The 71,833-nt window shown below is 37.5% G+C and overlaps 6 protein-coding genes and 1 long non-coding RNA gene across 10 annotated transcripts in view; 4 read left to right on the plus strand and 3 right to left on the minus strand.

The window, feature by feature from the left end:
• Positions 1–11,633: 11,633 nt before the first annotated feature.
• On the minus strand, positions 11,634–16,241 carry LOC122304882 (secreted RxLR effector protein 161-like). The gene is made up of 3 exons (XM_043117145.1): positions 15,846–16,241; positions 11,875–12,001; positions 11,634–11,794 (listed from the first exon to the last, which is right to left on the minus strand). The coding sequence occupies exons 1-3, from the start codon at positions 16,239–16,241 to the stop codon at positions 11,634–11,636; spliced, it is 684 nt and encodes a 227-aa protein (XP_042973079.1).
• Positions 16,242–21,709: 5,468 nt separating this feature from the next.
• On the plus strand, positions 21,710–23,321 carry LOC122305721 (lachrymatory-factor synthase-like). Of its 2 annotated transcripts, none has more exons than XM_043118287.1 (2): positions 21,710–21,894; positions 22,541–23,321. In XM_043118287.1, the coding sequence occupies exon 2, from the start codon at positions 22,551–22,553 to the stop codon at positions 23,049–23,051; it is 501 nt and encodes a 166-aa protein (XP_042974221.1). In that variant the 5' UTR covers positions 21,710–21,894; positions 22,541–22,550; the 3' UTR covers positions 23,052–23,321. The 2 variants fall into 2 exon arrangements, with proteins under 2 accessions (XP_042974221.1, XP_042974220.1); XM_043118286.1 differs by having other exon boundaries at positions 21,712–21,894; positions 22,502–23,321.
• A 2,228-nt stretch (positions 23,322–25,549) lies between these two features.
• LOC122302861 lies at positions 25,550–27,048 on the minus strand. Its single transcript, XR_006240538.1, has 3 exons — positions 26,647–27,048; positions 26,487–26,534; positions 25,550–25,804 (listed from the first exon to the last, which is right to left on the minus strand). It is a non-coding gene; the product is annotated as an uncharacterized LOC122302861 (long non-coding RNA).
• Positions 27,049–41,865: 14,817 nt separating this feature from the next.
• On the plus strand, positions 41,866–43,671 carry LOC122304883. The gene has a single exon (XM_043117146.1). It carries the CDS (start codon positions 41,866–41,868, stop codon positions 43,669–43,671), a length of 1,806 nt encoding a protein of 601 aa, XP_042973080.1.
• Positions 43,672–47,204: 3,533 nt separating this feature from the next.
• Positions 47,205–50,831, plus strand: LOC122304734 (protein phosphatase 1 regulatory inhibitor subunit PPP1R7 homolog). Its single transcript, XM_043117005.1, has 6 exons — positions 47,205–47,638; positions 48,082–48,312; positions 48,549–48,695; positions 48,804–48,946; positions 49,042–49,156; positions 50,330–50,831. Exons 1-6 carry the CDS (start codon positions 47,342–47,344, stop codon positions 50,408–50,410), a joined length of 1,014 nt encoding a protein of 337 aa, XP_042972939.1. The 5' UTR covers positions 47,205–47,341; the 3' UTR covers positions 50,411–50,831.
• A 1,878-nt stretch (positions 50,832–52,709) lies between these two features.
• LOC122304733 (SNW/SKI-interacting protein A-like) lies at positions 52,710–55,596 on the minus strand. 2 transcript variants are annotated; one of them, XM_043117004.1, is made up of 3 exons: positions 55,445–55,596; positions 55,245–55,318; positions 52,710–54,838 (listed from the first exon to the last, which is right to left on the minus strand). In XM_043117004.1, the coding sequence occupies exon 3, from the start codon at positions 54,779–54,781 to the stop codon at positions 52,967–52,969; it is 1,815 nt and encodes a 604-aa protein (XP_042972938.1). In that variant the 5' UTR covers positions 54,782–54,838; positions 55,245–55,318; positions 55,445–55,596; the 3' UTR covers positions 52,710–52,966. The 2 variants fall into 2 exon arrangements, with proteins under 2 accessions (XP_042972938.1, XP_042972936.1); XM_043117002.1 differs by having other exon boundaries at positions 55,250–55,318; positions 55,445–55,595.
• A 13,945-nt stretch (positions 55,597–69,541) lies between these two features.
• The window catches only part of LOC122304754 (dolichyl-diphosphooligosaccharide--protein glycosyltransferase subunit STT3A), a 9,501-nt gene continuing 7,209 nt past the window's right edge, over positions 69,542–71,833 (plus strand). Inside the window, exons 1-6 of one of the 2 annotated variants that reach the window (XM_043117016.1) lie at positions 69,542–69,784; positions 70,206–70,268; positions 70,567–70,622; positions 70,713–70,784; positions 71,164–71,269; positions 71,353–71,403. In XM_043117016.1, coding sequence (XP_042972950.1) covers positions 69,668–69,784; positions 70,206–70,268; positions 70,567–70,622; positions 70,713–70,784; positions 71,164–71,269; positions 71,353–71,403 — 465 coding nt within the window. In that variant the 5' untranslated portion in view covers positions 69,542–69,667. Of the gene's footprint in view, positions 69,785–70,205; positions 70,269–70,566; positions 70,623–70,712; positions 70,785–71,163; positions 71,270–71,352; positions 71,420–71,833 lie in introns of those variants that run through there. The other variant, XM_043117017.1, reaches the window with a different exon arrangement.

The following is a 71,833-nucleotide window of genomic DNA, read 5'->3' on the forward strand; positions in this document are numbered from 1 at the left end:
TCTAATTCTATATACGTACGCAATATATGGAACGACATCTAGAAGTTTAGCCTTCGCCCTTTTTGCTCAAAAAGATTCTTATATAAAAAGAGTGTGATCAAGAGTAATAAAAGCCTCAAATAATCTGGAAGAAGTAGCTTTCCAAGTTGGAAAACTAAAGAGAACGAACGCGGGACCAAAGGGGCATGAGAGAATTAAATAAGGAGATAGCCAAGTTGATTATTTGATGAGTGAGTTTGCCGTAGAGGAAGCTTTAATGCAAGCGGGGGCCGGGGTTGTGATCAAGTATTCAAAATGATCAGCCCTACAAGGAACCATTGATTTCTATTCTCCCACCTACCTTTCGTGATTTTTCCTCTTGAATATTGATTAAAAGGAGGCACGAGCTTCATTATTTGAGATATTTGGGGTCCTAAATTAAATTATTGGTGGTCCGCCAAACGACATATACTTGGACCTGTAATTTTCATGTCATTGTCTTTGTTCTCCCGAGTCTTTGTAAAGTACTTCACACGCAATATCTCTCCTCAAACTTATTGAACACTTTTTTTTTAATTAATCAGAATAAAAATTAATTAATGTGTTCCTATCCCTTGAGATGCTTGCTTGATTGGCTATATATATATATATATATGTATGTATGTATGGTGGCTTTTATCTTTTAGTGGGTTGCATGCATGATTGCCGTATTTTGGCTAGCCAGCTCCGGTGTAAGGCTGTACGTCCTGATCTGGGTCCCTAAAAAACCCGTTTAATTCTCCTATGGAAGACGACCACAGCCTTATCTCAGGATTGAGGGCATATTAACCTATATATATATATATATATTAATTTTATGCATAAAGATTTAAAGATCATGATCATTACACATGACTCGCATGATATTCGTATAATATATTTAATCTCTGGTTGATCATGTTTTGTTGTTTTCAGAAAGCAAAATATAGCTGCAATGAATTAAGGGAGACATCTAACATGACTAGCTAGTACTTCTCATATATAGAATATATATATGAAGTGCTTCAAAACCGATAATATTGTATGTTACATATATAAACACTATATATATATGCTTTTATTTCTTTTTTTTGATATGTAAGTACGTAGTTTGTGCAATCTTTTTTGTTGTTGGGGGGCGTAATGCGTCTGATCAATTTAAATATTTTAATTAGAGTGTAAAACGTAAAACGGTTAGTTACATGATCATGAGCTGTTCTTATATATATAAACTATTCGTTTTCCCACACTTTTTCATCCAGTAAAATATAATTTAGTATAGACAACATTGTCGTGAAAATTCTCGAGGGAGTGGGTTATTTCCTTGAGATAGAAGTGAGATAATAGTAAACTAGTATGTCAGTTATTTCATGTCAAAATCACAATCTCTTGACAAAATGAGTCAATTCTTGTCGTAAATAGTTATATATTTTAGTCGTAAATAACTTGTCATAAGTATTCATTTTTCTTGTAGTGTAATTTGATTTATGATAAGAGGTAGATTATTTACTGTATGTAGTTGAGAGATCGATCTTCAACATATATTATATCATGCTACATCATTCCTGTAAATTTCATTAACCCATGTATTTCCTACATCAATTTTGTGCTCAGAGCTTTAGAGATAGAATCTAGAACGTAGCGAGAGAAAGAGAGAGAAGCCCCCGGGGCTTCTAGCTTTTTAATTAAACCAGAGTTTCAATTTGACTTGTTGATTCCATGACATGAGTTTTGGCCGTATATATTGAAACATAAATTTAATGTATAATCACTTTTGCATACTCTTTTACGCATTCCATTGATATGATTGGTTGTGTATTAAAAAAATTGATATATCCAATCACATTAGTGGAGTGCATAAAAAATACGCAAAAATAACTGTATGTAACATTACTCATATTGAAATCAAGTAACTTCATCCTTTTCTTCGTCTACTAACTATAAATAGAAGTCAAAATGCATGATCTATAACTTCTTATGATAACTGTTTATAATTTTTATTTTTTTAGAAAACAAATTTGCATGCATGATGCTGGATAGAATAGAGATTATTCTGCAGGCTAGTTTCAACAGATGATCAACATAGAGAAGACAATAGATTCTCCCAAAAACATAGAGAAAACTTTGAAAATTATTGATTAATAGTAACATTCGAAATTATTTTATTAAACCCACAAGTAAACTTAAATAGTGGCAAAATTTGAAACAATGAAGTTTTTTTCAAAAATGAAAAAAAAGGAAAAATATGAAATTATTGTATGAGAAATAAATAAATAAATAAACAAGAATCCTATCAGAAATTTGGTCAAAATCGAAATAAGAATCACTTCCAAAACTTGAAACTAAATATTTACTAATAAGGCAAAAATGAGCATAAATATATGATTTGAGAGAAAATAACTAATATTTCCCTTAGTCCAAGGAAGATATTAAGCTTTTCTTTCCATATTTATACAGATTCGTCTTCTTAAGGTAGTACTTCAATGCAATCAACGTAGAATTAAGACCTATATACCCCATATCAATTTGAGTTTGCATCATTCTCATCGGGTTGGAGAGAATTTGTTATCGAATTCTAAACTTTCTTTCCTTTTATTGTATCGTCCTCGATGATCATGGAAAAATTAAAATTGATTTGATTGGGTCGAAGTAAAATAATATTAAACATTTTATACCCCAAAATTAAGTTTCTTTTCCACATCTAAAATCCAAATATATATATATATATAAATTGCATAGGAGAATTTGAAAAAAAAAATCCTCAACTCCAAGAAAATCAACATAGTTAATTGTCTTAAAATTTGTTTCATGATCTTCAAATTTCAAAACTTCACCACCATTTTCTTTTTCTAAATTTTGTACGTGTTCAATAAAAATAGTTATTTCATCTAGTAGGTTATCTTCATTAAGATAGGTATCGTAGATTGGTATAGAGTTCCACCCTATAGAAGAATGTCCATCGTCAAACTCTTCTTCCTTAGAGTAGTAAATCCATTCAACCTCATGCAATAAATCAATGAAACCTTCAACTTGAAGAGTACCAGGAAATTATGGTGAATCAACTCTGAAATTGAGGTCCCTATGACGCTCCTTCCTACCACGCTACTCTCAAAATAGAGTACGCTTATGATATAGGTTCTCAAAACTAGAATTGGAATCGTGATCTTTCATATCATAATCACCTATATCCTTCGCCATTAGACACCTGGTTAATTCTGCAACATGTCTATGCAAATCCTCAATTATCACATCTTAAATGCTACGATCACAGTACGTGACTTCCTCGTTTGGAACCTTATGATGACCATGACCACCACCCATGAAAATTGATGAGATATCATTCCAGCAAAGATGCTTAAGCTCTGATGCCAATTGACACCAAACAGATTAGAGATTATTTTACAGGCTAGTTTCAACATATGATCAACACAAAGAAGACAAGAGATTCATGCAAAAACACAAAGAAAACTCTAAAAATTATTGATTAATAGTAAAATTTAAAATTATTTTATTAAGCCCATAAGCTAGACTTAAATAGCTGCAAAATTTAAAATTATGAAGATTTTTTTTAAAAAAATAGGAAAATTGAAAGATCTAAATTATTATATGAGAAATAAATACATAAATAAACAAAAATTCTACCAAAAATTTGGCTAGAATCAAAATTAGAATAACTTCCAAAACTTAAATGTAAATGTTTACTAATAAGGTAAAAATGAGCACAAATATATAATATGAAGGAAAATAACTAATATTTCCTTTAGTCCAATGAAGATATTAAGTTTTTCCTTCTATATTTGTATAGATTCATCTTTTTAGTGTAGTATTTCAATTCAATCAACATAGAATCTGGACTTAGATGCCCCATATCAATTTGAGTCTGCATCAATGCATGACGTACATGTACTATCTACTCCACACACTCAGCCAATATTTCATTGGATAATTATAAGCACAAATGAATCCTAAATTTGGTAATTAAGAGCCAACCATTATTGAAACACCCACTCTAAACCAATACCACCTTCCCATTCAAAATCACCGAAAGTTGGGAGCAGTTCGTGGTGCATGCATGCATACCAAAGCATCACAGATGTTTGGCACAAGGACTAAGCCAAAAAATGTATTTTGTATTGACAGCTCTACGTTTTCATATTTTCTTCCTTATTCCACTACGGATTATTATGCTACATTTATAGAATACAATGACCAACCAGAATACAACAAATCTTATTCTAGAATATTCTTTGATAGAGTTGGTTAGGCCACTGTTGTGTGCGTATCTGGTGCATCTTCAGTTGTTTGTCGAGGCATCTTTCCAGAAGGCTCGGCATGCATATCATATGCTAAGGCATATGCCTTAATATCCCCCCTCGATTCAAGCGGCATGATTTTGAGACTTTATCGTAAATCAGTGAATCATGCTGTAGAGGGTGGCTTAGTGAGGATGTTCGCAATATGATCTTTGCTTGATACAAAGGAAACTTGAAGTGTCTTAGTAGCCACTCAGTCCCTTACAAAATGATAATCGAGTTCTACATGTTTAGTCCTAAAGTGCATCACAGGATTTACAGACAGATATGTAGGAGGAAGAGTTAGAAAAATGCCAAATTCCTTTAATAAGGATTGTAGCCATATTAGCTCACAAGTTGTGTTAGCCACTGCCTTATATTCGGCATTCAAAGAGGATTGAGCAACAACAGGCTATTTCTTAGAGCCCCAAGAATTCAAGTGAGATCCAAAATAAACACAGAAACCTCCTATAGACTTCCGATCATCTGGACAACGGGCCCAATTAGCATAAAAAAATGTAGTAAGAGTGTATGATGGAGATGTAGAGACAGAAAAATATAAACCATAATGAGAAGTTAAACACAAATAGTGAAGAATGCGCTTGACTACTTGCCAGTGAGGAATACGAGGACAGTGTATGAACTGACAGACAGTTTACAAAAAAGAAATATTAGGCCGGGTGAAGGCAAGATATTGAAGACTACCCATAACACTACGATAGAGTTGTGGATCTTCAAAGGTCATGCCTTTAAGAGTAGTAAGCTTAGTTGAGACAAACATGGGGGTATAAACTGGTTTGGAGGTATGCATGTTGGTTTGTTTGAGAAGGTTAGAGATATATTGAGTTTGGGTCATGGATAAGCCATTGGTGTTACAACAAGACTCTAGTCCAAGAAAATAATACAAATTTCCCAAATCTTTGAAAGGAAAAGAGGACCTAAGGGCACTGATAAAGTCTAAGATAAGTGAAGAATTTGACCCTGTCATAACAATATCATCAACATAGATTAAAACATAAACACAACCAAATGACTGAAAATAAATGAAAAGTGATGAATCTGACTTTGAACCAGAAAACCCTAATGAAAGGAATCTATTACTAAGCTTAGAGAACCAAGCTCTAGGAACTTGTTTCATACCATAAATCGACTTTTGTAATTTACAAATATAATGAGGGTGATTAGAATTCACAAACCCAGGTAGTTGTTGCATGTATATATCTTGTAACAGCCAGTTAGAAATTTAATGATAGAATTTCTATAGATGTAAGGAAGCTCGTGAAAACCTCATAAATTTTCAAGAATCAACCAATCACACAGATTTTAGTCTGTCAACATAGTTAATGTTATCACTCACTATGGTGATAGAATTGTGACTTTAATTATTTGAGGTAGTTAGAAGTGTCAGAATATGTAATGATCCGCACCACTAGACTCAGTTGAATATTTAGAATTTTATGGCGCAATAAACTATTTTCATAATTTCAGACGAAACTCCTATTCGAAACTGTGAAATTATTTTTAGGGGCACTTTAGGGTTGAGTTTTGGTAAACGATTTTCATTTTAAGTTAATATGAATATTTAGGATTTTTCAGTACTAAGTGTATTATGCATTTTTTAGGAGTGAATAGTAACATCAATAAGCATACTAAGTGTAGTGTTTTCAAAATCACAGTGTGAAATGTCCAAATTAGGTTAGAGAAGTTTTATTTGGATACTTGGTACGATCTTAGCCACACATAGTGAGCAGTATTAGACACTTGGCACAAAGAGAAACCATTAGATGGATTTGTAAAGGAAATCAATGTGTGAGATCATGTTACCTAAGCAAAACTTTTTTTCATCTGGTCAACCAAATTGAGCCAGATCAAAGAGAGTTTCAACCCTAGTGAAACCCTAAATGGTTGGAATCCAATTGAAATCCTAAAAACTTGGTTGAAACCTAAACCCTAAGCGGTTTCCCCAAACCCTAAAGTTGGCCTTAAACTCTTTTTGATCGAATTTCTAACATTGTGTTTAATCACTTGATTAAATCACTTTCACATGCTATTAATTTCTCAAATTCTTGTTATGACATCATTATCTAATCTTTTAAACCTTCAAAATTTGATTGGGCCAAGAAAAATTAGATTTGAACTTAATAGCACCTCAAACCCTAACCAAACCCCATTCAAACCCCAAATTGAAACCCACTTGGTTGAGGCCCACAAATTTGGCTACTTTGGCAAAATTTCTTGAAGAAGTTTCCTTCCCCACATGGTAGACCATCCATTGTCCTTGGCTGCACCCAATAGTGCCCTGAGGTGATGGAGAAACCTACCTCATCATCTTCTCCCGAAGTCTATAGTCGTGCAAGACACACTTCTTTCCCTTTAATCACTTCTTCTCTCCGTTCTTAGAGAGAAACCCAAAAGAACTCTCTCGGGCAGATTCTTGGGTTTTCTTGCGTGGAGATTTTCGACCCTTTATAAGTATTTTCACATGATGAATCCTTCATAAAAGTTGTTCCTCTTTGAGTATAGTTTATGTAGATATTTATTCATATCATTCCATAATCATTTGGTTAGTAAAAAGTATTTTTAACCATGGAAAGGTCATTCTGGGCATGACACCGGAGAGTATGTTATGTTTTGGAGTTTTTGACCAAACTAATGGACATATCTTGGTCCGAAAATTTTATGGAGTGTTGTTAGCATATGTTTATGAGTTTCCAATGAGATTTTGTTGCATGAATAAAGTTTTTGATGGTAGATTTTCTTAAATCTAGAAACTTGAAAATTGGAAGAGGAAAAATAGTTTTTGTTTGGAGAAATTTGAATATTTCGTAATTTGATCTTACTTTAAAGGCTTTGATATTTTTATATGATGATCCCAAATCTCTTATTTTTATGTTAGGGTATTATTTTGAATATATTTAGTATTAGTTTTAAAGATATGATTTTTCTATGCAAGAAGATTTCGGTTAGGCCTAAAATTTGATTTTTTTTTTGTTAGATCCATGTTTTATTGAGTTTTAGCCAAGTGATTTTAAGTTTGATGGTTGGATTTTTTTTAGGACACGTTTTTAAATCATTTGATGTCTTATTTTGAATATTTCATCGTTTTAAGTCATAGATTAAGAGATTTATCAAAACTAGTTGAGAAAAACTCTAAGTGTTATTTTATAATTTTGGTGACTTTAGTTTGATGATTTAAATCATGGTTGATCTTAGGATGATGTTATGAATAAGTTAAAAGTAAGATTTGATTTTTTGAAATTCTTGGAGATGTTTTGATTTAGGGTCAAAACTTGTAATTCAAGTGTTTGGATCTTTTTACAAAAAAGTTTAGTATTGATTATTAGTTTTTTTTCTAAATAGATGTTTTAAGTATGGTTTTAAATTTAGGATAGGAAGATCTTTGTTGCAAGATTTTGGTTTAAGCATGAGTTTTGATATTGGAAGGAATTGCAACAAAAATCAAGAGAAATGACCTATGGATGTTTCTGCTATAGTGTATTTTCCTTAATTGTGATTTTTTAAAATTTTTTTGAATTGATATTTGAGTTTAAGACAAAATTTATATGAGAAATGTAAATTTTAAAAATTTTTAGAGTTAGGATGTGAAATCCTTAAGTTAGGGGTAAAATGGTTATTTTTTCACATGTAGAGGATATAATAGTAATTTTACTCTAAGTTGCCTATTTTACGCATTTCTAATTGTTAGTAATTAAATTTCTAACTTTTAGAATATCCTATTACAGTTTCTCATATTTCGCACTTTATTCTCGTAGAACGCGACAATCGAGGTAAGTTAGCTTCTAACTTACTATCAGTTTAGTGTGTATGTATGATGGGTAAGGGAATTATAATTTATGTATATATGTTATTATATATGTCATGTCATGCCACGTCATTACATGTTTATCTGTTACGCATGATTTATTCTGTCATGAATGCTTATCTGTTACACAATGTATTCTATCACGTATTACTCTATGTTACAAGTATGTCATATTATGCTATGTCATCTGTTACATGTATGCCATGTCATGTAATATTCACTGCTACATATTATGCTATGTTATGAAATGTTATCTGTTACAGGTTATGTCATACTACAAAATATTTCTATCTTAACTAAGTCATGTCTCTCAAGTTACGTTCAAGTAATGTTATGTGACGTCAGAACTTCTGTTCTTTCATATTCCAGTCATGTTTCGTCTCGAATACAGTTATGTATTTTGAGAACAGTTAAGTTTTAGTTATCAATTAATTTATACTACGTTCAATGATGATATGCGCTGCCTAGTATTGCGTTCAAGGCTATGCGCTAACGAGTACTAAGGTGAAAGAGTATAATCTACCGTACTACAGATGGTTAAATCAGTTAAGTTATGTTATGGTCAAGAATAATACGCACTGCTGGGTACTGCGGTCAAGACTATGCACTGCCAAGTACTAAGGTGAAGAAGTATAATCTACTATTATGTTAAGTTATGTTACTGTCAAGGATAATACGCACTGCCTAGTATTGCGGTTAAGGTTATATGCTACCGCTTACCATGGTGAAGGAGTATAATCTACCGTTATATTAAGTTATGTTGCGGTCAAGGATAATACGTGCTGCCTAGTAATGTGGTCAAGGCTATGTGCTGCCAAGTACTATGGTGAATGAGTATAATCTTCTGTACTATAGAAGGATGATACACGCTGCCTGGTACTGAGGTCAAATCTATGCGCTGCCGAGTACTACGGTGAAGGAGTATAATCTGCCGTTATGTTATGTTATGTTCATATACATGTTATGTTCGTGTTTACGTTAAGTTTCGAGTTCACATTCATATCATGTTATGTTCACGTTTATGTTATATTCAAGCTCACATTCATGTTATGTTACGTTTATGTTCATGTTAAGTTTACATTTATGTTATTAAGCTCATATTCATGTTATGTTATGTTTCAAGTTCACGTTCATGTCATCTTATGTTCATGTACATGTTATGTTCAAATTTACGTTCATGTTATGTTATGTTATGTTCACGTTCACATTATGTCTCAAGTTTACATTTATATCATGTTATGCTCAGATTTAAGTTAAGTTCAAGTTTATGTTTATATTATATATATTCGCGTTCATGCTATGTTTCAAGTTCACGTTCTTGTTATGTTGCTAGTCCATGTTATGTTTTAAGTTCAAGTTCATGTCATGTCAAGTCAAGTTTAGTTCATGTTTCTGTTCAACGTATGTCAGTTATGCCATGCCATATGTTAAGTTATATTATGCTTACTTACGATTTTAATTATGCATTCATGATTTTACTGTCATGCATGTACCATTAATCTATGTGGGAATTTCTTGTTAACTTACTAAAATTTGTAATTAAATCTCATCATGGTAGTTCTAACTACCATTCCTCCCGAATGGTAGGCGATGTGTAAAGATCAGAGCAGGGAGCAGATACTAGTAGACTGGAGGAGGTTGACTAGACGCTGCAGACACGACACGGAGCTTATAGCTTCCATAGTTAGTTTTTAGACAGTATTTTGGCCTCGTTAGTCGAGTTACACTAGTTACTCGACAAACTTCTTCAATAGTGTATTTTGGTAATGTAAATATGGAGTCTGGTTTCCCATGTTTTTGAGATTACAGTCTTCTGAGACTCGTACTAAAATCATGGGCATTTATTTTGTTAAGTATGCTGGGTTTATGCTTTAATTATTTAAGATGCTATAAGTTTGGCATATAGTATTAAAAAAAAAATTATCCACTACGAATATTGCATAATACTAGATGTATATTAGTAATATTGTATGTTATATGTCATGAATGAGGGTAGGTAACTTTGTGTTGTATGTCCCGACGCTTCAGATGTTCGTCCGATCCCAAACAAAAATCTGGGGACGTCAACACGTCCTCCTCCAAGTCCCCATGTAGGAAGGCATTTTGGACATTAAGTTGATGAAGAGACCACTTGTTTTGCACAATAACAGAAATAAAGAGTCGTATGGTTACTAGCTTAACTACTGGGCTAAACGTCTCTGTATAGTCTAGATCAGCTTGTTGATGGAACCCCTTGGCCACAAGGCGTGCCTTCAAGGGTGCCATCAGCTCTTCTTTTGGTCTTAAGGCCCCACTTGGCGCCTAAGATATTTTGGTTAGAGGAAGGGGGTACAAGGGTCTAGGTATGATTTTGGAGAATAGCTATAAACTCGATTGCCATGGCATCTTGCCACTCAGCATACTTGGATGCTTCAGTGAATGCCAAAGGCCTCAAGAATGAAATTGGATTCGGCGACAATGAGTGAAAGGGAGGGAGGGGAAGATGGCCAAGGGATGGTGCCATTAGACTAAAGACAAGGACAAGAGATATTATTAACCAGAGTTGTGGAGGGCTTAGGAGGCAGAGAAGAGGAAATCGAAGATGATGAAGGCGGCAAATTAGGGTTTGGTTCTCAGGTAGATGAGGAGACTTGTGATGGAGATGGGGAGGATACGAGACTTGGAGATGGATCAAGTGGGCTTGAGGCATGTGGGAGTGGGCTAGAGGGAATGGGCTCTGAGTGAGGTGCAGAGGCCCAGGTACAGGTAAATGAGGAGGAATGAAAAGAGGCCAAGAAGGTGAGGAATCTGGGCCTTTAGTAGTGGATGAGCCCGAGAGTGAATTAAAAGGAAATAAGGCCTTATTGAATCTTACATCCTGTGAGATATAGATATAGCCTATTGGGAGATGGAGGCAATTAGGGCCTTTGTGATCTAGACTGTAGCCCATGAAGATACACAACTCAGAATGAAGGTCCATTTTATGACGGTTAAACGGTCTTGACAACATGCTAAGCTGAAGGTCCGTAAAAAGGAATAATGTGGGGGCTCCAGGAGAGGGAGAGAGGAGGGGGGGGGGGGGGGGGGGGGGGGGGGGGAACCAAAGAGAGCTTGGAATGGAGAAATATTATTGAGGATCGGGGCGGGCATACGATTGAAGTATAGGGTGGAAAGGGTGAAATTCTCCACCCCAGTCTGATTGAATAGAGACAACATTATAGGAAAACGTGTTGCTTACATATCGTGAAAAGGCCAAAACAATGGAACAGACATTTGACTTTGTATGAAGAGGGAACAACCAGAGATATTTTGTATAATCATCAACAATTGCAAGATAAAAACGATGACTAGAAGTAGATCACACAGGGGTAGGGCCCCATACCTCCAAGAATAACAATTCAAATGGTTTATGAGATCGGGAAGATGAAGGCGGGTGTGGTAAAACATGTGATTTAGCTTGAGCACATGCCAAGCAGTGAGATGGTGCAGATTTGGATGAGACTGGAAGGTTAAACTTGTTGATAGTGTAGGAAATGATTCGGCTAGATGGGTGCCTGAGCCTGAGTGCCAAGTGGAAGAGGATGTTTGTTCACCAAGAAATGCAGCGGAAGAAGGAGAGGTGGTGGTGGAAGTAGAGGGCTCAGCTTTTGTGGGCAAAACATAAAGGCCATCCCTGGAGCAGTACCGCCTGAGTATGGAGGTCCTTCACACAAAAACTAGAAGAGTTAAACTCAAAATAGACAGGATTATCTACACAAAATTTACAGACTGATAACAAATTACGAGTAATCAAAGGGACATGCAAAAGTTTGCGAAGAAGGAAATTGTCATTTGCAGTATGGAGTTGAGCAGTTTCAGTGTGTTGAATGGGGAGAGATGATCCATCCCCGATGCTAACTTGGTCAGTGCCCTGGTAAGAAACAAAGTCCAAATTAAAATTAGAGAAATCGGAGGTGAAATGAGTGGTAGTAGTTGTATCGGGAAACCAGTGGGAAGATTGAGTCATGGGAGATGGTAGAGCTGTGTAGTGAGCCATGAGCGATGGTGGTGTAGGTGCTTGGTATGACGAGTTGAATCTATGATAACAAAACAAGGCTGTATGACCCATTTTGTGACAGACTTGACATACTGGGCGAGGGGAGGGATTATTTGGACTAAAATTGGAGTGGGAAAAGGGACTGCCTCGACTCTTGCTTCGGCCTTGACCACATTCTCGAGTAGAAGATGGAGGGGAAGGTTTAAAGGTAGTGGAGTGAGCTAACAGAGAACTACCCAAGAGCAAGGACTGTGTTTGATGAGCAAGTCTTGACTTGTGATTAAGAATATAGCTGTAAACTTGAGAATCAGAGAGAGGCATAGGTTTGGTAGTGATGGAAGTTACAATGGACTCATAGTCAGTTCCTAAACCAGCTAAAAGATAGATGACAATTTAGAGGAAGGAAGGGGTTGACCAGCAGCACTAAGAGACGCGGCTAGGGCCTTAGCTCTATGAAAATAGTCGGTGATGGACTTAGAACCTTTTCGAAGGTTGGCCAATTGATAGTGTGTTTGCGGGCGAAAGGCTGGGTAGAGAACAAACTATGAAGAGTATTCTAGACCTCGCTAGAAGTAGTGCAGTCAAGCACTTGAGCTAAGACTGTATCGATGAGTGAGGAATTAATAGCAGAGATTATAAGTTGATCTTGTAGTACCCACTTGGTATATTCTGGGTTACTACGGTCATCGACTATTGGAGAAGGTTTTGGAATTAACCCATCAATATAACCGAATAGTTGATGACCCTTAAGAAATGGAAGGATTTGTGCCTTTCAGAGTAAATAATTTTATGTGGAAAGTTTGATGGTGATGAAGTGAGAGGCTGAGTTGAGAATTGTAGGGTTGAGGGTGGGAGAATTTTTATCGGGTTCCATGATGAAGGAAGGGGCACGAGTCCTACTTACAGCTCAGATACCATATTAAAGCATTGCAGATGTTTGATACAAGGACTCAGCCAAATAATGTATTTTGTATTGATAGTTCTACGTTTTCACATTTTCTTCCTTATTCCATTGTGAATTATCACGCTACAATTATAGAACACAATGACCAATCACAAGACAACAAATCTTATTCTGGAATAGTCTTTGACAGAGTTGGTTTGGCCACTTTCGTATGCGTATCTGGTGCATCCTCATCTGGTTGTGAGGCATATCTTTCTAGAAGGCTAGGCATGCATATCATATGCTAAGAAAAATGCACATGTGCTGCACCATGATAAACACTCTGATCTTTGGTTCAATTTGATCATTAAAAATTTTTAAAATTTTTATTTTAAATATAAAATTATCATCTCATCGTTATAATATTTTTAAATTTTTATATAAAATATAATAAATAATTTAATTTTTTAAATTCTTAATATAACTTTTTAAAATTTTAAAATAAAATAATAATAAAATATAATATTTAATTTTTTTTTAAAAATTAAAAATTACTATCTCAATCTCAAAAATAAACTCAATCGTACGTGTCTTCAAATTTTATAAAAAAGTAAAAAAAAAAAATAATAAAAAAAAACGTGTCTTCAAACTTGTTAGATCCTGCACGAATTTGCTGGTAAAAACAAAACAAAAAAACACGTTTTCCAACAACCAAGAGTAGTACTAGTAGTAATGTCGGAAAAAGAAAAATAAAAAACGTGAGTGAACATAACATGATAGCCGGCCTGACACTCGTGTCTCATTTTCAGTCCATACAGTTCATCTTTTGTTTTAATTATTGGACACACAAGGTGACAGCAAATTCGTTAGAAGACGAGCACTAGTACTAGTACCACTCTGTAGGGTTAAGTTTTTGGACGTTGATTCTGGGTTAAGAACCACGCATGAGCGCAGTTTTTCAAAGTTAAAAGGACACTTTGAAAACAACGAAAAGATCATGAGGAAATTAATAATGCAAGAGAGACAGGTAGCTATATATCTCTAATTCAGTCCACACAGTTCATCTTTTGTTTTAATTATTGGACACACAAGCTGGTGACAGCATATTCGCTACAAGACGAGTACTAGTACTGCTCTTTAGGGTTATGTGGAGGACGTTGTTAGAAAGTACAGCGAAAAATACCTCAAGTCTAACTTGTAAAGTTATTCCATAAGTTTTTCCAGATTGACAAGAGTTTTTCCTTGGTGGTAAAGCATACTACGTAGTATAAAACCAGAGTAACGCTTTAACACTCTACAGCCTAAATACTATCTTAAGAGAGAATAAAAGAGAGAGAGAGTTTTTTCTTCTTTTGATCGTATACTTGAATCACCAGAGGGGGGACTTTTTATAGCCCCCTAAATGGCTGGCCTTCCTGCATGCAACGCATGCAAGGCATTTAACGCATGGCTTAAAGCCATGCGTTAGGTGAAATAGGAAAAGATGGGTCTGCCCACGTGGGCGGCCCCATCAATTAACATCTCCCACTCGCACACAGTGGGCATGACCCCAGGTCAGCATCTCTCTAATGTTTTCAATCTTATTCACACAAGTAAATAGGCCGTGCGATTACCAAGCATATCTATAGAAATGTGGGAGTACTTACACTAAATCTCTCCCAGAGAAGAATAGCATAGTAACATCCCTAAAATGTTTGGTTATGTCCTAGACTCATTCGATCGCATCAGTTCAAGCATTTTCGAAACCCTCTTGAGTTTTTGAAAAAACTTAGAACAATGCTCGACTATCTCTAAATCATTTCAATATGTTTACAACCTTAGTCGCTACCAATATGTAGCGTCATAGTTGACGTCAGCAAACACTATTGAAGATGCGATATCAAAGAATCTTCCTTTTGCACTCATATCATTCAACTTTGGTCAAACCGCTTTCCCAGCAATGCCTCTTTAGACCGTATTGATCATGGCCATAGACAACATGCCAAAGTAGCAGACATCATAACCTCCATCTTGTGACATAGTCAAAAGTAAAGGACATTTAAATGAAATGAGACTCACACAGTGAGAAAGAGGGGAACCATTTACTCACTTACTCATTTGGTCGAATAAGCACATGTAGTATGAAACACATGCTACGGTAGATTTCTCTTTTTGAAAGAGCATATGTCTATATTAACACCGTACAGATCTTAGTCTAGTCGCTTCTCAAGCGTCTAACCCAAGTTCCTCCATTTGCCCGCCTCCAAGGCGTCAAAGAGGATCTCATATCTGGCTAATCACAGGCTACATAGGTTGTGGGGTAACCCATGCATAGTCCTTTCATTGGACCTTATTTTAGCTCCCACTAAAACGACATATCTTTGTGTCAACTAACTTATCCATTTGGACAAGTATCTTAGAACACAATGTCTCATCTCTACTCGCTTCTCAAGCGCTAGAGGCGATCGCTCGTGTGAGTGAGCCGATCTAAGCCTGTTGACATATCTTGTGTGTGAATTAGAAAGACAATACGATAAAGACAATAACTGAATCATATTGTTTTAATATCCTAAAGGAAAGGTTACATCTCAATGTCATTTGAAACACAAAAAAAAATATTTACAATCTACGCAGTCCTAGATCCCTAACATGAGCCTCAAAGACATCTCTTGCTATGGGCTTCGTTAAGAGATCAACAACCATGCGACTCGTAGAGAGGTGTTTCAGAACCACTTCCTTTTGCGCTACCATGTCTCTGATGTAGTGATATCTGATATCTATGTGTTTGGTTCTTCCATGGTACTTAGAGTCCTTAGCATATGCGAGAGCAGCCGTGCTATCGCAGAATATTGTCACCGGATCCGAATAATTCGTGCCAATGTCTAAATGCTTGAGGAATCTTCGTAACCAAACAGTTTCTTGAACTGCTACAGAACAAGCTATGTATTCTGCCTCCATGGTGGATAAAGCTATACAAGGTTGTTTCTTGCTGCTCCATGTAATGGCGCCATTATTGAGCAGAAAGACATACCCAGTGGTTGATTTACGCTCATCTAGGTCACTGCCCCAGTCGGCATCGCTGTAACCTTTTAGCTGCAAATCTAAACCTTGATAGTACAGCACATAGTCTGCAGTTCCCTTGAGATATCGCATAATCCTTTTGACTGCTTTCCAGTGAGCCAGTCCGGGGTTAGATTGGAATCTACTCACTAAGCCAACTGTATAGCATATGTCCGGTCGAGTACACATCATTGCGTACATCAGACTACCCACAGCATTAGCATAAGGGACACGAGCCATCTTTTCCTTTTCTATTTGAGTCTTAGGACATAACTCTTTAGATAAGTTCTCGCTTTTTGCAACAGGGGTGTCAATGGGTTTACATTCATTCATTAGAAAACGCTCGAGGACTTTCTTTATGTAAGTCTGTTGGGACAAACACAAAAGTCTCTTTGAGCGATCTCTGTAGATCTTAACTCCCAGAATGTATTCTGCTTTACCCATATCCTTCATCTCAAAATTGAAGGATAACCACTCTTTTGTGGCGACTATCAACCTTTTATCATTTCCAGCTAGTAGTATGTCGTCAACATATAATGACAACATAATGAAACTCTTCTTGGACCTTTTGACATAGACACAATGGTCCTCTGTGATCATCGTAAACCCATTTGAAAGAACGGCTCGATGGAATCTGAGGTACCATTGCCTAGATGATTGTTTTAGGCCATATATTGATCGTTTGAGCTTGCACACTTTGCACTCTTGACCTTTGACCACAAAACCTGTTGGTTGATCCATATAGATCTTCTCATCTAGTTCTCCATTGAGAAATACTGTCTTAACATCCATTTGGTAGAGTTCCAAATCCATATTTGCTACTATAGCTAGAATCAGGCGAATTGAAGCAAACCTCACTACTGGTGAAAAAGTTTCCTCATAGTCTATACCCTCTTGCTGGGTATATCCTTTCGCCACTAAGAGAGCTTTGTACTTATCTATTGATCCATCCGACTTGCGTTTGACTTTTAGAACCCATTTGTTCCCAATAGTCTTACGCCCTGTCGGTAGATCAACCAGATCCCAGACCTGGTTTGTCTTCATAGACTCAATTTCATCATTAAGAGCTTTCATCCACTCATCTTTAGTAGAAGATGAGAGAGCCTCATGAATTGTCTTAGGCTCATCATCATCATGCGGAGCTACCATAAAAGCTTCCCCTTCAATCTCAAAACGACGATGAGGAATACTTTCACGTGTGCTTCTACGCGGCTGAGGTTGTTGTGATTGATTGACAAGCGGTGTGCTCCCACTCGGATTTAAGTTTCTTTTATCATTTGTAGGAGCTTGAAGAATTTCTTCCTCATTCTCAACTAAATTCTTTGGAGCACTTTCCTCTTGTTCCACAATCTCATGAAGTTCTAAACTCCTATCAACCTCACCTCTACTTGGAAATTCATTTTCAATGAAGTCCACATCTCGTGATTCAATCTCAGTTACACTTCCATCAGTTTGTTCACCTATTAACAAATACACTTTAGAGTGTTCTGAGTACCTTATAAAGATACATTTCTTCCCTCTAGGGCCTTATTTTCCATACTTATGAGAAAGATCATGAACAAAACCCGTTGAACCCCATGGCCGCAAGTTACTCAAATTGGGTTTCTCGCCGGTCCATAGTTCATATGGGATGGAAGTTACTGATTTGGAGGGCACTCGGTTAAGAATGTAGGCGGCAGTCAAAAGTGCATCCCCCCAAAAAGAAATTGGTAGGTTTGCTTGCGCCATCATTGACCTAACCATCTCAAGCAGTGTTCGATTTCTCCTTTCCGCCACGCCATTTTGCTGTGGCGTACTCGGCATCGTTAACTGTCTTTTGATTCCTTTTTCATCACAGAGCCTTTTAAATTGCTCAGAGAGATATTCTCGTCCTCGGTTAGTTCTTAGAGTCTTTAAACTCTTATCTAACTGATTCTCAACCATTCTTAGATATCGCCTAAAACATTCCAATGCTTCAGACTTATGGGAGATTAAGTAGACATGACCGTAACGTGAAAAATCATCTATAAAAGTGATGAAGTAGACACCTCCGTGTCTTGCCCTCACACTCATTGGACCACAGATGTCTGAGTGGACTAATTGCAGTGGAAAAAATGCCCTAGTGGCTTTTCCAAACGGTTTTCTCTTAGCTATTCCCATTAGACAATGTTCACATGTGCACAAGATGACCTTAGCGAGATTGCCTATTAGGCCTTCTTTAGCTAATCGAGTCATTCTATCTTGTCCTATATGGCCAAGCCTAGCATGCCATGTGTATGAATCCAAATTATCAATTGATGAAGAAAGAAAAGCAATGGATTCATTTATATTAAAATAAATCAAATTCAATATCATAAAACCGTCTTGAAGAAAAGATTTGCCATAAAACACATGGCCCAAATGTAAGGAAACATAATTGTTTTAAAAAACAATCCGAAAACCAAGTTTTAATAGAGTAACAACTGAAAGCAAGTTTCGTCGGATCTCGGGAGCGTATAGCACATTATGGAGGAAAAGAGTGCGACCACCCCGCAAGTCCAGCTTGTAGGTACCAAGTCCCAGTACCTCCACGCTAGCTCCATTCCCCACCTTGATATTACGGCTCCCAGTTGGAATCCGGCGATACTCCACAAATCCGACTCAATCTCGTGCTATGTGCTCGGTCACTCCTGAATCAACAGTCCACAAAGGATAGGAGTCAGCAACCTTCACATGGTTTGTTACAAAAACAATGCGAGAAAAGTCAGAGTGTACTTTCTTCGGCTCAGTGCAGTCACGAGCGAAGTGGCCAATCTTTCCGCAGTTGTAGCACTCTAATTTTGACTTGTTTTTCCCGCGCTTGCCCCTCTTGGTGCGCTGAGAAGTTCCTGACACTTTTTTAATATGTCCAGCAGCTACTCCATTCTTGGACTTCTTGCGCTTAGGCCTTGATGCCTTGCGCAGACCAGCATTAGCCACATAGGCCATATGATTGGGCTTAGTAGCCTCTAGGCGCTCAGCCTCCAATTCCAAGTGACGCGAGACATCATCAAAGTCTTTGATATTCTCGTTATGCGTCAGGTTCTGGCTCATATTCTCCCAAGAATTCGGTAGTGATCTTATCACTGCCTGTACTTGCTGTTCATCTGTCAGGTTGTTTCCTGCCAACCTAAGTTTGCGGATCATAGTTGACATAACCCTAAGATGCTGCTTCATCGTGTGGTCAGAGCGCATCTTATAGGAGTCGAACCTCATGGTTAATCCACGCAACCTAGTGGCTGAAGTTCCATCAAACTTCAACTTCAAAGCATCCCACATGCTTTGGGCAGTGTCATAGACCTCGAACTCACACATTAGATCATTGTGCATGCTGCTTAACATAATTATGCGCGCGCACCGATTTTTCTTAGCCCATTGGGTATAGGCTTGTTGATCTATCTTGTGTTGTTCCGAGTTCCCTTCCCCGGGCATAGTAAGAGTGTGAGATAAGGCCTCCAAGACCTCTTGCTCATCTAAGACATATTGGATCTTGCGATGCCATATGTCATAGTTTTCCCCATCTAATTTCTCCCCTTTGTTTAAGTCGGCAACAATACTCTTGGATGCCATTTCACTACAATACGCAAAGACGGGATATTACTCACACACCTAAGAAATCTGCTGCGTTCTTTCAAGTTAGAAAAAGAATAATTTAGACATGTCGTAAGATCGAAAAATCGCTAGGCTTCAGAATCATCTCTTGCGCCACAATATCCAATTATTAGATTTCTAGCTCAATTCCCGCGCAAATTTTTAAAAAACCGAATATGGGAGAATTTATCATCATAAATCTCAACCATACTCCCACTATCTTAAGTAGTCATCTAGACCTAATCACATGTAAAGACATAACCTAGCTACTAAAATCCACAGTAACCTTTTGGGCCAGTCTACAAGGACAGCTACCCAGACCATGGCAACCTGTTGGGTCAGTCTACAAAAATAGTTCATATGAGACCATTACAGTCAATTTTTCTTGTTCCATCAGTGCATTCACAGTTCTTACTGGGGTCACCATGGTCTTTTGGCTATTCAGTGCATTTACAGTTCTTACTGGGGTCACTGTAATTCTTTCAGCTTATCATTCACACTGACAATTCTAACTAAGACTACTTAATGAGATTTTCTATTTTATCACTGAAAGAAATAAAGACTAATGTCTAAACATTCAAGTCTAACTTTCATAGATGATAAAATAATCATATTTCCACATGTTCAATACACACATACATGTTGTCACATTTAATCTCAAAATTAAATAAAAGATCACATGTAATATAACATTATGGAAAAAAATAGCATGAAAACAAATATTCACATGTTATCACATTTAATCTATAATATTAAATAAAAGATCACATGTAATATAACAATATATCTAAGCATATATTGAATCATGCCAAAAAAAAATTTTAATTTTTTTTAATTTTTTTTCGGGTTTAAAAAAAATATAGAAAAAGAATTTCTGGGCTTAAAAAAAACAGCCCCTTCTTTTTTTTGTTCTGCTTAAACCCAAAACAAAATGGCCCAAAGGGCCCAAGCCCAGCCCAGCCCGGCCCATCAGAGGATAGATGACTCAAGTCACCTTCTTCCTTTCGCGAGTTACTGTTCACGTGAACAGTAACTCCGAAAAAAAAAATTTTCAGCTGCCGCTTTTGGACATCATCGGCGCCCCCGATCGCCGGAAATCGCTTCCAGAGGAAGCTGGGTGCTGCCGTAGCACCGAGCCGGTGCTGCTCTGGCGCAGCACCGAGCCGGTGCTGCTCTGGTGCTAGGCACCCCTCTGGTGCGCCCAGCACCGAGGTGGTGCTGCATGGTGCCCCCACGGTGCACGGAGCACTGTGGGCACCCGCTAGTGCGCGCGGCACCGTGGTGGGCGCACGGTGCTCGCAGCATCCCTTTGGTGTGCGCAGCACCGAGGCGGTGCTGCAACACCACTGGGTGCCTCCACGGTGCACCATGCACCGTGGGCTCCTTGGGTGCTTGAGGCACCGTGGTGCGCGCAGCACCATTGCAGGGGTGCCGCGCAGCACCCTACAGTGCGCGCTGCACCACCATGCTCAGGTGGTGCGTGCTGCACCACCGTGTGTGGGGTTGGTGCGTGCTGCACCACTGTGTGTGGGTGGTGAGCGCTGCACCACAGCAGCGGCTTCGGCCAAATATTCCCTTTTTTTTTTGTTAAAAAAAATGCAGCACCACATGCGCAAATCACAAAAAAAAAAAAAAAAAACACAGTTTACATGAAAGAAACTGGAAGCAATTATAAAAGCTCTGATACCAATTGTTAGAAAGCACAGCGGAAAGTACCTCAAGTCCAGCTTGTAAAGTTGCTCCACAAGTTTTTCCAGATTGACAAGAGTTTTTACTTGTGGTAAAGCGTACTACGTAGTATAAAATTAGAGTAACGCTTTAACACTCTACAACCTAAATATTATCTTAAAAGAGAATAAAAAAGAGAGAGTTTTTTCTTCTGCTGATCGTATACTTGCATCACCGGAGGGGGGCTTTTTATTGCCCCCTTAAGGCTAGCCCCTGCATGCAACGCATGCAAGGCATTTAACGCATGGCTTAAAAAGCCATCCGTTAGGTGAAATAGGAAAAGATGGTGGGCGGCCCCATCAGTTAACAGACGTTGATTCTGGGTTAAGAACCACGCATGAGCGCAGTTTTTCAAAGTTAAGAGGACACTTTGAAAACAACGAAAAGATCACGAGGAAATTAATAATGCAAGAGAGACAGGTAGATATATATCTGTAAGAAGCATAAGTTGTAGGCCGCTACTTTTTGCTCATGACGTCCATGATTATTTAGGTTCGCGTCCAGCATTCTCCAGTACTTACTGAGCAAGGTAATCTCCATTTTTCGTTTTTTATCGATCTTTTATTTATGGATCTTGTTTGTAATTATCTATTAATTGTATGCCGGAAGTGATGAATTAGTAAACAGTACTAGCGAGTGATCTCCACGCGAAATATTGCAGATCGATCGGGTAAAGCTGTTAACTTAGACTTAAAACTTATGATCAAAAGCAAAAATTTATACTCAAATTTGTTTATGTAATCAGATTCACATAAACTTTTGACAGGATAATAACATGATTAGATATGATCAGATATATAAGAGTTATTATGTTGGTAGGTACGCAGGTTTGATCTTTTGTAGTACTGTTTATCTTCCTCGGACTTCCCACTAGTAGCCGTTGGCATCATTATCTGTTTGATGATCGTTCTCTCGGACATTTCTTTTATAATATTCTTAGTGTTTTTAGTGGAAGTGGGGAGTCTTTTAGCGTTGGTTTGTCTGATCAGTAAGGAATTCTTATCATCTTCGAAACAAAAATAACAAAATTTCCTCTTCCTTTAAATAATTAAAACGGTGTATATTATATTAAACCAATTGTTCCTATATAAACCCTAGCTAATTTTTTGTTTTGTGATCGTTCTGGTCCTATGCAGTTCTAGAAAATTACTGATCTCAAGCTTGAATCTACGTAGTGTTCACAAAATGGCGCATCATGAAAACCAACCAAAATGGAAAGGAAAGGCTAATGCAAAGGTAGAGGGTCCCAAGGCAGAACAAGTGTGGCCTCTCTTGGAGGACTTCTTTGGGCTTAATAAATGGTTCCCAACTCTGAGCACATGCCTTCCTGTTGAAGGCATCTCCGGCCAACCTGGCTGCGTGCGTTACTGTGCTGGCTTCAAAACCCCTGTTAATAATGGGGAAGAAATAGTGAATTGGACTAAGCAGAAGCTGCTTTCCATTGACAAAACTGAACTGACTTTTAGCTATTCCATTATTGATGGAAACGTTGGGTTCAACTCCTACGTATCGACAATAAAAGTGGTGCCCAACGAAGATGGGTGTAATGTTGAGTGGTTGTATGAGGTTGAACCAGTGGAAGGCTGGACACAGGAGGATTTGAAAACTTTTATCACCTCAGGCTTGCTGGTGATGGCTAAGAGAATGGAAGAAGCTCTCCAAGCAGCTCAAACCTCGGCCTCCTGATCAGTAAGCGATGAATCATGAATCGTTGGTACTGTCGTAGCTAGTACGTGCCTTAATTAATTACTGTACTTCTTAATGTTGGTTTTACTTTACTGTTTGTCCTTTTCGTCGCTGCTTGTATGCACCATCGTGATTCGAAAATTAAATAAGATCAGTAATGATATAATCAGAAGAAGTACAACATTATTCACAAAATTAAATTGTTGAGTTACTAATTAATTTGTACGACTTTGATCTTGTAATAAAATTTCTACTAATTTTGTAATACCAGTACCTCTACTTCGTACGCAATTAATATTAGGGGCGTAAAAAAAAAAATTGATGGACCAGACCAAACCTATAGGATTGGTCCAGTCTCGAGTTTGATTCAATTCGGTACCGATTTTATTTTTCTTAAAATCAATCAAAATCAATTTGATTCCGATTTTTCTTTTTTTAAAATCGGACCGAACCGGTTCATATATATATATATATTATTTTTTTCTATTGTATATAATTTCTGTATATAATATATACTTAATAAAAAATAGTTTTGTATTATATGATAAATTACTAATTAATATAATATTAAATCTTAAATTTTATATTATTTTGTTTATTGAATTAATAGTTATACTAATATTATATAATGCATATTAATAGTTATACTAATACTATATCACTATATATTATAATATATCACTATAGTCTATAATACAATTATAATATATCTTATTATAATATACTACAATATATTATCACTATAGTTTTATATACTATATTATATATTATATATAATATATAATATAGTGCATTAAAATTGAAAAATCAGACAGAACCGGATCAGAAATCGGTAAAACTGGAGTACCGGTTTAGGAGGGTAACTGGTGCGTAATCGGTTTTAAAAAATGCAAAATCGATACATACCAATTTGATCTTAAATTTTGTCCAAAATCGGACCAGACCGAACCGATTACACCCCTAATTAATATTGTGGGCTAGCTAATTAATCTGATCTATCTATATATCTCCCTATTCGACTCCAACTTTGATATTTGGATGTTTGGTTGTTTCTCATACTTAGAAAAATCTTTCCTAATGGTAGCCATATCACCCATAAGTGACTCTAGTTGAATCCTGTAAATGTCTGCACAAATCTTATTCATTTCATTCTCCGAAGGCAAACATAGAAATGCCCTGTTCTTTTGCAGTGAAGGAGAGGGTTCGAGAATGACTGAGTGCCCTAGCCCATGTGCATAGCCAGATCTGATCCCTAACACTTCTTTGAAAACAGATACAACCACATCATCACCATCCTTTTTCAAGTCCTCCTTATTAACTTCTCGACCATAAGATTCTGAATATCATAATTCAAAATATCATGAGATTAGTGAATCAATATCATGTAGTCCATCGATAGATAGAAAATCAGCCAATGCAAACTCACATAATTGTGTTCAGTTGTTGTATTGATAAATTTTCACTTCTGCCTTGACCAGTGAGTTTCTTTAAAATACAATCAGATTATCGTCTCACACTTTAATAAAATAAATGACAAGTAAGGCTCAAACTCCACTTTGATAAACCACATATATTATATTTAATACTATAAATCTTACATTTTCTTCCAATTGGCTAACAAAGCATTTCTTCTCATCTATATGTTTGACCTTCTATTTTTTCCTATTAGTAGTGTTTCTTCGAGACTACTCCTGAAATATTTTAGAAAATATCAAATCCCCTATTTACACTTACTGCTTGATGCTAAAAAGAGAGCAATGACCAAAAAGACTGGCTGCTATAACATAACAAAAATAAGGATGACTAGTGTTAGAATTTGTGGCCAACCATTGTCACAACTCACAAGTATCTTGAATGTGTCGTTGGCCCACCTTTCACATAGCTACTCCCAAAGGTTTCTCCACCATGAACGTTCCACCAGATAGTGCCTGCTCATGCGATGTATATTTTAAGTAGAGTTTGTGTAGTTGATAGTGATATGTATTATACTTATCGGCGAGCGTTATTATCACAATTTCACGATGGTTGTCTTTTGCCCAATCCAACACATAGTTTGTCCTGAAATTCAAACCTTATAGAAACATATGTTTTGTTTCTCTAAAACACCACGTAAAAACTCATAAATAGCATCATTAATACATATATATATATATATATAATAAACTACTACTCTAACATGATTGATGAACTTGTGTTTCTCCTTCTTGGCTACCACAGTTCTGCTTGCATGCCTAATTTTCACATGTACTTTAACTATTTAGCTCACTCAACTAGTAAAGATGGAGGCATTCTCGCATGATGGACCTCTATGCTAATCCTTTACATGTAAAGGAATCTTGAACAACTTTCAAAGGCGTTCAAATGTTGTACCCTTCACAAGCCCTTGACCTTTTTTTTTTTAATCAGTTGGACTATATATCGAAGTTAATAAACTTGTTATGGTGAAAAACAAGAATAATATTGTAAACTCATAATGTTAGTATTCGTGGCAAAAAATTATCCATAGAACAAAATTGCCATTAATTGCCATACCCATAATAATATTTTCCTGATCTCTATCATACTCTACATTTATGGACACTTGTAGGCCCAAATCTGATACTGCTTGAGTTGAATCATTTAAAAGGGCCTCCACCTTGTCTCGTAGGTTTCTTGTCTAAGGCAGTGCATCTGGGCCTCTATGTATAAAGCTGATATTGGTCTAGAACATCCACCTTGTCCCCTCCATCCTCCCTTTGTAGATTGCACCATCCCTGTATTTATTGGAATTAATTCTACTTTTCAACATGCAACCCACAATATAGCCATTAACAATGGCTAATTTGTTATATGGCGACATGGGTTCATTTTTATAAATTTAACTACTACTAATTCCTCATCAACAATTTCATTTCCCTATACACATAATTGTTTCTCCTTTACCAAATATGCAAATTTAACAAAACATCACTTTCTCAGGTTACAAGAGATGAACAAATGATCCTAGATAACCTGCACCATGGGACCTCTCACGAAAATACTAAATCAGATTTCCATATAATTAAAATGAAACACAAATACGCATTGAGAAATTTGAGAAAAGTGAACCAAATAAGCCTTGCATGGGAGAGGAAACCTTGAAGAGGGTACATTTCTATCCCCTGGGTTCACCAAACTTAGCAAAAATAACAAAAAACAAAAACAAAAGGCCACAAATTTCTTCCCCACCCACAAGTTTGTTCAATATTTACAACTGTTTTTGGGGCATCCTCATATGCAAACTTGAGTAAGTCTATGGCAAACAAGTGTCAAACTTCCAGCCACAATCTCAAATTAGTTTACAAGAGATCAGCAATTACAAAAGTTTTAGTATAAGCCTCAAGAAAATTTGATATGAGTAAAACCACACAGAAATAAAGCAAACGATGTCTAAAATCTTGATGAGGATAAAAATACCTTTTTCTATCTCTAAGTTGCTTGACTCAGCCCTGTTGTGGTGTAAAACTATTGAGAAAATTCAAAATCAGTGATTGACATGGATAAAACTACACAAAAATTAAGCAAAAGATGTTTGAAATCATTAGGGGAAGAAGCCTTGGTGAGGATAAAAAAATACCTTGTTTTGTCTCTGAGTTATGTGACTTAGCCTTGTTGTGGTGTAAAACCACTGAGAAAATGTGGGGAAGTTGTTTTGTGTAGAAGGGGCCTGCTCTGGATAAAGAAGAAGGCTCCACTTATTCTTGAGAAAGGGATTAGGCATGCTGAATGCTCCTTAGTCCAACTTCATAAAGCTTTGGAATCTTGCGTCGGCTTATAACCTTTGTATTAAATAAAATATTACAGTTCTAAGTTCCCTTACACCGACTTCGTTTGTATAAAATTGAACGAACTGACCTACTAAGTGAGAGAAAACTGATTGGACCAGTTCCAGTCTGTTCAGCAATTTTTTGATCATTTTTGCAAGTGGCCGCTCTGGCAAACATGCAAACATATATTGAAGTGAAGTTAGCAAACCCAAAAAATGACATAAAGTTGGCAAAGTTAAAAAATAACAAGTTCGGTAAACATATATGGAAGCAACAAATTGGGAAACTTCAAATATACTACATATTCAATGATTCATATTGCAAAATTTTATAATGAAACAAATGCGGAAGGCTAGAAGCAAAGTTAGAAAACCCATCAAAATCAAAATCATACCGAGAGAGAGAGAGAGAGAGAGAGAGAGAGAGAGAGAGAGAGAGAGAGAGAGAGATAGAGAGATGGGACGTGAGACAGAGAGATGACGTCGGAGTGAGATGGGTCTCACCAATGGACAACTAGGCAGAGAGATGTCTAAGAGATGAGAGAGAGAAATAGCACAAAGAAGAGAAAAAGATAAATGAAAGGGTATACTTGAGATGAAGAGTTCAGCCCTAACCAAAAAAGACGTCGTTTTATGTATTAAACCAAACAACGTCATTTATTATTATTATTATTTTCTTTTCCTAAAACTAAGTTATAAAATGACGTTTTTTTACCTCACTTAAATTAAACGATGTCATTCTATATAAGAATATATATATATTTATATATTATATCGGTCAGTTCAACAGTTTGAACATAATTCAAATCGAAATTGAACTAACCTCAGTTCGACCGATTCTCCACTAACTTTGGCTAGTTCCAGAATCCTACGGCTAATTCCAGTGGTTCCTATTCACCCCTACATATACCCTACATATAGGACAAACTTTTCACTTTGAATTGTCTTATCAAGCTATAGCTCAGACTCTTGGTAACTTTACTATGCTTCATAAGTTCTTGTTGTCTCTAACATATTTTTGAATTCTCTTCCATTCTAGTATAGTACCTGGTACACTATACATCCTCATTCCTTTTCATTTAGAATTTCAACATGTTTCAATTTGTTTTGACCAATTCCTAATTACGTTCTGCTTCAAACTGTTTTAATGGCAATTTTGTAATTTTCTTGAATTTGGATGACATTTTTGTAAATTTTGAATCTATATAGCATTCATGTAATTTTAAAATCTAAAATGGATTTTAAAATATGTCCCCTCATTCTCTCTCTCTCTTTTTTTTTTAATATCATTATTTTTAATAATTTCTTGACATTTTTTTTCTTTGTTTTTTATTTTTTTTTTTCTCAACTCAAGTTTGTGATTTTCTTAATATTATCTTTTGACACTAATATCTCTATCTTTTTAACGGTTTTTTTGAGTATAAAGATGAAACACAAACCATCTCAAATTTTTTGGTATGGTCAAAAAGCAACTCACCTATCCAAAGATATTTACTCAGAGATGGTCTTATCTCAGTCCAACAGTGAAAGGCTCAGTCCAACTCTCCTTTATCTCAAAACTATTCATTGAAATGACTACACCCTTACTTCTCTCAGACCAGCACTACAAAGCTTAGCCATAAAATTTTCCATCTTATATAGTGTTGCCTTTCATCTGTGGTGAATACACAGACATTCCGTTCTAGTTATAATTTATAATTAGAATAGTGTATGTTTTGTATTGTCTTGCAATAATTTTGAATTAAATAAATTGGAAAAATTTTGAATTTTTGAATTAAATAAATTGGAAAAAAATAAAATTGTGAATTTTCTAATCTATAATTGATAATTACAATGATGTATTTTATATTGATAATTGACTACTTTTTTGAATTTCTGAATTAAATAAGTTTGGAAAAAAAAAACTTGGAAATTTTCCATTTTAATAAGTTAGGGGATTTTTCAATTAATAATTAATAATTTTTAATAGAAATATATTCATAAATATTAATCAATCATTAAAACACTTTCAAACCCCCATAAAAAGTTAAAACGATCACATCTCACTTCTACATCCAAACATATTTTACAATGGGACACACACTTTGACAAATCTAACTCAAACATTTTAACTCAAAGCATCTCACTATTATTTATAAATTTCTCATCTCATCTCAATTCTCAAATGAGCCCTTAATATTTTTGATATATATTCATTTTATAAATCTTCAAGTCTTCCATATATACATTTATTATTTTTTTTCTCAAGAAAAAGGGGATGGGGCAACCGACGTAGCAACCCTCCCTGGGCGTGACCATAGGAGCCCCTTCCCACTGTAGAATGTCCGGTCTGAGTTATAGATATTGCCTCAAGGCAAGCCCATCATCACAGCACACTCAAAGTATCTAGCTCGTCAAAAACCCATCATATGGCCCAAAGGCCATGTTTTACTATAACAAGTGGTTTCAACTTACGTCCTGACTAAACTTCTAGCCTCGAAGCCAAGGAACACAAGCTCGTGCCAACTGAGCTACCACCTTGGTGATATATTATATTCATTTACATATATAGGTATTTATTTTATTAATTATTAGTTTGCGACAGGGAACTTACAAGGAGGACGTGTGGTAGATCTGGGGTGACAGAAAGTGTTTGGTAGCAGTTTTTGTGGAGGTTGGCTAGTTCACGGCAACTGTGGTCATGTTGGGGCCTTGCTACCATTGGTTTGTACATGGTGCAGTGGCCTAATCATGGTTGACTATTTGTGATTGCTATGGCTTGGAGGAGAGGAGATGTAGTTTACAGTAGGGTTGTTTCTATCCCAATACAGTGGCACTAGTTTAGAACGGAAAGGATGTTGGCCTTGTTGTATGTGGTGGTGAAACTAGCTACGGTCACACAGCTTTCCAAAGTGAACCGTCGTGCTTGGACTCCTTCGGCACAACAATTAGGTGGTTCGACGGTGGAGGATGTCCTACTATCATGACTTGTCTACAACTTAACATGGTGGCTGGGCTTCATGGTGCAAGGTTGCTCTATTTTCGGTATTGTAAAATAGAGGACGTGGGAGAGGCTTGCATAGTGGCTTGTAGGAGTGGGCAACGGGGCCCCGCACCCAACCTGCATTCGCCCCGCCCCCGCATGGCGGGATGGGAAACACCGCCCTGCATGGGCTAGGACGGGGCCCCCCCGCCATGCATCTAGTCCCCCTAGCAGGGGCGGGGGGCTGGGAGGGCCCAACCCCACCCTTCATTTCCCCCGCCCCGCCCTCCCTATATATATTATATATATATATAAACATAAATATTTTTATATATACTAAAACATAAATATATGTTTATATATATAAATATAAATATATATTTATATTTTAGAAATTGTGTAGATATAAATATATATTATAATTTGTTAGACTTGTTTATAAAGTATGCATTAGCAAATTTAAAAACTATATAGTTTAAAACTACTACACCACAACTTACATAATATATACACTAGCAAATTTAACAACTACATAATTTTTAAATTATAGTCATATTTATAAAATTTAAATTTACAATTTGGATCTAAAAATATATTTTTGATCACTTTTGGATCTAGAAATAATTTTTAAATAAAATGAAATATAGTTAATATTTAATGTGAAAATGAGGCAGGGCAGGGGGTGGAGGGGAAAACCCCACCCTCGCACCATGTGGGGCCTAGTGGAACTACCCCGCACTGTATGGTGCTGGTAGCACCCCTAGTGGCTTGCAGTAATCCTACAATGACATAGCTCTTTGTAGTTGGCTTTTAGAGGTGCTAGCAGCGAAGAGAGATGTTTGCATGCTACGAATGTGCATAGAGGGTGGACATGTGACAACATTCTCTTGTCGTTCCTACTAGGGCTAAAAATCGACCTATACAGTTCTGTTTTATGGAAAAATCGAAACTGGATTTTGGCCCTGAAAACCAGCTGAAACCGATCGTTTAAGGGGGAAAACTGGCTGGATCGGTTGTCGGCCAGTTCATGGTCAGTTGGTGGGTTTGGTCAGTTTGGGCCATTTTTTGGAGCCATTTTTCAGCTTTTTGGGCCTTTCTACCCCAGTCATAATATTATTGGGCTTTTTTTTTTTTCTCAATTCATCATCTAAGATCTTTTTAAACTTTTGTTCTCAACTAATCATCCAATTCTCAACTAGTAACTACTAAGTTACTAACTGGTAACTAATAACTATATTGCCTACTACATAATTAAAAAATAAGGAAAAATAACTTCATTAGAATCCTAGATGTTTAGTATTACATATTACGAAACAAGCCAAGTTGCCTTAAGCATACCAAAATGCAAGTAAAACATTAACATAAATCAATGAAAACAAATTGTCTTAAAAACTTAAACATAACAACAATGCAAATATAAATAAAATATTGATCTTCATGTTTGCTCATTGCTGCTTCAAACCTTTAACCTTCAACCTTCAATCTTCAATAGTTGTGACGTTTGATTGAACGCCCAATTCTATAATAATAAGTAAAAATAAAAATAAAATATCAAATGTTAGTGAATGCAGATTATGAAAAATGTTTCAATTAAATTATAATGAAAACAAATAAAACATTATCCGATTCTATTATGAAACTCTCTACATTATCCATAGCCTCCAGGATATTAATGGGCATTGACGGATGCCTTAACCAATTTTGAGTGCAAATAAGTGCTTCAACGGTTCTTGAAGCCAACGAAATCTGAAAAGGATCAAGCACACGACCTCCCGTACTAAATGTTGACTCGGACAAAACCATGGAAGCAAGCATTGCCAATAAGTCTTGTGCAATCTTCACAAGTATACGATAGTTAGGCTCATTAATTTTCCACCAAGTCAACAAATCAAACGATGGGCTAAGTGCCTCACAACCATTCGATAAATATTGATGTACTTCTGTTTTGGCAATACTAGATCCCATTACGGAAGATGCCTTATACCACTCCTGAAACCATTTGGTCTCACATTTGGCATCACCATCAATCATGGATTTAGATGTTGGAGGGGGTTGAGGAACTTGGGCACTCGTGGTGGAACCATATTTAGAAGTATATTCTGCATATAGATCCTTTAATACTTGTTTCACACTTGAGACCAATGCCTCAGCATGAAACTCATCATGAATTTTCTTCAAGTAGAAAGTAAGAACCCCTAACTTGCTTCATGGATAGCACAATAGCAATTAACTTGAACAAGTTCATCCTACCTAATGACCCTCAATACTTATCATATTTTGTTCTCATGCTTATGGCCATGCTCCTCAAACAAGTATCAGTACTCTCGCTCAACGTGAGCCTTTGGTACCTATCAAAAGGCCCACGTTTATGAGGATTTTTAGGACATGAAGGCAAATGATTTTGGGGTTTTGAAGTTCAGTTCCTCTTTGAGTGGCAAGCGTATATCTTGCCATAATAATTACATTTAACTTTCAGATCACCTACAGGACAACCCTCCTCCTTCATAAAATGACCAATCAATACATCCTTGCATTTTCCTTTCTTGGGTAATGGACAAGTACTACTAGTAGGGGCACTAGAGGGTTTTGATGTTTGGGTCTCCCTCAAATCATCTCCCAAGTTAATAGTTGGTTGAGGTTCATTTGAATCAACATCAATTGGAGACGACGAATAATCCATCTAATTTATAAAACAAAATATATAAATTATCAACATCTAATTTATACATATAGGTAACAGAATTTTTTTATACATACTGTTCTGTCACAGCACAAACCAAACAATTTATAATATATAAACAAAATTCAAAACAAAATATCAACATGTAATTTATACATACAAGTAACATAGTTTTTTTTATACACACTGTTCTATCACAGAGCACACCAAACAATTTATAATATATAAACAAAATATCAGCATCTAACTTATACATACATGTAACAGAGTTTTTTTTTTTTTTTTATACACACACTGTTCTGTCACAGCACAAACCAAACAATTTTTAATTTTATATCATAAGTTTTTTTTTTGATAGCCTAGAAACCTCACGGGCAGTGGAAGTATGTGTATAATTCACAATCCAGATTCCAGATTCCAAATAGTCCGGACTCACAGGCCAAACCTCACAAATTCACAATCCACAATCCACAAATTTGCAATAGCATGGTTAATTTGACAAATTTACATATATATAAATTAAAATTTACATATGTATAAATTTTCAAATTTAAATGAGATGCTCTTTACAATTATATATATAATTCATAAAATAGAGGGAAAGAGATAAAAATGCTCACGAAGGGACAGATTCACAGAGAGAAACGAAAATCTGAATGGGAATCACAACTCACGAAGGCGTGAGGGTTCGTCGATGGCATGAATGGGGTTGAATCCAGCAAACGGCACCGTTGAACTGGGTTTCTCGCTATGTTTGAATGGGTTTCGTAGCTAGGGTTGAACCATTGAAGTCACGGAGGGCCAGAGGTGATGTGACTATGAGAGCGTGAGGCAGAGGCACTGCATTGCCGATGAGGAGTGACTTGAAGTCCTGAAGAACGGAAGGGGGTTGGGGGGGGATGAGGTACTGAGAAGTGAGGAGTGAGGATTCGGCAAAGAGGAAAGAACGGGGTTTTTTGGGGGGGGGGGGTACGGTGTGGTAACCCTAATCTAGAGCTTAAGAGAAACGACACCGTTTGGTCTCAACCAAACATCTTCATTTCTTGTAATTTTTTTTCTTACACATATTAAAACAAAATGATGTTGTTTCCATTTTGTGTAAGGTATATTTAAAAAAAAAATAATAATAATTATAGGGGGTCAGCTGGTTCAGCAGTTTTGCCCTGGGTCAAACCGGGACCGAACCGACCGACATTGATTTTCATTATTTTCAACCTCTAGCAGACCAGTTCTCCACCGGTTTTAGCTGGTTCATGAATCCGGCTACCGATCTCTGTCAGCGACGGTTGGTTCGGCCGGTTTATGTTCATCCCTAGTTTCTACCACTGGTTTATGCATGGTGCAGTGACCTGATCACGAGTGACAATCCATGACTAATGTGGCATGGAGAAAAGGAGATGTGGTTTACGATAGGGTTGTTTCTATCTTGATACAGTGGCACTAGTTTAGAACGGAAAGGCTACCAGCCTTACTGTTTGTGGTGGTGAAATTAGCTACGGCCACACGGCTTTCCAACTTGAACCGCTGTGCTTGGACACCTTTGGCACAACGACTAGGTGGTCTAACTGTGGAGGATGTCTTGCTATCATGACTTGTCTACAGCTTAGCATGGTGGCTGGGTTTCATGGTGCAAGGTTGCTCTGTTTTCGATATCATAAAATAGAGGACCTGCGAGAGGCTTGTGGTAGTCCTACGGTGATGTGGCTCTCAATGGTTGGCTTTTGGAGGTGCTAGCATTGGAGGGAGCTGCTTGTATGCTACAAACGTGCATAAAGGGTGGACGTGTGACAACACTTTGCTATCATTGAGATGGCTTACCGATGTTGGGCGGCCGCATGCTTTAGGTGGAGCTATGCAACATAAGGGAAGAGAGAGAGATATTTCGTGTGTGTACGACTAGCTGCTATCCACGGTGGCCTGAGGGGTTGCCTCTGTGAATGAGAGTAAGAGAGGGAAAGAAGAGATTGAGAGAGAGCTATGTGTGTCGATGGCTAAAAAGGGAAGAGAGTTACTGAGAGAGGATCTGCAACCAAGATATAAAGAGAGATTTCGATGTCTTAATGTGAATCAAACGTGGATCAGTTACAACATGATGTGATAAAGGATCACTAAGGTCAAAGAGTAATTATGAAACTTAAAATACAAAAAAATAAATTTATCTTATTAATAATTAAAATTAATAATTATGATAACAATAATGATAACTTGAGTTAAGTTTACACATATTAATAAATTGTGATAAAATTAATAATAATAATAATAATATATGAACAATAAAATATTTTTGATAATATTTTATAATATAATTGAATAAATAGAACTTATTATATTTTCTAATTTAGGTTCCACATAACACAAATCTAAATAAATAATAAGCCATCAGCTTATTTAAAATGTCCCATTAAACCTGATTGAGGCCTAATAAGATTATTAATATCCCTATCTTAGAGATATTGGGCCGGATTGTTACACTAGAGGCCTCATATTCAAACAAGAACTTAAGTGAGTCTTTTTGCAAGTTTTAATGGGACATTTGGAGGTGGAAATTGACATTCAAATTGTCCTAAGAGTATATTTTTATTTTAAATGAACAAAATGTCCTAATGTTATAAATGCTTACATGAACTTGGTTGATGATCATTTAGTTTCCATCTCTTAGAATTCTAGCCGGCCCATTCATATATTAACTCTTGGAATTTCTAAATTTATCAATGTATATCATTAATTAATGTATTATCATTTCCTATCTCTTATCCTACTATGACAATAAAAGATGTATTGAGGATCGTTTGTACAACAACAAAAATTAGACGTTAGTGATACTAAGCTCCTAAAGAGCTAAGTTTAAATTCCAATCTTTCTATTTCTTGTTATTTGTTTTAATTTCACAACACGTTATTAACACGAAAATCTAGCCAACCATTGTGTTCTTTTAATCTTTAGAAACACACTTGCGTAACATTTCTCAACCACTATAAGTTTCTCTTCTATAAATATTGATATTTCTTATTGTGGTATAAATCATTTTGTAAAATCTTAATTTAATTTATGTCTATTATATAGAGTAGAATGTTATCATATTTAATGCAACAAATATTCTTATCTTCTATATGTTAGTTTGATTTTAAATACGTCTTTCTCATTCAATACTTCTTATATTTGTTATAGATCATGTCAAATCTTACAAAACTCAAATTTGTTGCCCTTGATGCTGAGATTCATCATGGATCCTTGATGGATTTGTTTTTTTACAACAATTACTTATCATGGATCATTAATTCTGAGATTTATCTTGATACAAATAATCTTGGAAATACTATTGAGGTAGGAAATAAAGCATCCCTTAATGATCAATCTAAAACAATAATTTTTTCATCATCATTTACATGAATAAATGAAAATTGAGTATTTTACAATAAAAAATCGATTGATTCTATGGAATAGTTAAAAGTAGAGATACATATACGAGAAGATTGTGGTTATTAGTGAATACAACTCTACACTTATGAAAAATAAGTTCATAATTGAAATTGTGTAGAGAAAAAGATACTAATGAGAATATGTTTGAAATGAAACATATAATCATGTCTCAAATGTTCTCTACAATAGCAATATTAAGAGTGAAAGTTTACTAGGTATTCTGAACAAATATCTTATTTACAAGTGGATGAATAAAACAATAAACTGTTAATGAAAAATCACCAATCTCGTCTAATTGATTCTACTCCATTCCTTAAACCTAATGGAATCTCATTTTTATCTTAATAAAGAAAAGTGGTTGTGGATGTAGATGTGGTAGAAAAAACTATTGAAATTAAGGGGAGCATACTTAAATTTTTTCAAAAAGAAATACTACATTCCATCATAAGTAGAACCACATTGTGATAACGCAAGATGAAAGCAAAGTTTTGTAGAGTAAACCTTTAACGAAATATGAAAATAAATGCCATAGGTGTGGTATGAAATGGCATTGGTCACGTACATGTCGTACGTTTAAAAATTTGGTGGACCTATATCAAGCATCTATGAAAAAAAATAAAAGAAGATCGAAATAAATTTTGCTGATCACAAGGATTCAAAAGATCATCATCTAACTTATTTTGATTATCCAAATAAGATGGATCTAACTCATTTCAATATTTCTAATTTCTTTTTTTATCATATAATCATATTATGTTTGAATTATTATCTTTTAATACATATTATTAAACTTTCTTTTAAATTAATAAAATTTTATACATATTTTTGTGTATAAAGATATATGAGTTCTATTGATGCATTGACTAGTTTTAAAATGATTGGCGAAGACACACAATTACTAAGGATAGCAAATATTTTCAATATTAAATAGTGTCAACATCAATACAATATCCAATTCATCGAATCTGATTGAGGACTCTAGAAGAGCCAATATCATGTTACTAAAAAGGAAGAACATTTTGTATTGATGATCCTTTGTATTCTTTGGAATCTAAAACAAATTTTCTTAGTTTTAATGTCATTCATCATAATGGTTATCATTTTGAAACCACAAATGAATGCTGTAATGAATATATTTACATTATAACAATAAATTTGGGCTAAAAACTCATATTAGAAAAAATTGCCACCTTTTGCTTCTGAGTTATATTATACAACAATGAAAACAACAAATCACATGCTATAGTGCACCAGAAGGTCTCTAATCCCATTATCTTTATGCTTTGGCATGATCATCTAGGTTATTTGAGATCAATCATATTGTGAAGAATAATTGAAAATTCATATGGATATCCCTTAAAAAATAATAGATTCTTTTACCAAGTGATTATCAATGTGTAGTATGTTCTAAAGGAAAGCCAATTATCAAGTCATCCCCTTCCAAGATAATTATTGAATCTCCATCTTTTTTACAAAGAATTCACGCAGATATAGATATATAGATATATATCTATGGACATGAACATCTACCATGTGAGCCATTTAAATATTTTTATGGTTTTCATGTATGCATAAACTAGATGGTCACATGTTTGTTTACTCTATACTTGAAATGTTTTATTTGCTAGACTCATTGCACAAGTTACTAGATTATGGGCTCAATTTCTTTATTATCCATTCCAGTCTATTCGATTGGATAATGCAAAAGAACTTACATCTAAAACTTTTGATGATTATTATATGTCAATTGTGATCAATGTTGAACATCTTGTTGTCCATGCAGATCAGAATGGTTTAGCTGAGTCATTTATTATATGTCCGAAATTAATTTCTTGACTATTACTTTTGAAAACAAAACCACACATCTCTGCTTGGGAACATGCAATTTTGCGTGTTACATCATTTGTTTGAATAAGACCAACTGTCTATAATTTATATTCCTCATTGCAACTTGCACTTGGCCAACCACTAAGTTTTTTCTTCTTTATACTTTTGATTGTATTGTGTATGTTCCGATTACACCTCCTCAACGCATTAAGATAGGTTCTTAATGTAGACTTGAAATTTATCTTATTTTGATTCTCCCTTTATCATTAGATTCCTCGAGTCTTTAAGTAGAAATAGTTTTAAGGTGTTTTGGAGATTGTCATTTTGATGAAACAATCTTTCTACTATTATGAGAGAAAAGTCTTCAGCAGCACAAAAACAAAGAACATAGAACACTTGATTCTCATACAAATCATTGTAAACTAAAAGTTTAGAGAATTAATCATTTCAAGCTATTGCAAATCAATTACCAGATGCCTTTACTAACAATAAGAAAATAGTAAGTCTCATTTCGATTGCTAATAGTCTAGTAAAGATCGATGTCCGTGTAGGACAATTGAACAATACAACAGCTAATGAGTTTAAGACACTTGTGAAGTGTGAAAAATCTATTGGTACAAAGGATAGATCTCATCAAAAGAGAGAATGCAAATAAAATAAATTAATATTCCTGAAAAGGTCATACCCACAAAATAGGCAACAAGAACTATTGATCCATTAAAACTTTCTATACAAAATTCTTCTAGAATGGAATCTCCAAAAATAGAATCTCCTGAAGAGGAAAATGTTTATAAAAATAACGAGATATTGACATATTATGTAAGCACAAGAAGATTATTCGATGGAAATTAAATTGTCGTTCATAACATATTTTCATTTTAAATTGCTCTAGATATCACCAGAAATGATGATGAAAATGAACAAAAAATAGCCAAAAAATGTTAACATAGAAATGATTAGCCAAAATAAAAATAAGTAATTCATGCAAAATTGGTGTCACTATTAGAGCGTAAAGTATTTAGATTTATAGTCCAAACACCTAAAGATATGATACATGTTGGACATAAGTATGTATTTGTATGTAAAAGTAACGAGAAAAATGAGACTATGAGATACAAAGCACGACTTATTGTATAAGTTTTCTGGCAGAAACCTAGTATTGATTACGAAAAAACACATTCTTTTATAGTAGATGCAATTACATTTAAATTTTTTATGAGCTTGGTAATCATAAAAAAATTGGATATATGTTTAATGGATGTTGTTACAACATATTTATATGAATTACTGAATAATGATGTGTATATATATATATATGAAAATTCTTGAAGGATATAAAATGCCTTAAATATGTAGTTCAAAATTCTAAAGTGTTTATTATATCAAGTTACAAAAATTTTTATATGGGTTAAAACAATCTGGACGCATATGATACAATTGCCTTAGTAAATATTTAATAAAAAAATGATATGAAAATAATCAAATTTGTTCGTATGTTTCCATTAAAAAGTTAGATTCTGGATTTGGTATTGTTGTAGTATATGTAGATGATTTAAATATTGTTGTGACTCTAAAAGAGCTCATGGAAACCGTAACTTATTAAAAAAAAAAGAGTTTGAAATGAAAGACTTTGGAAAAAAAAATTGCATAGTCTGCAAGTTGAAAACTTTCCAAATGAAATTTTGGTCCATCAATCAACATATACAGAAAAAGTCCTGACATACTTTTACATAGATAAAATTTATCATTTAAGTACTTCAATAGTTGTCCAGTCACTTGATATGAAAAAAGACGATGTAAGTTAGTCTTGATCCTAAAGTATTGTATCTAAGGCCTAGTTTAGATACCAAATGTCAAACTATTTCATCTCATCTCATCATTATAATTTTCTCACATTTCCATAGAAAATATAATAAACAATTCAAAAATTTCAAATTTCAACACAAATTTAATATTAAAAAATTATATTATAATAATATTTTATTTAATTTTCAACAAAATATCTCATTTCATCTCATCTAAACTGTGTAACTAAACGAAACCTAAGTATAATTGATGCATTAATGTATCTTGCAAATTGCACATAACCAGATATTGCATTTTTAGTCACCTTACAAGCAAGATACAGTTTTGCAACAACTCAAAGGCATTGGGATGGAGTCAAACATATTTTACGCTACCTTCATGGAATAGTTGATATGAAATTATTCTATTCAAAAGAATCGAATCCTCAATTAATTGGTTATGTAGACTTGAGTTATCTTTTCGATTCAAATAAAAGAAAATCACAAACAAGATGCATATTCACTTGTAGATGTATTGCTATTTCATGAAAATCTGTCAAGTAAACATTAATTGCTAATTCTTCCAACTACTCAAAGATTATTTTAATTCATGAAACAAACTGAGAATGTATTTGGTTAAGATCAATAATTCATTACATTTGAAAAAGAGTGTAGTTTATCCACAATCAAAGATAGTCCAACAACTTTATATGAAAATAATGCTGCTTGTATCACACAAGTCAATAAACCTTATATCAAAAGTGATAGAATCAAGCATATTTGAGCAAAATTCTTTTATACACATGAGCTCCAAAAAAGCAGTGATATTGATGTCAAGCAAATACGAACATGTGATAATTTGGCAGATTCATTCACTTAAGCATTATGAACTGCAACATTTAAGAACTTAGTACACAACATTGAAATGTGTCAACTCAAAGATATTTATTCGTATAAGATTGAAGTTCTACATACTTTGAGGGGAAGAAAATAATCATACGGATTGAAATATTTTTCCTTTGTTAAAGTTTTTTTCATTAGGTTTTTCTTTACAATGTTTTAACGAGGAAATTCTACAGAATTCCAAAGCATACAAGAACATTGTACTATTTTTTCTTTTACTATTGTTTTTTTTTCCCCATCAAATTTTTGCTTGGCAATGTTTCAATGAGGCATATTTTTTGTATATGGTCATCCAATAGAAGTGTTATAAATACATACATGAACTTAGTGGATAACCATTAGGTTCCCTCTCTTAGAATTTTAGGTCATTCATGTATTAACACATAATTCCTAAATTCATCAACATATCTTATTTATTCATGTATCATTATTTAATATCTCTTATCCCTATATCTATAAAAGGGTATCTTGATGATCATTTGTATATCATAAAAAATTAGAAGTGAATGATATTGAACTCCTAAAAAGTTAGGTTTATATTGCAATCTTTTTATTATCTAAAATGTCACAACACTTAACAAGTTTTTATATGAGTCACATTTTTCTCAAAAGATATTGCACAATTTGCACACGCTAAACCCTTTCAAACCAATTTTTTCTTGGCTGATTATTGATTCTCGGGTAACGATAACTTTATTACCCTACTACTTTTTGATAGTAACTTTATTACCCCACTACTATTTGCTTACTACCTAAGCTTATGTTGCTTTATTTTTTTTCCTTCCGTTTTGTCTTTTGCCTTTCTTCTCTACCTTTTGTCATAAGTTTTATGTCCAACCTACAAAGATTCAAAATCTCTTAGCTTTAGGAACATCGTCGTCAGTCCCTCCATGTTAGGGTTCCCAATAAGATCACTGGAAACCTAAGAGAAGGGAAGCAATGGGGGGATATGGAGGAGCACGAAGTGAACTGACCAGGTGCTAAAAACTCAAAACGGTGTGCATGGGAGAAGTTCTGGAGGCTGCATGGCAGCTCTCTCGTTTTTATTTCTTGTTAATTTACTGTTCTGTCCTTGTAGTTTAATTTAAATACTGTTGAGTCCTTTGAATGTAAAACGATGCGTTTCATGGGAATGAAACGCTGCGTTGGTTGTCTGCCATTTTATTTCAGTCCTTGCTCCTGTGAAGGTCGTTACTCTACTGTCAGAGGTAGTGGGATAAATAGAGAGGGGGTGGAGCAGAAGAGGCAGGCTTTATCATCTTATGTTTGGAATTATCTGGAGGTTGGTCCCTCGAAGAACCCTTGCTATTTTAATAAACGTATGACAGTATTTTTTCCTTCCTTCCATGTTACTTTCATTTACATCCATTCCCGAATCTCAAATACCCATATACTACTCCAAGCTACTCTGCCTTTCGGTAGCTAACACTTGGTATCAAGAGCCACCCATCCTGATGGCTGAAGGCACACGTTCGAGGGAGGCACTCCAAAGACAAGTCGACTCCCTGGAAGAAAGCAGCAAAACAGTGAATGAAAGGTTAGACCAACTTACTGATATGGTGAGAACATTAATCGCTAATCACAATAATATAGTAAATAGAGAAGTACCACTAGGACATGAGGGTGGAGAACCAAATAGGGGGGGTTTTAACAGAACTGTTAGGCTGGAGTTCCCTCATTTCAATGGGGATAACCCAACTGGATGGATTTTCAAAGCAAACCAGTATTTTGAAATCCACCAAACAAACCCAGCCCAAAGATTATTAATAGCTTCTTACCATATGGAGGAGGAAGCCTTGGTCTGGTACCAAGATGCTTATGAATCCGGACAGCTTACTAGCTGGGACACATTTGTAAGAGCCTTGCTGCTGCGTTTTGGGCCAACGGCTTACAATGACCCAATGGAAGGTCTTACGCGTCTGAAACAAACCACCACTGTTTCAGCTTATAAAGCTGAGTTTGAATCCTTGTCCAATCGTTTAAGAGGTCTTTCAGCTCCTTATAAATTAAGTGTTTTCCTGAGTGGGCTAAAAGATGAAATCCACTTGCCAGTTAAGATGTTAAATCCTATTAACTTGGGAGCGGCTTTCGGACTAGCAAAAGTACAGGAGGAATACCTCCTAACTTCCAAGAAGCCTTTCACTAGACCTCATTCGGATAGGTCAATGTCATCTTGGGGAACCAATCCTAACCCCACTGGGCAGTACAGTGAAGGAAGCAGCAGTAGTAAGGGGGGGAGATATGTTAGTCCTAACAGGAAGTTGTTCTCAACCTCAATGGATGAGAAGCGCTGCAAGGGACTATGCTACCATTGTGAGGAGAAGTGGAACCCCACGCACCAGTGCAAAGCACCAAAAGCTTACCTGTTGCAGACCCTTGAAGAACCATTGGAAGCAGGACAGACTGAACTAGCAGAAAATGAGGACAATGATCCCGAGATGGAGCCCTTAGTGGAGCAACCTGAATCAGGGATTTCGTTGAATGCTATGAGTGGGAACCCTAATGCTCAAACAATGAGACTTCTGGGCAATTTGTGTGGAGTACAAGTGGTGGTTCTGATCGATTCAGGCAGTACAAATAATTTTATGGACCCCTGGGTGTCCAGAAAAACCAAACTACTAGTGGCAGACCCAAGACCCATTTCGATAAAGATTGCAAATGGAGATGTTATCCAAGGTGAAGGCCAATGCAGTGAAGTACCCCTCAAACTGCAAGGTACACACATTACTACCTTCTTTTATTTACTTAAATTGGGTGGTTGTGATCTGGTTCTCGGAGTAGCTTGGTTGCAAACTCTTGGCCCAATATTGTGGGATTTTGCAAAACTTACAATGGAGTTTGGAGGAAGGGATGGAAAACAAGTCCTAAAAGGATTAAAGCCTGGTGAGTCAACTGTAGAGGGTAGTAGCAAGTCTCTACTCCACTCTATAAACCGTGGCCAAGGATTTTGGTTACAATGGCAGGAAGCCCAAACCATGGAAAAAAACCTCAGCTCTGAATTCCAAAGAACCCACCTGGACATAAAAGCCCTCCTAACTCAGTTTAAAAAAATCTTTGACACCCCACAAGACCTTCCCCCAACTCGTTCCAAGGATCACAGAATAATCCTTAAAGCAGGAACCCAGGCTATTTCTACTCGACCCTACCATTACCCACATTACCAAAAAAATGAGATTGAGAAACTGGTGACAGAAATGCTACAAACAGGAGTTATTAGACCTAGTTCCAGCCCTTTCTCATCTCCCGTATTGCTGGTTTGAAAGGCAGATGGAGGCTGGCGTTTGTGTGTGGATTACAGATCCTTAAACAAGGAAACGGTGAAGGATAAATTTCCAATACCAGTGATAGATGAACTACTGGATGAATTAAATGGGGCTGTGGTTTTCTCAAAGCTGGACTTAAGGTCTGGCTATCATCAAATAAGAGTGGTGGGGGAAGACATACCAAAAACTGCATTCCGAACCCATGAAGGGCATTATGAATTCCTTGTAATGCCTTTCGGCTTAACAAATGCCCCATCAACTTTCCAAGGCCTCATGAATGAAATCTTCCGACCATTTCTAAGGAAATTTGTATTGGTTTTTTTTTTTTATGATATACTAATCTATAGTGGTTGTTGGTCAACTTATTTGTTGCACATTCGAAAGGTACTGGAGACTTTGTAGGTACACCACTTGTTTGCTAAGTTCTCAAAGTGTAATTTGGAGTTCCAGAAGTGGATTACTTGGGGCATATTATCACAGCTGAAGGAGTAAGAGCTGATTCCTCAAAAATACAAGCGATGCTGGATTGGCCACAACCGAAAATTGTCAAGTCTCTAAGAGGGTTTCTGGGCCTAACGGGCTAGTACCGTAAGTTCATTAGGCACTATGGAACCATGGCAACACCTCTTACCAAGCTGTTGGGAAAAAATTCCTTTGCTTGGAACCAGGAAGCAGAGGAGGCTTTCAAGGAACTCAAGAAGGCTGTTACTCAACCACCAATTCTTAGACTACCAGATTTCTCCCAGCCTTTTATTGTGGAGTGCGATGCTAGTGGAAGAGGAGTAGGGGCAGTATTGATGCAGGGACAGTAGCCCATTGCATTCATGAGTAAGGCATTAAAAGGGAGAGCACTTTCTCCTTCCACCTATGAAAAGGAATTGTTTGCACTAGTTATAGCGGTGCAAAAGTGGAGGCCTTACTTGTTGGGGAGGTTTTTTACAGTAAAAACAGACCAGCAAGCTCTAAAGTTTCTATTAGAGCAAAAGGTGGGCACAACAGCACAACAAAAATGGCTGACCAAACTACTTGGTTATGATTTCGTGATCGCTTATAAAAAAGGGAAGGAAAACAAGGTTGCCGATGCCTTATCGAGACAAATGGAAAGTGAAGGCAATATGGAGGCTGCCTTGGCTATGATCTCATTCCCAACTCCAGAGTGGGTGGAAGAATTAAAGGGCAGCTACCAAGATTCAACTGAAGCTCAACAAATACTTTCAAGTCTAAATGACAATACAGAACCTTTAAAGGGGTACAGCTTGCAGCAGGGATTAATTCTGAAAAAGGGTAGAATGTTCATAATTCTGGGATCAGCTTTCAAATCAAAAGGACTCCACTATATCCATGATGATCCAGTAGGGGGCCATGCGAGGTACTTAAAAACTTATCAAAGGGCAAAGAAGGATTTCATTTGGAAAGGCATGAAGGCTGATATCAAAAGAATGGTTAGAGAATGCTCCATTTGTCAGCAGGTCAAATACGAGACCTCACTGCCAGCAGGCTTGTTACAGCCTCTTCCCATTTCCCAACAGGCTTGGGCTGACCTTTCTATGGACTTCATAGAGGGTTTACCTAAGTCTAAAGGTTCTGACGTGGTAATGGTGGTAGTGGACAGGTTCACGAAATTTACTCACTTCATTCCCCTAGCCCATCCCTACACGGCTAGCACAGTAGCTGGACTTTTCATGGACAACATCTTTAAACTTCATGGATTGCCAAAATCCATTGTGTCTGACAGAGACCCAATTTTTGTAAGCTCATTCTGGAAAACCTTGTTCACATTAATGGGGTCGACCTTACAGTTCAGTTCAACCTATCACCCTCAAAGTGATGGCCAAACAGAAGCAATCAACTGATGCCTCGAGTCATATCTCAGGTGTTATACTAGCAATAAACCCCAGCGATGGACACAGTAGTTAACACTGGCTGAGTACTGGTACAATACTTCCAAGCACTATATGGCTACCCCCCACCCACACTGATATCTTATATCCCGGGGACCTCAGCTAATCATGCAGTTGATATTGTATTGAAAGACAGACAACAGATCATAGAGCTACTAAAGGAAAACTTAAACTCAGCACAGCACCGCATGAAAATGTATGCAGACAAAAGAAGGACCGAAAGGGAATTCCAGGTTAGGGATTTTGTTTACCTCCGACTGCAACCATACCGACAGAAATCATTGGCCCCTCGCAAAAATCTCAAGCTCTCTCCTCGTTATTTCGAGCCATTCAAAGTGTTGCAAAGAGTGGGATTCGTGGCTTACCGCCTAGATCTACCCATTTCTGCAAGACTCCACCCCACTTTTCATGTATCTACACTGAAAAAGAAAATCGGCACCCAAGTTCAGCCATTAGCAACACTACCACCAGTAGATGTGCATGGGGAAATCTTACCTGAACCGGAGGCCATCGTTGACAGGAGGATGAAACGCCAAGGCGATCAGGCTGTTGCGGAAGTGCTCGTGAAGTGGACTGGAGCCGCCGAGGAAGACAATAGCTGGGAACTTTTATGGCGCCTCTAGGAACTATACCCCCACCTTGTGGACAAGGTGGTTTAACGGGGGGAGTTTGTTAGGGTTCCCAATAAGATCACTGGAAACCTAAGAGAAGGGAAGCAATGGGGGGATACAGAAGAGCATGAAGTGAACTGACCAGGTGCTAAAAACTCAAAACGGTGCGCATGGGAGAAGTTCTGGAGGCTGCGTGGCAGCTCTCTCTTTTTTATTTCTTGTTAATTTACTGTTCTGTCCTTGTAGTTTAATTTAAATATTGTTGAGTCCTTTGAATGTAAAACGCTGCGTTTCATGGGAATGAAACGCTGCGTTGGTTGTCTGCCATTTTATTTCAGTCCTTGCTCCTGTGAAGGTCGTTACTCTACTGTCAGAGGTAGTGGGATAAATAGAGAGGGGGTGGAGCAGAAGAGGCAAGCTTTATCATCTTATGTTTGGAATTATCTGGAGGTTGGGTCCCTCGAAGAACCCTTGCTATTTTAATAAACGTATGACAGTGTTTTTTCCTTCCTTCCATGTTCCTTTCATTTACATCCATTCCCGAATCTCAAATACCCATATACTACTCCAAGCTACTCTGCCTTTCGGTAGCTAACACTCCACCTCCTTTGAGACTCAAAACTCTTTGTCAGTTTCATTTTCCTTTTAAAATTCATAACTACAATCTCAAACCCTAGCATTTTCTTGCCTTTCCACTCCATTGTGAACCAGATGGAGCCTCCTCTCTATCACAGAAGGGTAGAAGTCAGACCTGAAGGGAAAAAAATAAAGCCACGTAGATTTGAATAATAAATAATAAGAAAAAAATCTAGTTACAAGTATAATTTTGTACTAATATATGCACCAATCTATTGTGATTAGTCAAAAAATAAATTTTATTAAAAATAGTGCTAATTTAAAATTTAAATATAAAAAAATCAATATTAATATGTAGATTAGTGCGCGACTTTATTTATATGTAGCAAAACTTGAATAATAAATGGGCAGCAATGGGTTATGAAGGGTTTCATTACCACTGTTGCTAGCGAACCGAACCGGAAGCATCAAAACCATCGAGCCGGAGCTCTAACCCAAAAACCTATTGTAATCGCAAACGATTAAACAACGCAACCTCTAGGAATTTTCTGGTCGCTTCGAACTCAACTCTACTCTCTAATGGACGACGAGACCCGACCGCCTACGCCTCCGGATCCCGAGGCGGATGATACGACGATCCAGGAAGATCCCTCCTCCACCGTCCTCGACCTCACCAGCTTCCAGCTCCACGATCTCGATTCGTTTGAGTTGCCCCCTACTCTAACCGAATTGGACCTGACGTCGAATCGATTGTCGACCTTGGACCCTCGAATTGGCCAGCTCTCCAACCTCAAAAAGCTTTCTCTCCGTCAAAATCTCATTGATGACAACGCCGTCGAGCCGATCTCTCGCTGGGACGCCTTGTCGGGTCTCGAGGTATTCAATCTCTTTCCTCGCTGCTGTTTTCTTTTTAATGCTTTAATTGGGCGCTTGGTCGTGTTTCTGTTATTTCTTTGGCAGTCTTTTTGGTTTCCGTAAAATTTCGGAAAATAAATACGGTTTTTACTTCTATTTCCGGTTTTGAGACTTCATTGAGTTGTTGGGGTTAGGCCATTTGTGTGATTTTCTTGGTGCTCTGTTTGGATTCTTAGAAGATGTTTACATATATAAGAATAAGTTGAAAGCATTGAAACCCAAAATTCCTTAAAGTAAAATTTAAAAGGCGTATATGCGGTGTATGATGAACGGCTCAGATGGTTCATTTTTGTTATCAGGCTGATATTAGTTATACTTTTTCTACTTCCTTTATCTCATTCATGTAAGGTCTAGTTTGTTTCTAGAATGACAGGCCAGTTATTTACTTATTTATTAATATGCAGGAGTTGGTGCTCAGGGATAATAAGCTGATGAAAATTCCTGATGCCAGCATATTCACGAAGCTTTTTGTTTTTGATGTTTCTTTCAATGAAATTACGTCGTTACATGGACTTTCCAAGGTGTCCAACACGCTCAAGGAACTCTATGTGTCCAAAAACGAGGTTACTAAAATAGAGGAGATTGACCAATTCTATGATCTGCAAATTCTTGAACTTGGATCCAACAGATTGCGGGTTAGCTCTCTACTTTTGTAAAATTTTCTGATGCAAAACTAATAAGAGTTTATTTTGATAATTTAAAAATTTATAAGTGTATACCATACATAATTGGTTATCTTTTTTCAATTGCGCACCCTTAAGAGTGGGTCTATGCGACAATGAGAGGTACTTACTTGGATGGAACAAGAAGTTTTATAGTTTTCTTTACTGGGTTATTAGATCAATCCTTAATTAATGACTTGCTACTTCAGGTAATGGAGAATTTGCAGAACTTAACAAATTTACAGGAGTTGTGGCTGGGGCGAAATCGTATCAAAGCAGTAAACCTATGTGGGCTGAAATTCATCAAGAAAATTAGCTTGCAAAGCAATCGTTTAACTTCTATGAAAGGATTCGAGGTAAGTCATTTTGGCTATTGTGAGACAGTCCATATTGGTGATTCTGAAGGCATTGAATTGCATAAAAGAGTACACTGAGTGTGTTGTTTCTTTGATTGTTTCTGTAAGGACTGCATCGGTCTAGAAGAACTCTACTTGAGCCATAATGGTATTGCTAAAATGGAAGGCCTGTCAGCTTTAGTAAATCTCCGAGTTTTGGATGTATCATCAAATAAGCTAACGTCAGTGAATGACATTCAAAACCTGAAGCAGTATGTATTTTATTTCCTACCTGGTCCTTTGGTGATACTGTCTTGTCTTTGGTTGTTGATTTTACCCCTTGAATGGATCTGTTTAAACTTTACAGGTTAGAAGATCTATGGCTTAATGACAACCAAATAGATTCACTTGAAGACCTCGCTGAGGCTGTTTCTGGTTCAAGAGAGAAGCTCACCACTATCTACTTAGAAAACAATCCTTGTGTATGGCCATTAACATCTTGGAGATCCCAATTTTTTAAAAGCTTCACTATTGCATTCTGCCTGTTTGCTTAGTCTTCTTTTCTGAGTGGTGATATATGTTTTTTAATTTTTTTTTTTTAAGTCTGACTGGTGATATATGTTGACTCTCATATTATTTTTTTTCTGGTTCTGCTGACCTTCTCCTGGTCCTTGATTGGCTGAAAATCAACCATCTCACGAATGATTACATGTTTGAACTTAAAGCTCCCTTTAGAGTGCAATGGTGATGCCTGGAGAAGCAAAAGGGCAAAAAAAAAAAAAAAATAACAAACAAATGAGAATTCCTTTTTCCATATATTATTCTTTAGAAAGCACCGTACTGGCCCTTTTCTTTCCTTAAAAAAATCATGGAATGTCAAAACTATGACTAGGAACGCATATGAATGTATCTTAGTAATTGCAATGTTATTTGTGCTGCTAGTTCAATTACAATCTATTGTCAACTTTGTGTTTCGTTTTTCGCTCGTGCATGTTGCGAGGTTTTTAGAAGGTTGTGAGATGTTCTGATCATGCCTTGTCCACAATTTTCTTGAGTTATAAGGGAATTCTTCACTTCATTTCCAAAGATTAAAGATATTTGATGGTTGATCTTTTTTTCTTACTTATCAAAAAAAAAAAAAAAAAAAATTGATGGTCAATCTTTCCTTTTGCTGATATTCCCATTTAAGAGGTGCATGCTTGCTTTTAGTCTCAGACATGCAATCTGAAAGGCAAAGGATCTTACTGCCTCTATTTGTCTGTCGATAGTAGTGCGAGTAAGTATTAAGGGGAAAGAACTGAACTAAGCAACTCTAAATTTAGTTGTTACCACTTGTCTGCTTTCATTGCATATATGAGACTAATTTCAAGGAAATACGCTTAAAGCATGCACACAAGGTGATCACGTTCTCTCATATTTCTAGTTAACTGATACAGACTAATGATCCTTGTTTGACATGTGCAAAAAATCTTGTTTTATTATACTGTGGAGCAGATTCTTGGTTCTGCTTTTCCGCCTTTTGCATGTGATATATAGATATATGTATTTCCATAGTTTGAAAGCATTTAAGCTTATTTTCATTTCAACTTTGGGTTAGTGTATTTGATATTACTTCAAAGACTTCTATATCTGATCCTGTTGCTGCTTTAATTCAGGCAAAGTCTCCAAATTATTCGGCTACTCTGAGGCAGATCTTCCCAAACATCGAACAAATTGATTGCAATGTATTTGCTTAAAAATGTGGCTACTGATTATCTCAGGAGCTTTACAGGAAGCCCATCCAGATGTGGCAAACCTCTGCGAGTTATTGCCTATTTATGCATTTCCCTGTTGTCATAATTGAATGTTGCTGCCTTCCACTTAATAGGCCAGAGTGTTGACGAGCCAGGCTTGAAGGCGAATATTGGTCCCCGAGGTCGTGTAAAAATGCATGGTAGTGGTTTTGGAAGAATTTTCTTGATAGAAATTAGAAGGAACTATATACCGAATCAAGCGGGAAATATTGAAGACTCGTGCTTGCTCGTTGGTTGAGGCATTTAAGATACTCTTTTAACAAATTTTCTTGAGACAGCCGCCTTCTCCCCAGTTTGATTTTGTGGCTAACATTTGAAGTAGATGTTGTATCGATATGATAATTTAAGGAACTGTTACTGAAAATGGAGTGCTTTGAATTCATAGGGAGACAGCAATTGGCATTAGAAATTCTCTGAATTCGTACAGCCCTAATTGGGTTGCCCTGAATCCAAAGCAATCCCACCAGTGGACTGTTCCAGCAACTAACCTACATGGTGGCCTTGTTCTTGGTCTTATGGCCAAGAAACCATGTAACAAATCATCATACGGCTCTGCTTCATTGCCGTGTTGTATCTACTATTTTGGGTGCTTGTTCGAACCCAACCCCCAAGGTTGCTTAAGGGATTCAAGACTAAAAACACCAGCTACTTTTCCATGACAACCTTGCTTTTATTCTCTCCTTCCTAGCTTTCGCTTCTTTTGGAAAGCATCTAAATTGACTCATTACGTAACACTGACCCTCAACTCTTTCATTTAGTATAAAGTTGTTTTTAATGGGGAAATGAAATTAACTAAAACTAAAATACCGCAGGAAAGGGTGGAGAACCAAACACAGATGTTACAATGCATAAAACAGAAAAAGAAGTTTGAAGTGAAATCGTATACAAATGCCAATATACAAATATTGCAATGCATTAAATGGAAATGAAATCTAACAATTCTGATACATTATTTTTTATTAAGAGTCCAAAAAGAGTGTCCTTGGGTTTGTTCGGTTAAAGGACTGAATAACGCTAGGATGTCCACTATGATGGAATATATAACGCAGAGAAATGATATATACAAGTTTCAAATGCACAAATTTCTTGCAAGTTCTTTATAAAAAAGTGAAACTCATTATAAAAAAAAACTCACCTTTTCTTGATGGGGTTCACATTTTTACAAAAAATTTACACATTTGAGACTTTACGTAATATTACTCAAATAACAGTAACTTCCAACAAAGGACGCATCTGGTCTCGACTCTCGTTCAAAATAGTGGTTGGGAACTATAAGATCTAGAGCTTGGAAAAGGTGGCACATGCCTATAGGCTATGATAGTGTGTGGGTCTCAGGTGTTGACAGGGTGGGAACGTCCTTGGAGTGGTGCTCTACGATGGATAGGAGGACACTCGGCCTAGTGTCGGGGCGCACGCATAGAGTTTGTGGTTGAATGCCAACGAACTGAAGGTCGAAAGGGGAAAAACAAAAGAAAAAAAGGGAAAAATAATAGGTCCCTAAAAGAGTTGGATCTCTCAAAGCTGTTTTGAAATGGTAAAAAGAACCGCCATGGGAATGTGGTGCACAAGACCCACGTGTTGGCTGTGACTTGTGGAAATGATATGCTGGCGACTGGGGATGCCACAGCTGGAGATGGGAGATTGCTTGGCGGGGGCGGTGGGAGGATTCGGATAGAGCTAGTCTAGCCGCCAAAGTTGGTACAAAAGTTGAGAGAAATTGAGAAGTCTTGGCCTCCAATTAGTATATAGAGCTCTTGAAAGTTTTTGAAGGTATATTCAAATGTGTCATTCGATCCGAAATCTTTTGTCATTCTTCTACATCTGAGATTCACAGGACCAGGGGTTTTGAGGGTCACCACATACCTCCGCCTCGTTATTGTACTTCCAATTCCCTTAATATAGAGTCCCAACGAGAAGAATAGGCATTGTAAGAGTTTTGAAGTCGAACTCGGTATCCTTTGTGGCACAACATATGCTAGCAGGCACTCAGATGCGAAGGGAACGTCTGTCCTGCTTAAGTATTAAATCAACTTTATCATTTTGGGTCCCAATGCATCCTTGGGTTACAAATGAAAAAACTTAAGCAATATATTTAAAACTCGACCATCGGATGGGTTCCACTTAGCCTCGGCAGTAAACCCTTGGTCCATGGAATGAAAATACCAACCATTCATCTCGATGTTTAACCATATACATGGAACAATTAGAACAACCCCATGCCACCGTTCTTATGAACACGGAATGAAAAACACCATTCTTATAAATTTAAGACGGGCATATGTAGCACAGCAACAACAGAAAAATAAAAATGCAAGTTAAGAAAGGAAATTGGTACAGCCCATTTAGCAAGCAGAAATACATGTTCTTCACACAAACCACTTCAAATCTCTAGGATTTGTTTTGGCAACTATAGGGTGATTGAGAAACAAGGGTAACATCAAGGGCTCATAGGAGTCCAACCAAGAAAAAGAGACAACAAGGAGAGGCAAAAACAGCTCATTAACGCCCTCTTTCAAACCCGATTCGAGTTCTACTGGAACCTCCTTCATACCCATCTCGCATTGAGGAACCAGCACTTGCTTTCATTGTTCCTCCAGTGCCAACTTTGTCGAGAGCTTTCTTACCCTTCTTCACCTCTGTCAAGAACTGATCCAGTCCGAACGGATCAGCCTCTTCAGCCACCTTCTCAAACTCAAGTGGCCCGTCTCTTGTACCGGCCTTTTCGGCTGCTCCTGTAAAACCCTTGTCAGGTTTGAAACGATCAGTCTTCATGATATTCTCCAACTGCTCATCTGCACCTCCATACATCTCAGCATCGGCATCTTTCTTTGGCCTATATAGGGTTGACAGTGTTGGTTGAGCAGTAAACAAACCCTTATCATACACATTGTATTGATCATCAGTGGCAAATCCAGAGTCCATTCCTTTCTCCTGGTTGAACAGCCTCTGGTCATACATAACTTCCCCTCCTCTTCCTGCTCCAGTAGAAGCCATACCAAGAGCAACCTTCTCACTGATATCACGGTCTCTATCTCTGGTAATCTTGCTCTTCTTTCCCATTGCAGCATCCTTGGCTTCCAACCTTCTTTCCCTCTCCCTCTCTCGGCGTCGCTCCTCACGAATTTTCTCACGACGCAGCCGTTCTTCCCTTTCATCCTTAGTCTCCTTTGGGAAATCCCTCTCTTTGTCCCTTGTGTGCTCATAATCAATTCTTGAATCAGAACCATCCATGGCACTCTTCTCAGAAGGGATAGGAATGGCTGCTGGGGGTGCCACACCGGTTCTCTCAGAACGTGCTTTTTGAGCCAGTGCTCTCAGCTCCTGTTCTTTTCTTTCCTTCTCCTTCATCATCATCTCCTTCTGTACCTTTGATCTCATGGCTACAGCTTCTCGAGCCTTCTGCTCTGCAACATAAAGCGCCTCTGAAAGCTTTGCAAAATTATCATTGATCTGAACATCTTGAAGGCCCCTACCATCAGCTGCAAGACGCTTATCAAGAGGAATTGTATAACCTTTCGGGTTCTTCCAATTTGAAATACAAGGTGGGATCTTCCAATCTTGTTGATCCTTCACAGTCACGGGGCGAGGAGGAGAATGCATCACTGGCACAGGTGGTGACCCAGAAGCCTTCGGGACACGCTTATGCTTGAACTTAGGAGGCTCAAGTGGATCCACAGGCATCGACATCATACTGATTATCCTCTCCTTAGCCCCAGAGTTGAAGGCTGCAGATTGCTGTGACGGCTTATACTTGATAAACTTTGTTTCAGAAGACTGTTTTGGTACATTTTTTGGCTGGGCCGCACTTAATCTCACATTCACAATCTTTTCAAGCGCAGCTTTTGTCTCTTGTGTTGTCTCCTCAATCTCTTTCTCAATCTCCTCATCAACTTCTTGCTCTTCACTATCGTTTTTCAGAACCTTAGGGATGAGATCTTTATGCTGGGAGTAAACAATCTTCTTTGCATTCTCATTCTGCCTGACAATTGCATCATAGGCAACATTACCATGGGCATCAACAGTAACAGGAAGAATCTTTGATCCAGGCTTTGATGATCTGTTCCTACCCATGTCAAGAGGGTACTGAGCCAAGTGAATCTCCGGAAATGCACCCCCATCCCCAAAATCCTCAACTCTTCGAGGAACAAAACCCGCACGCTTCAAGTAAGGAGGCACGGGATTTTGCTTCATAACAGAGGACTTTTCAGCCTCCGAGGAAGTGAATCTCTGCTTGAACCATGGATCATTTGAGTGATCATAATATGAGGCTGTGGTTGATTTCACAGGCGGAAGAAGCTCCTTCAAAGCCGCCATGATAATCTACTACCCAAAACCCAATAGAGCTTCAAACCCAAGGAACTGCAGATAGACCTAAAAAAGAATCGAAAATTAATTTAGGAACAGATGCAATTAGATAGAAAAACTTAATAAAGAGAACTAGCAGTAACAATTTCTAATCAGAAAAATATATAATCTGAAGACCATATAATTACTATTTATGAAACGATCAAATTAACTTTCACAGATAAAATGTCACGCACGGGGAGTGAGTTCCTGCCACTTGAGTCAAATCTCAACAATCAAAGTATAGACCCCATATAATATAAGAAAAACCTCAACATGAAAAACCAATTTATTCCAAATAATATGTTCTTCCAAAAGAGACGAATTGAACTCCTCCAATTTATAAAAATAAGAAAACCCTACAAAATCTCAATAAATTCATCATCGTCTCGATTATCATTCAAAAGAAAATAACCGAGAGGGAAGAGAGTACCTTACCCAATCTTGGAGCGGTGGTCGGTCGGATTCGAGAGCGAGGCGACGGTGCCTAGAGATGTTCGAGAAGCTCTGTGACATTGAAAAACAAGGTCAAATCCGAGTTTGAGTTGGTGAGGAAACACACGGAGGGAGAGAGAAAACCGGACGAAGTGAGAGAGAGATACAGACAAAAGAGAGGCGGACGGAGTGACTTACCGATTTCGACGACAGCGGAGTGAGGCACGGGAAAAAGAAAATCGCAGGAGAGGAAGAATGTAGAGCCTTGGGGAACAGAAGGGGAAAAAAATCCTTTTGGTCAAAAAAGATGCGCTGCATTCTTTTGATTTTCGTTTTTTTGCTTTGTTATATTTTGGGCTTAAATCGTGGGCTGGGTTAGGGCCTTGGGCCGGGTATTACATAAAATCAAATAGCTAAAGCTCATTGACATTATCAAATGAAAAAGTCTAGATACTCGCCTGGGATAAGCGCGGGGTAAGCGCGGGGTGATGTAGAAAAAAATTTGAAACGTACCGTTTTGTCAAACACTAAACTCACCCTCCCTCTCTCATTTTCCATTTCCCTCTCATGTTTCCATTCCTCCCTCGTTCAAAGCGCCTCCCTCCCTCAAAGCATAAAATTTGGAAGGGGATTTTATGTATCATCGGATGTATTTAGAGAAAGAGTAACATGATAGATTTTGAGGGGGCTGCAAATTACCCTTGCTCAAATTGAAGCCTCTGTTTTGAGCTTCCTCTATGGTTTGATGTTGGCCACGAGTTACTTCTCCTAACCAAGTTCGAGGACCAAAGAAAGAAAGCAAGAGAAGATGAAGATAATGAAGAACCAACATTAAAATCTATGAAAGTTCAAAGATTTGATTTCCAACTTATTTGTTCCCATACGTTCAAGAGCTCTGGCCGTGAGTTGCAAGAAATGAAGAATTGAAATACCCACAAACATGAGGGCTCTTCTCTCTTGATCCTTGGATTTCTTGAGCAGGAATAGAAGAAAGTGGATTGAGAAGAAGAAGAAGGAAAATGAGATTGCTAGATAGGAGAGTGTAAATAGCAGGGGCTCCCTATCACGAAGCCCGTCATTTTTGCCTTCTATTTGAAATCTCAGTGGAGGGAGGGAGAGAGAGAGAGAGAGAGAGAGAGAGAGAGAGAGAGAGAGAGAGAGAGAGGCAAACAATTAAGCTTTGTTCTTGCCTTCCTTATCTTTCTAGTTATTGTTTTCTTCAATTTCAGTAGTTACTATGGCTAGTTACAGAGAAGATGTTGAGAAATAGGTAACGAAATACACCATTACTTTGACAGATGGGCAGCAAATCACTCTTCGTGGTAAAAAGCCATTGCAGACATGCAACGAGTGCATAGCATGTAGTTTAGGAAGCTTATTGAGACACAGGGCAAAGCAGAATATGAGCTTTTGGTCATAACGGATGCCTAGGAATAAATCATTGGGTGTGTTAAAGAGAGTGTGCCTACAGAAAAATCAAACAACACAGCTGCAGGACAATCCGCATGGCATGATGAAGGAGAGCACAATACAGCAGCTGGACAATCCGCATGGTAGAGCACCAGAGTGTGCGAAATGGTACCTGCATCAAATAAAAGCACAAAGGGTTAAAATATTGTTGTAACAGAAAGTTATTCTGCAGAGACACATGTCAATAGATTAGGATGAGAGTTGGTTGTGTCTATAAATACATGTAAAGGCCGAAAGGCAAGTGTAGAAAAACAGAGGCTCTGCTGTTTGCTCAATACACACAGCCCACGGAGGCATTTTTACAAATGAGTTTCAATCACCTCTATTTGTTTTAACATGGTATCACGAGACCAGTAAGACTCACAGTCTTTCTCAGTGCCATGGCGTCCTCCCTCTCTTCCGACTCCCCTCCTTTACCCCCTCCAACCCCCACCAACAACACATCTAACTTTAACTCAGCCGGACAGTTTGTCAATATTAAACTAAATATTGACAATTACTTGTTATGGAAAACCCAAATGGTTCCTTTTCTAAAAGGATACCAACTCTATGATCATGTGGATGGCACTTCTACTATGCCAGCCCCCATGATCAATGGTTCCGTCAATCCAGAATTCACCAAATGGTCCTTACTTGATCAACGCATAATCTCTATACTCACCTCCTCATTATCTGAACATGTATTGGTGCAGGTCATGGATTGCTCCACTTCGCGCGAAGTCTGGACCACTCTTGAGGGTTTCTTCACAGCTCAATCCTCAGCGCACACGATGCAAACCCATCTTCAGCTCACAACTCTCAAAAAGGGCTCTGCCACCATCACAGAATATTATCACAAGGTTAAGTCTCTTTCCGCCTCCTTCAGTGCGGCAGGTCAACCATTAAAACCCAGTGAGTTCACTGTTTACCTTTTAGCTGGCTTAGGCTCAGATTATGAGTCTTTAGTAACCTCCCTCACCACCCGAGTTGAACCTTTATCTCCTCAGCAGATCTACAGTTTTTTACTAAATCATGAATCTCGTATAAATCACCAAACTCAATCTCTCTTGTCAAGCAACCCATTGTCTGCCAATCTTTCTACAACCAAGCCAAACACTTTTTCTTCTCAGTCCTCTTTCAACTATCGTGGTAGAGGTAACCGTGGTCGGTGAGGTCCAGGGGCTGGGCGTGGTCCTCCGAATCACTTTGCAAATATAACTGATCCCAGACCCACATGCCAGGTCTGTCATAGACCTGGCCACACGGCTATGTCTTGTTACCATAGATTTGACCATGCGTATCAAAATGCACCCCCTCCATCTCTGTTAGCCCACCTTACCACTACTTACCCCTCAACTCCCCTATCTCAGTCCAACCCATGGTTTCCAAATAGTGCGGCAACAAATCATTTTACAGGAGACTACAATAATCTCAACCTAGACTCCATATCCTATCAAGGCTCAGAATAGGTCAGTATTGGAGATGGCTCTATCATTCCCATCTAGCACTCTGGTTCGACTCATCTTCATACCACAAATGGAAAATTTCTCTTAACTCAGCTTTTGCATGTTCCAGCTATGTCAAAAAATTTACTGTCTATACGACAATTTTGTTTAGATAATTCTGTGTTTTTTGAGTTTTTCTCCACTGGTTTTTGTGTGAAGGATTTACAAACACGGGAGGTTCGACTTCAGGGCACCGTTAAGGATGGCATTTACGTTCTACCTTCCAACATTTCCACCTCGACACCAGTTCCCTCACAACCACAAGCTCTGATTGGAACCCGAACCTCATCTCACAATTGGCACAACAGATTGGGTCACACCTCACCAAGAGTCACTGCATTTGTTATCAAAAAATTTCAGTTACCTTTAGATTCTAAGTCTACGTCAGTCACTTGTATAGCTTGTTTACAAGCTAAAGCTCATACTCTCCCACATCCCCTCTCTCCCTCCACCTCCACATCTCCCTTTCAATTATTGTTTCTTGATGTCTGGGGTCCGGCACCAGTACTATCCACTACAGGGGTGCCGCTTCTATCTTGCTATCGTTGATGATTTTACAAAATATTGTTGGCTTTTTCCATTACAATCCAAGTCAGATGTTTCAACTATTTTTATTGCATTTCTTTGCTATGTGAGCAATCAATTTTCTACCAATGTTCATACCATTCAAACCGATGGAGGGGGAGAATTTTGACCCCTCCAACGAATTTTACAAAATGTTGGTATTGGACATCGTCTAACGTGTCTATACTCACATACTCAAAATGGTAGCGTTGAGAGACGTCATCGACATATTGTCGAGACGAGTCTCTCTCTTCTTGCTCAATCTTCCATGCCTTCCAAATATTGGGCATATGCGTTCCAAACTGCAGTATATTTAATCAACCACATGCCAACTACAATTTTGCAAAATCAATCGCCTTTTCAAAAATTATTTGGTCACATGCCGGATTATAAATTTCTTCGAACCTTTGGCTCCGCGTGCTGGCCACATCTCTGCCCTTTTAATAAACACAAGATGGATTTAAGGTAAAAAATGTGTGTTTTTATAGGTTATAGTCTCGATCATAAAGGGTACTGTTGCCTTCATCTTCCCTCGGCTCGAACCTACATCTCCCCCGATGTACAGTTTGATGAGGCCCACTTTCATTTTCAGTCTATTACACAACTCACTGGGTCACTCAATTCCAGCTCTGGGCCTACGGTTTCTCCCTTCCCATTTGACTTTGGCAACCAAATCCTGAATGGCTTTCAGCCCAACCCACCTCATGAAAACACACTTACGGAAACAACACCTCACGTGATCTCACATACCTTACAGCTACCCCACGGAACCATTTCAGCTACCCCACCCGTGTAGTCTAATCTCTTACCCACTGCCAGTCCACCTGTGTCGTCAGGAACTACCCCACACAATATTTCATCTCCTTTCTCATCTCTGAACCCTAGAGGTTTCTCAGATAGTCACACTGCACCTCTTCCTACACCTTCTCCTGCATCCTCATCTTCTCCTCAACAGATTGTCACAAGGTCCAAACACAATATCCATTGTCCTCTGATTCGCACGGATGGAACCATGCCTTGGCCCCCTCCCAAACCTTCCTGCTCTCTTGCCCACTCCAAAACCTCAACAATCCCTGAAAAACCAAGCTCTTATACGGAAGCCACAAAGTATCCTGAGTGGAGACATGCAATGAAACTTGAATTTCAGGCCTTATTGCACAACTCCACTTGGGAGCTTGTTCCACCGTCGCACACCCTCAACATTTTGGGCCCAAAATGGATACTCAAAACCAAGAGAAAAGCTGATGGAACTCTAGAAAGACGCAAGGCTCGCCTTGTAGCTAAGGGTTTCCATCAACAACCTGGGGTGGATTACACAGAAACCTTCTCACCTGTTGTGAAACCTGTCACAATTCGTATACTCATCTCTCTGGTCGTATCTTCCAATTGGCCCATCCATCAACTGGACGTTCAAAATGCTTTCCTACACGGTGATCTGGAGGAGGCAGTCTATATGCATCAACCTCCTGGATTTGTCAATCTCGATTATCCAAACCATGTGTGTAAGCTCAAAAAGGCTATCTATGGCCTCAAACAAGCACCAAGGGCTTGGTTCCACAAGTTAAGTACTCAAATTCTCTCCCTTGGCTTCCAAGAATCATGTTCAGATTCATCTTTATTTATGTTCAAAAATTCAGTGCATGTTATGTTTGTTTTGGTCTATGTAGATGACATTATTATCACTGGCTCTAACTCTCAACTCATTTCAGATTTTATTGTTGCTCTTGGCATGCATTTCCCTGTAAAAGATTTAGGCCCTCTACATTACTTTCTGGGCATAGAGGTAAACCGAACTGCTCAAGGCCTTTTCTTAAGTCAATCTCGTTACATATCAGATCTGTTACATAGAACAAACATGCATCATGCTAAGTCAGTGTCAACTCCCATGGCTACTTCTACTAAATTAACCGCCCTTGATGGACCTTCCTTTGAGGATCCACATCTTTATAGAAGCGTGGTAGGGAGTTTACAATACCTTTCTTTTACTCGCCCTGACATTTCATTCTCTGTTAACAAAGTTTGTCAATTCATGCATAATCCCAAAACTTCTCATTGGCAAGCTGTCTAGCGTATATTACGCTATCTCCATCTTACATGTTGTTTCGGACTCTTTTTTTCTAAACAAAATTTATCTTCACTCACTGCCTACTTTGATGCTGACTGGGCTGGTTGTCCAGATGATAGGAAGTCTACAGGTGGTTTTTATGTCTTTTTTGGTTCAAATCTGGTTTCCTGGGGCTCTAAAAAGCAGCCTACTGTAGCTCGATCCTCCATTGAGGCCGAATACAAAGCTGTGGCTAACACGACTTGTGAACTCATCTGGATTCAGTCTCTTCTCCAGGAACTTGGAATTTTCTTACAAAAACCCCCGACCTTGTGGTGTGACAATTTTGGGGCCACCTATCTTTCAGTTAATCCAGTTCTGCACTCCCGTACCAAACATGTGGATTTGGACTATCACTTTGTAAGGGATTGCGTTGCATCCAAGACTCTACTTGTCTCCTTTGTTTCAAGCAAAGATCAAGTAGCTGATATATTGACTAAGCCACTTTCTAGTGCAAGATTTGCCTCACTTCGATCAAGCCTTACTCTAATTCAAGTGCCGCTTGACTCGAGGGGGGCTGTTAAAGAGAGTGTGCCTACAGAAAAATCAAACAACACAGTTGCAGGACAATCCGCATGGCATGATGAAGGAGAGCACAATACAGCAGCTGGACAATCTGCATGGCAGAGTACCAGAGTGTGCGAAATGGTACCTGCATCAAATAAAAGCACAAAGGGTTAAAATATTGTTGTAACAGAAAGTTATTCTGCAGAGACACATGTCAATAGATTAGGATGAGAGTTGGTTGTGTCTATAAATATATGTAAAGGCCGAAAGGCAAGTGTAGAAAAACAGAGGCTCTGCTATTTGCTCAATACACACAGCCCACAGAGGCATTTTTACAAATGGGTTTCAATCACCTCTATTTGTTTTAACAGGGTGCAAGCAAGTACTCAAGTGGACTTATGCATATGGGTATTACCTTCCTGAGAATGAGCATATAAAGAGAAGGCTATTTGAGTTCTTGCTAGGGGGAGTTCGGTCCAGTTTGGAGAGGTTTTGTAAATCGGATCGGACCTATTTGATCCAGGATTTTCCCACCCTAGACCAGATTGAACTCTCTAAGGACTAGTTTGGTTCGGTCCATTCAGTCCACCCTAGACTTTTTTTTAATCTAATGATATTTTATTTAATACTTATGTAATTATATTGTGATATATTTAATATATATACATATAGTATACTATTATATATATTAGTAATACGCTAATACTATTAGTCTATGGTAAATTAGTAATAGTTATTAACTTATTTACTATAACCAATAATATACTAGTACTAATACTATAACTAATAACTATATGTAATGTACTAGTATTACTATACCTCTTTAAACCCCACACATTTATTAATACTCTATGACACTATGTAATACTATATTAAATAATGATAATACTCTTATTACTAATACACTATGTAGTTATATTAAATATTATATAAATAATACTCGATATAGTTATAGTGATTTAATACTAACATATTAAGTTAACTATACTAATATTATTATAAATTTATACATATACTATAATTTATACTATAACTCTTTTTTTTTTTAAAGGGTATACTCTTCTGTCATTTCATTATAAAAATGATAAAATACATGGAGGAGCTTCCTCCATTGTTACAATTAACTCTTGACAATTAAGAGCATCTTTTGCTAGTAAGTGAGCTACAATGTTACCATTTCTCCTAACATGAGAAACTTCCCACTTTGCAAAATTTAAAAGGCCTGACCTTGTTTCATACATGTACATGCTAGCACTACACCATGCTTCTTTTCCTTCTTGTAAAGCTTTTGTGACTTGCAAAGAATCTCCCTCAAGGATGACCTGTTGCAACCCAAGGTCTAGGCCAAATTTGGCTGCTTGTAAGGCACCATATGCTTCTGCTAGGAGAGGATCTGGATAAATCTGTTTCTTTAGTCGCATAGTGGCAATAACCTGATTGTCACTATCTCTTATTACCACTCCTATTCCAATTACTCCTCTTTCCTTGTCCACTACTCCGTCCCAGTTGATCTTAAACCAGTTTGGTGAAGGTGCCTGCCATACTTCTGTTAAGGGGCAACTTGGTGGTTTTTTGCTGTTAAGATCAATATCCTTCTCTGCCAACATATCTAACAAGATTCTGGTTTCCTTGACAATAATGTGAGGCTTTGTAAATTCTTGGTTGAATATGAATGAGTTTCGTCTCCACCAGATTTTCCTTGCCACTACCACAAATTCTTGAACTTCTTCTTCATTCAGCACCTTGGTTAGATAGTCAAAAAACAGTAGCATGGGAAGTTGCTTAGTTGATCTTTTTTGGATTCTTTTAGAGCATAAACTCCACACATCCATTGCTGCTGCACAGCTCCACAATGTATGGAGAACATCTTCATTTTCCCTACAACAGATGGGACATATAGGATCATTGACTACATTCTTCTTGAAAAGATTAGTTTGAGTAGGGAGGGCCTCATGGCATGCTCTCCACAGTATGGGATTTGTTTTTTATTTGGGGATTTGTTTGTTATTTTTCCTAATGTGCTGTGATGGTTCCATGCTAACATCCTGAAACCTTGAGATCAGCCGCTGTGCTCAATTGCATAACTTGTTGGTCCTCTCCTAGTAGGGTGAGGTTTTTTCTCTCCTTCTCTTGGGGAAGAGTGAGGTCTCTTGGACTATCTAGACTGGTCTGAAGAGTGAACAATAGAAGAGGAATTAGCTAGACAGTGGAAAGGTTTATGCCTTACTGAGAAGGAACAAGAGGAGGTGGTCTTACCATCCAAGTCAGTCACCAAAGCTGCACAACAAGGCAAGTACTGCTTGTTAGCCATGATCATAGCAGAAAGACAGGTGAATCGAGAAGCCTTCAAGACTACAATGGCCAAAGTATGGAGATGTGAGAGCTGGTTTCAGTTTTTAGAAGTTGGAATGAACAAGTTCCTGATTGAGTTTCACCAAGAGAAGGACCTCAAACATGTGCTAAGGGGCAGACCTTGGTCCTTTGATAGGTGGTTGATATGCCTTCAAGCCTTTGAAGGAAACAAATCCATCAATGAGTTCTCCTTCAATAAGGAAGAGTTCTGGATACAGGCTTACAACTTACCATTAGCAAGTATGACTTTTGAAGTGGGAGTTCAGATTGGTAGAAAGATAGGTAGATTCATAACAACATGATGATAGAGGCATTGGATGGGGGAAGTTTATGAGCATAAGGGTGGAGATGAGTATTACAGAAGCTCTTATCAGAGGGATATTTTTAACTATAGAAGGGAAAAAGACCTAGATCCCTATAAAATATGAGCGTTTACCCACTTTCTTTTTCAGGTGTGGGATTGTAAAGCACTCCAAACAGGGCTGCTCCATCAGTTCTATGGATAGTAACCAGTTGCAATATGGGGCGTGGTTGAGGGCTCCTGCAATGAAGGATAGGGAATACACCAACAAGAAGTATGGAGAAGAAGGAAAGCAGCATAGCACAGAAGAGCAACCATGGAGGCAGGGCGAGGAGGTCAGGGATGAAGGGCAAAACAATAAGTCTGAAACAAAAGGAGAGTCTCAGGGAAGTGGTCAGAAAGATGTTGACAGCACATTCTCTGTTGACCCTTCTGACACCAAACACCATATCAGCCTTTCTGCAGAATCAGCACAGGACCCTTTTAAGTAAAGGTTGACCATCCCATTTTGGAATGGTCCTAAACCACCTTTTCATGCAACAGAAGCGTGCCTCATGCAAGGCATAAAGGAACCACATGGTCCACCAGTCAGTGACTGTATGGGCAAAGACCAGAAGACAAAACTGGACCCCATGAACAGCCATGACCTAAGAGCCCAAGCTACATCCTTGGCCTTTTTTGTCTCAGATCAGGTCCAAGTTCTGGAGAAAATAAGAACAAGATCAACTTGGAAGAGGAAAGCTAGGGAGAATAAACCAGCTAGCCCAATAGCAGAACCCAAGAAGACTAAAGCAAGTCTCCTAAGTTGGATTAAGAGAGAAGTCACTCAGGACAATGCAGGAGAATAAGCCAATATCATCAAGAAGAGGAAAACAGTGGTGGTGCCTGATGCAAGTCCCAATAGAGATGAAGTGGTGGAGGCTGTTTCACAGCCCCACCCTACACAATGAGCTGCCTAAGTTGGAACTGTCGAGGGCTTGAGAACCCTCGAACAGTGAATAAGTTGCATCTTATGGTGCAAAATAAGTCCCCAAAATTTGTTTTCTTAATGGAAACAAAGAGCAACAGAACAAAGGTGGAAGCTGTCAAAAGGAGACTGCAATTTGACAACATCTTTGTAGTCAATTCGAGAGGAACCAGTGGTGGGTTAGCCTTCCTTTGGAAAGAAGACATGGAAGCAGAAGTGGTGTCATACACACAGAACCACATTTCACTTATAGTGAAGGGCATGAAGGGGGGAATCCCTTGGCATTTGACTGGGTTCTATGGCAACCCAATGACAGCAAAAAGGTAGGAAAGTTGGCTCTTGCTTCAAGCTCTTAAACCTGCAAGTTCAATAGGATGGATGTGTGTAGGTGATTTTAATGAAATAATGTGCTATGGTGAGAAGTGGGGAGGAGCACTGAGACCATATAAACAAATGGAGGCATTCAGAACTGCGGTTTATAGTTGTGGCTTGAGTGATATGGGTTACCTTGGAAGCAAATTCACATGGTCGAATGGAAGGCAAGGGAGGGCCTTCTCCAAAAAAAGGCTTAATAGGGCCTTTAGCAACTCTGTCTGGGCACACCTTTTCAATGATTCCAAGGTATTTATTCTCCCAGCTCTGAATTCAGATCATAATCCATTATGGGTTACAATGGAGCAGCTACAAGCACCTAGAAACAGACAACAAAAACCATTCAGATATGAGGCATGCTGGTTAATGAAGGAAGAAAGCTCTAAACTGATTGAGGAAGCTTGGAGGGCACCAAGACAAACTGTGAACAAAATGCAAGGTACCATTGACAGACTAAAAACCTGTAGATCAAAGCTGACTCAATGGAATAAGCAAACTTTTGCCACTGCAAAGAGAGAAGTCTGTGCCCAAATGGACTACATCTTTACACTACAAGAAAGGAACACAGGCCAGCTAACAGAGGAGATAAAACAAGCACAACAAGAAGTAAACAAACTTCTTGAGGCCGAAAATATTAAGTGGAAACAAAGAGCCAAGCAAAGGTGGCTGGCTGAGGGGGATAGAAATACCAAATATTTCCACCAATGTGCTTCAGACAGGAGAAAATCCAATGTAGTCAGAAAATTGTTGGACAGCAATGGACAAGTAGTAAGTTCGAAAGAAGGAATTTGTGCTCTATTCCAAGAATACTTCACAGAGATTTTCACCTCCTCTAACCCCAGTAATCCAGAAGCATGCATAGCATCAATGGAAGCTCGGGTAACAGCAACACAAAACTCCATGCTGACAAAGGCCTACACTGTGCAAGAGGTGGAAGAAGCTCTTTTTAGCATGAATGGTCTAAGCTCCCCAGGACCAGATGGATTCCCTGCTATCTTCTACCAAAAGCACTGGCCAGTGGTGGGACCACAGGTGTGTGATACTATTCTAAATGTCCTTAATTCAGGTGGCAACATAAGGGACATCAATAGCATATTCATTGCCCTCATTCCCAAGAAGAAAGTTCCCAACACAGTCACAGAATTCAGGCCCATATCTCTCTGTAATGTACTCTATAAACTCATTTCTAAATGCATAGCCAACAGAGTAAGAAGGTCTTACCTAGTGTCATTTCTCCTTCTCAATCTGCTTTTATCCCTAATAGACTAATAACTGATAATGTTATTATTGCTTTTGAGGCTTTGCATACTATGAAATGTAAATTGTCAGGGAAAGAATGGTACATGGCATTAAAACTAGACATGAGCAAAGCTTATGACAGAGTTGAGTAGGGCTTCCTTAGAGCTGTGCTTCACAAGATGGGGTTCTGCAGTCAGTGGGTGGAACTAGTGATGAGATGTATAGAATCTGTCTCATATGCTCTTTTAGTGAATGGTGAGCCTCAACAAGAGTTCCTACCTTCTCGAGGCATAAGACAAGGTGACCCACTGTCACCTTATCTTTTCATCATGTGTGCAGAGGCACTAAGCAACCTGATTCACAAGGCTGGGGAAGATAGACTGATTAATGGGGTACCAATAGGGAAGAGTCATTTAAGAATCTCCCACCTCTTTTTTGTAGATGACAACCTGCTATTTTGTAAGGCAAATGTAATGGAATGGAATAGAATGATAAACCTTTTGAGAACTTATGAGATGGCATCTGGCCAAAGATTAAATCTGGAAAAAACTTCCATTATTTTCAGCAAAAACATAGCAAGGCAGACCCAAGACTACATTCTGTCAATTGCCGGGATAAGATCTGGTTTGGCCTATGAAAGGTATCTAGGATTACCATCCGTGGTGGGAAGAAACAAGTCAAAATCCTTCCAAGACATTCTAGACAAAATCAGATTGAGGCTTAGTAACCACAAAACTAAAACACTATCTCAGGCAGGGAAGGAAATATACCTCAAAGCAGTGATCCAAGCCTTACCCACCTACACTATGAGTGTTTTTAAACTACCTTCCTCCTTCTTTCAATCCATTAACAGTGTTATCCAGCAATTCTGGTAGGGTCAGCAGAAGAAGGAACACAAGATTCATTGGGTATCCTGGAGAAAAATAGGACAAGCAAAGGCAATAGGGGGACTCGGTTTTAGGGATCTTGTGTGTTTTAACAAAGCCATGCTCTCCAAACAATGTTGGAGACTAATCCAAGATCCTAATTCCTTGGCTGCCAAAGTCCTACAAGCCAAATACTACCCTAATTTGAATTTTCAAGAAGCAAAATTAGGGTCCAAGCCTTCTTTTGTTTGGAGAAGCCTCCTTGCAGCAAGACAAATTATAGAAGATGGTACTTTTTGGAGGCTCGGAACAGGATCTGAGATTCATATATGGGAAGACAAATGGCTTGGATATCCTAATCCTAGCAAAGTCATTAGCCCAATGAAAAATCTGGATGTAAAGGCAAAGGTTGCAGAATTGATCAACCCTAAAACCAAGATGTGGAAAATTGAACTAGTTCAAGACACCTTTGCCGAGGGGGAAGCAAAATTGATACTGCAAACCCTTATTAGCTCAGTGGAAACCAGAGATAGGATCATATGGAATGGTACGAAGGAGGGGTCTTTTTCAGTAAAAAGTACTTATCACATGGAAAAGGCTAAGCAGGTGGCAAGCCTAGACCAAGCCTCAACGAGTAACAAGCATCAAGAAGTGTGGAGTAAAATCTGGCAGCTGAGAATAACCCCTATAACTCTTATAATATGTTAATATATACCAGTACTATATATTATAGTTATACATTAAAGAATATAATATTTTATGTAATATTGTGATATATATAATTAATTTATACAGTTATTTATATAAATAATATATATATTTTAAAATTTTTCATTCAGTTTGGTCCGGGGTGAAAACCAAAGTTTTAAAAATAGTTCCGTTCCGTTCGGAATGGTCGGAATTTTTCGTGCTGGAACAGTGACTGGAATGGAATAGGTATCTATTCTGTTTCGAGTTAAATTCCGGCCATTCCGGTCATATTCCGGCCGTTCCGGTCAATTTCGGCCGGATTCCGGTATTCCAGCCGGAATAGTAATTCCGGTCCGAAATTAAAATTCAAATTAAAAAAATAAAAAATAGCTCTCTTGTAAATAAGTTAAAAAATAATGGATAAAATTGTACTTTTAGAATTCAAATATCCATTTCCGTGCTTGTTACTTTTAATAATTTGTCTATTTTTTAATTTTTTTCCTTTATTTTTGTGTCTTAACTCAAGTTTGTGATTTTTTTCAATATATATTCATTTTATAAATCTTTAATTCTTCTATATATATACACATATACATGATACACACTTACATATATATGTATTTATTTTATTAATTGTTAGTTTATATATATACATATAAATATTTATATATAATATATAATTAATTCCGAAACGGTACACCGAAACGTATCGATACCAAAATATTCCGTTCCAGTGTCTCAACCGGAATGGTCTTCAGAACGGATTTCAAAACTTTGATGAAAACTCCCTAGACCGCAAACCAGAGAGAATGAATCCAGTACTTTCATTTTTGGACCAGTTCGAAATGACTAATCTGGTCCAAACTGGCCAATGCTCTCCCCTAGTTCTTGCAAGGGGAGGCGAAGATGGGTCTTGAAAGACTTCACGAATGCATTGAGCTAGAGTTGAATCAATTTCTCGTTGATTATGGCAACCCGTCGGAAGGTTTCGAGGAGCTCGAAGTAAAACTGAACGGTAGGTTTTTTTTTTAAAAAATGGCATTGGTGACTCTTGAGTCTCAACTGCTTACACAACGCGATTGTACATAAAAGAATTGTAATCAAATAACAATGAAATCAAACCTACTAAAAAAAATTTAACGAGAGAACTGAATAATTTTTTATTTTTATTTTTCTTTTATCTAGAAATCAAAATTCGATAAAAAGGTCAAATCATTAAAACCTGTCCAATACGGTCACGCCACGTCGGAAACCACGCGTCCACAGCCAATGACGAAGCATGTCTGACCAGCCAATAGTGTTTCGCCACGAGCAACAAAATAGGATATCCCTGTCATTTCTGGACATATATGAGACCTTCATTGTCATTTTCGGAAATCAACCTTCCTTGTTCAAAGTCTTCTCTCTCGCTCTTGTGCACCCACGGCCACGACCTTAAAAAAAACCCACTCTCACAGCTTCAGACACACAAACTCTCTCTCGCACCTACTCAGAGCTCGCCGTCAATGGCGGCCTCGGAGACCTCCAAGGAAACAATCTTAAGATACGCTTTTGGCAATGTCCTCTCCTTCTTCATCCTCGTCCTGATCGGTGTTCTCGCTTTCTCGATTCGACTGTTCTCTGTAAGCTCTCTGATCTTCAAGTTTCCTCACTTTTATTCCAGATCCAATCGTCTCAGAGTATTTCCTTTTAGAAATTTTCTGTTCGGCTGCTGCGACAAAGAAGGCAAAGGATGTATGGAGTTAATTTCCCGCCCTTCACACATAATTTATGTTGAATACTATTCACCAAACTCGAATATTGAATAATTTAACCACGAGTCTTTTTTTTTTTAAATGCTTTATGCCGTTTAGGGATTGATTGCATATAACGTAGCAAATCCAAAAAGTTACGGGAATAAGGTCTGACTAATGGAAAATTAGAATATTGAATTTGCATTTCCTTCATATCCTTATATTTTCTCAGCGGCCGGACGAGAACAATTGTGTTCCCGAAGGATTCATTTTTATGCTCATAGCCACTGCTCTGTTTGGTAATTTGCAGGTTATAAAGTACGAAAGTGTTATTCACGAGTTCGATCCTTATTTCAATTATCGAGTCACTCAGGTTTGTTTTTTCTTGTAGAGAAAGCTTTACTTGTTTTATCGGCATTAATTTTCTTGATTTGCACTTTGGTGTTGATTCTTGAGGGTGAATATTTTGTAGTCGCTGTTTGATTACTTGAAAAATCACTGTTATGTTGAACTTAATTTTCTAAATCACAGTGTCCATGTCTTCAAATTTCATTATATCGTCATAATGCAAATGCATGTAGATGATATTCTTCTCAATCATATCCTTTACTTCTATATAAAAAAAAAAAAAAATCCATGAGGACGATAACGGCCTTGTTTTTTGGTTTCAGTACTTGACAAAGAATGGGATATATGATTTTTGGAACTGGTTTGACGATCGAACCTGGTAATTCCTTTTTTAATCTTTTTTCCTTTTAGCCAGGTTTCTTATGTAAAAATCTTAAACTGGATTTTTTGTTTAATTATTTTCCTCTAGGTATCCTCTTGGTCGCGTTATTGGAGGAACCGTTTACCCCGGACTGACATTGACTGCAGGCACTATATGGTGGTGGGTATTTGAGAGTTCTTAGTAAAAGTTAAATGCAGTTGATTTTCTCACTCAGTTTTGTTTCTGGATATGGTATACCACTATACTTGTCTCGATATGGTTTCCCCATGCAAACAGTATTTGAAGCATGTCTCGTTTGGATATAAAAATTATTTTATTTCATCTCATCTTATTAATATAGCTTTCCCAAATTCCCCCACAAAACATAATAAACAATTCAATTTTTTCAAATCCCAAAATAATAATAATATTAAAAAATAATATTCTAACAATATTTTATTCAATTTTAAACTTTCATCTCAACTCACTATCCAAATGGCACCGGTATTGACCAGTCCTATGTTGCTAATATTTTTGAGATTTTACTTTGTGATGGCAGGCTTTTGAGTTCTTTAAACATTCCTCTGTCTGTGGAAACTGTTTGTGTATTTACTGCACCTATATTCTCCGCCTTTGCCTCATGGGCTACATACCTTCTGACTAAGGTGCGTATTATGACTGGAACTGTGCCCTTAGAATCTTGAGTTTATCCTCTGCTTTAATTATGATCCTAATTTTGTCTTCATAGGAAGTTAAGGGTGCTGGTGCTGGACTGATGGCGGCTGCTCTTCTGGCCATGGTAAATTATGCAGCGGGTATTCATAACTCTGCAATTTCTTTCTTTATAGTTGGGTTTTTTAGAATGTATACAAAACCAAAACTAAGGCCCTGTTTGGATAGCAAAAGTGTTTCATCTTGTCTCATCTCATCTCATCATTATAATTTTTCCAAATTCCCACACAAAATATAAGAAATAATTCAACATTTTCAAATCCCTAAACAACAATAATATTAAAAAATAATATTCTAATAATATTTTATTCAATTTTCAACTTTTATCTAAAACCATCTCATCTCGTCTCACTACCCAAACCGCACATAAGTCATTGCTTCTGCATTGCTGTACATATTTTTTACATGTGATCCTTTTATCGTGTTTCTTTTGTGATGTATCTGTCTTTCTGTTGAGTCTAAATCTGCATTTCTCTACTCTTTTATCTTAGATATTC

Source organism: Carya illinoinensis, chromosome 3 (assembly GCF_018687715.1).
Source record: "Carya illinoinensis cultivar Pawnee chromosome 3, C.illinoinensisPawnee_v1, whole genome shotgun sequence".
In the NCBI taxonomy this organism is placed as follows: Eukaryota; Viridiplantae; Streptophyta; class Magnoliopsida; order Fagales; family Juglandaceae; genus Carya; species Carya illinoinensis.

What these genes read in the sequence shown, in the direction of transcription:
- LOC122304882 (XM_043117145.1), bottom strand. Translation starts at nt 16,241, where the DNA reads ATGATGTGTACTCGACCGGACATATGCTATACAGTTGGCTTAGTGAGT. An exon ending in GCACGAATTATTCGGATCCG is followed by an intron (nt 12,002 to 15,845) that starts GTGACAATATTC and finishes GTTTCTTACCAG; the next exon opens with GGCACTGACCAAGTTAGCAT. An exon ending in GCATGTCCCTTTGATTACTC is followed by an intron (nt 11,795 to 11,874) that starts GTAATTTGTTAT and finishes TTTTGTGTGAAG; the next exon opens with GACCTCCATACTCAGGCGGT.
- LOC122305721 (XM_043118287.1), top strand. Translation starts at nt 22,551, where the DNA reads ATGGCGCATCATGAAAACCAACCAAAATGGAAAGGAAAGGCTAATGCA.
- LOC122304883 (XM_043117146.1), top strand. Translation starts at nt 41,866, where the DNA reads ATGGCTGAAGGCACACGTTCGAGGGAGGCACTCCAAAGACAAGTCGAC.
- LOC122304734 (XM_043117005.1), top strand. Translation starts at nt 47,342, where the DNA reads ATGGACGACGAGACCCGACCGCCTACGCCTCCGGATCCCGAGGCGGAT. An exon ending in ACGCCTTGTCGGGTCTCGAG is followed by an intron (nt 47,639 to 48,081) that starts GTATTCAATCTC and finishes ATTAATATGCAG; the next exon opens with GAGTTGGTGCTCAGGGATAA. An exon ending in CTTCTATGAAAGGATTCGAG is followed by an intron (nt 48,696 to 48,803) that starts GTAAGTCATTTT and finishes TGTTTCTGTAAG; the next exon opens with GACTGCATCGGTCTAGAAGA.
- LOC122304733 (XM_043117004.1), bottom strand. Translation starts at nt 54,781, where the DNA reads ATGGCGGCTTTGAAGGAGCTTCTTCCGCCTGTGAAATCAACCACAGCC.